At 39.3% G+C, this 71,132-nt stretch overlaps 1 long non-coding RNA gene across 4 annotated transcripts; it reads right to left on the bottom strand.

Annotated features, from left to right (window-relative positions):
• Window positions 1-12,476: 12,476 nt before the first annotated feature.
• Window positions 12,477-70,309, bottom strand: LOC148189155 (uncharacterized). Of its 4 annotated transcripts, none has more exons than XR_015776878.1 (3): window positions 70,097-70,309; window positions 68,285-68,479; window positions 12,477-13,182 (listed from the first exon to the last, which is right to left on the bottom strand). It is a non-coding gene; the product is annotated as an uncharacterized LOC148189155 (long non-coding RNA). The 4 variants fall into 4 exon arrangements; XR_015776881.1 differs by lacking the exon at window positions 12,477-13,182 and adding an exon at window positions 25,905-26,049; XR_015776879.1 differs by lacking the exon at window positions 12,477-13,182 and adding an exon at window positions 30,559-31,414.
• Window positions 70,310-71,132: the final 823 nt, after the last annotated feature.

Below are 71,132 nucleotides of genomic sequence, written 5' to 3'. Positions count from 1 at the left end.
CTTAACTGCAATAATTTGAGACTTCCGCAGTCTGTTTTTTTGTACTTTTACCTGCCTCACCAAAAACCCCCAGACAAGCCAGAGCCAAGTAGCACTTCCTTCGTCCATTTTCAATGATGCTAATACATTTTGATGTCCTCTACATTTTAATCAGCTTGTGAAGATACTGAATTTTTGTGTGATCCCTTTAAGCTTTAGCTTCAGTGTTTGAGGGTTTTTTGTATATCTGTAGCCATAAAATACATATGTTAGATAAATTTGCATGTTTCTTGCTGACTCATTAATATGAGTCAGCAAGAAACATTAAAAACCCAGGTGAAGTTTGAATGTTCAACAAACTCATGGAATTAAATTTATTTTGCTAATAACAGCTACAGCTACAAAAATACAATGTTTCAGTTTCAGCCTGCTTAATTCCCAGTTGTTGACTGTGCCTGCTTATTGTGTCCACAGCTGTCTGAAATCAAGGGCCAATACTTTTTATTAAGTAATACCATGAATTTAAGTGATAAAATCTGCCACCATAAATATTGTTAACTGTACGCATGCAGTGCCAGATTAGTCACCTTGACAAAATTTCTGTCCATGCATTTAAATATTAAGCTATCTGGATAAATTAATATGTCTGTTCAAAGCAATTTCAAAATGTACTATATGCATGTAACAGACATAAATGAGCATATCCTAGCACATACTATACTGAACACCCTGATCAGCTTCCTCTGTTCGCTGCAGGTCAAGTAAAGCAGCTAACCACAACACCTTGATTGTTTTCTGCACCTGTCAAATCTCTATTGTACATTGTAAAGCTCATATCGTTTTCAAAAGACATATTGTAATGCACAGCCTCTGGTTGATATTCTTTCCCTCCTACCTGTCTTCCAAAGATTACTACTCATTTACCATTCTGAGCATTTGTCATCCATCGCCTTTTCCATCCACCTCACTGGACAAGCAAGGCCAAACAGTAGTAACCCAATAGCCAGTGGTGTATGTGTACAATTTCCACCCCTCCCGCACTCTCTGCATCTCCCCCAACCCTTTTGAAATGGTGGCTATGAATCTTCATTGCATCCGGTGGTGTGGAAAGCGGCCCTCTCCTAAATGACTATTGATGATATTGCCACACTGTAAGGAATGTGAACACAGTATGGAAATGGTACGGCAAGCCTAGAGGACCAGAGTGAAGCGGTGCAGGTGGGGTTGGAAGACTGTGAAGTGGTACGCATAGGCTGGGAGAGGATTCAGTCAGTCAAGTCTGAATGTAAATTTTCTCTAAGGGGATATAAAATGTTATAAATGTGAAGGTCCACAACATATGTGTGAACCATAGGCTTAATAAACTTACTAAAAAGACCTGAGAGAGAGAGCTTTAGTGAGGGACAGAGCATTGGTGCCCTTGCCATGTCCAGAAATGAAAGAGAACATAAACTAAACGACATAAACATAAACTAAATGGCAAAAATACTAAAAGGCAAATATGATGCTTAATTTATACAACAGTGTGAAACTACAGGTAAAAATAAAGACAAATATGAATGCGATAATGCACACACACATTTCAGATGCATTTTTATCTTTGGTCTGATATTCATGACTAATTTTGTAAGACATTTATCACAGAACTAAATTTGTAGAGCACAATTTTGTTCTTATACCTCGATTTCTTCTTCTTCGGGCGTTCTGACCTTCCTGTGTGCTTGAAAACTGAGCTGTTGAATGGAGAGAGCTGCATTTATTATCAAAGTCTGAATAAGTGGTATCCACGCTCTTCTGAAGATCATTCCCCAACTTCTGCGGGAAGCGTCTGGGTCTTATGTACCCTGGTGATACACACTTTCCAGCTGAAACTTGTCCTTGGTTCTAAGGGACTATGAAAAGTTACCCAGACAGCACAGTCATTGTGTGTTTAGAAACCTTGAGAAAGACAGGGGATGCAGCCTAACAATGCAGATGTTATCCATATGTTCCAGGAGTTCAGCTCACCATTACGCCAGAAGAGTTTAGATTATTGCTTTTCTTAATTTGAGAACTGTGGCCAAATGTGTGTCTGATGCTTTCGTACAAAACATAAACTCCTTCATGCAATTTCCCAGCCATGAATGGGTATTCAAAAAAGAATGTGTTGTGAGACGGCGCACATTGTAAACACTATTTTCTACATCAAGCAGAGCGTGATTAGTAGGTTAAAAGAGAAAAAAGTGAAAGACTGAATCAAATATTCAACATTATTCAGCATTGTTTACTCAATCTCACTGCGTGTGAATGACTTTTGCTGTCTGCACACCTACTACTTTAAACTATGTCAGTCCGTTGTGTACTGGAATTTATTATTATTATACATGCAGCTTTTGGTGTATGTAATCTTTATTTTATTCATCACTGGGAATTTTTTTACGTTCTGTTTAGCTTAAATCTAAATCATTACTGATTACCTTTCCAAAGTGATGATGATGATTGGGATACAGTTTAACTGCTGCTGATAGTTTGCAGGTGCTAGTGTCATTAATTACAAGGACTAAATGACACGATGAGTGCTATAAATAACCACAACTGTGTGTTATGGCTGTATAAATAAAGATCGCTGCTCTTGTGTGACTGGAGGCCCTCTCAAATGGGATTCAGTGGCATTGTAGTTATTCTTTGCTGTTTAACTCAGGCTTTTCCACATGTACATAATGTTACGATACGTGAGATAAAAAAAAAACAGGAGCATGTATATTATAAATATGTGATCAGCAACAACTGACAAAGCATCCATAGAAGTTGCATTACTTTTTCTCAAAACACACTGGTATCACACAGTGGTGAGATTAGGGAACTTCATACCAACTTTGCATTCATCCAATCCAATCAACAAAAAATGTTGGTCTTGTACAATTCTGCAAATCATAGATTTTAATTTGTGCAATATTATGTCGCAAATACAGTAAGACTTTAGATTTCATTACATTTCAACAATACTGTGGTTAACGTGTAAGCACAAAAGCAACTGGTTATGGTTTGGGAAAGACCATGTTTTTGCTTAAAATACCCAGTTTTGGTGGTACGATTCCCACTGGAAACGCAGCAATGTCTCTGTAAAGAACAACTGCTTTTGTGGGTAAAAAGCTGCTGGAAATATACTGTAGTGATGGCTCACTAAAACACAATGGCCCTCATTCATGAGACATATGACAAAAAAAATAGGCATTTCAATGTGGCTGTGAAATGCCTAGCGGAGGCTTCAATCAAATCTCATGTCAGGTCTCAGCTCGTGTACATGTTTAAGTAAGCGATGCGTAAATGACGAAGACTTTCCGCAGCCGCATTTCTTAACAGCTCATCATTCCTACACTCGGATCAGCAAGATAAGGATGTTCCATGAATCACATGCAAACCCTATCACTGGATGGTTTCTACGCTCTGATCTGCACTGGTTTTCACATTAGCTTTATTAATGAGGTCAGTTGGGTTTTATAGTTTGTTGGCCTTGAACAGAGGTCTGCAGCTCAGCAGGCATCTTGCCCGGATAACACAACATCAACCAAAACAGATACAGATACACAATATATCTCTACTGCACAGGTAGTGTATCTTGTAAACTTGTATTTGTAGTTTTGTGAGAGGTTACTGTGTATAACATGCTCCCAATGCACAGCATCGCCCAAAAACACTGATGTGAAAAGACGTGAAAAGGCAAACGGCCCACAGACTGCTCCCTCTAACTCCTCACTGCTCCCACTGCAAACAAGATGGTCAGTTTCTGTGCAGCCTCCACACCAGTGAGGCCAATCTTTACCTGAGGCATACAGTATTGCAGTTCTCCTTCTAAGGCCACACAGTCACCGACCACAGAACATTACAGACTCTGACAAGGAAAACGAGACCCTAATCAAGACCTTAATACACTTCTAAAGGCACAAATCGTCTCATGCAACATGAAACCCGGCAACAAGCGCCTCTGCTTTATCTTTGTCTCTCTCCTCTGTCTTCCCCTGGACTGTTGATGTGGAATAGCACGAAAAAGGAAGGCAGTTGTGTCACAGAAGATTTTCTGGAGGCCTTGACAGAACGGATGGGTCTCCATTACTGTAATGAGGCTACAGGAATGGCCGCCACGCTTCCCTCATTTACGCCATCTCAGCCCGTGCCTCCTCCAGGGGATACACTCTTCCCCCTATAATAGCCTACTCAGTCTTCTTTTACTCCCTCTCTCTTTTGCTCTTTGCTCTCATTCCCTTTTTACTATCCCAGAAATTTACAAGAGGTGTGTACATTTGTGTGTGTGCTCGAGGGAGAAATGTATCACACCAGAACCTTAAGGTTAATGAGAAGTGCTGGTGTGTGTCCAGCTACTAGACCTTCATAGCATGAACAAAAGGGAGTTCATAAAAATTAAAGTATCACATTTTTGGCAGCTTAAATAGTAAGGTAGGGTATGCAAGCATTTTAGGTCGCATGTGGGGAAATATTTTTACTGTAAATCAGCCACTTTAGTCATGTTCAAAAAAGTAGACGGTACATGGGAAGTTTGTCCATTCAACCTGTATCCATCTGGTGTTTTTCTACGGAAGATTTAAAAGGCCAAATTAGAATAAATCAAATAAAGAAATAATTTAAAACATGATACAAAATATTATGTAATACCTAAATGAAAAAGATTTTGCACTCACGCATTTGCACTCATTTTCAGGGAACAGTGTTTTTTTTAATTTATGTATTTATTTATTTATCTATCATTTTTTAATTGTTTCTATCCCTATTTCTCATTTTAATCTGTCTTTCTTCTAATCTGCTTTTGCTTCAGATCTCTTGTTTAATTCTACCTTCATTTTTGTCTGGCTTTTGTTTGGTATTATTGTTTGGCTTTTGTAATTATATTGCTACTGCAAGAAACTCTTCTTGCTTCTGCTTTGCTTTCTTGGTCAAAGTATAAGCACTTTGTATTCTGTTTTTAAAGGTGCTATATACATTAAATAAATATTATTATAATGGTTTCAAAAACAGGCAAATATTAATATTCACTCTCTGATGGGACTCAAACTACCATCTCCTGCATGAGAGTCAGACTCCCTTGCGCACTCATCTATAACTGCAACTTCTGCACAGTCCTTTCTGCCTCATCACTTCAGCTACAATACTTTCTGCATTGGCTCTGAGCAAAATCAGAGCCATAATGGCCAAAAAGGCCATTATGGATAAACATCAATGAAATATTAAAATATCCCAACAAGAACTGTACTTTTTATGTTTTTACTGAGGACAGAACCTGGGCATTCAAAGTCGGGGTCGAAAATTTGGCGTAAACCTCTATGCTCATGCTTTTTCTGAAAGGTTGTAGTTTGTACCAGATAATTCAGTCCATGTGATAGTTTTCAGATCCGTTTCAGAGGTGCCCTGCCTTGTCAAAAATTGATTTGTCGCAAACCTTTCTCAACAAAGAACTGTTGAAGGCATGCGCACAATGAGCAGGAATCTCAGGCCTTTTGGCAGCCACGCTGGAAATGGCTACAAAACTGTATCTGAAGAAAAGTGTTAGTTAGCAGTCAGGAAGCAGTGGAACAAACAGAGGAAATTCAACAGCATTGCTACTTTCTCTGCAGAGAGCTTCAGAGATCACTGTAGAGGATAACAAAGAATTCAAAAGTAACAGTTGTTTTTGGCAGTCTAATGCAATTGTAAATGTTATTTAAATGTTTTCACTTTGTGAAATGTGGTAATTAACAAAACAAATTCTAAAAACAAACTAATAATATTTCAAAAAGAAAATGATGAACTCAGTTGTGTTATAATAAGTTGTTCAAAGAGTGATGGATAAACCGGATTGTCTGGAGGTCAGCAGCAGGCCTATATGCAAAGATAGAGCACAAGAGCCTCACTGCTGACTAAGAATGAATTCATAAGCTGCAAACAAAGCAATAAATCAGAACTTCTGTGAAAAAACAAAAAAAAAACAAAAACATTGCTGGTTTCAGAGAGTGTTCTCTTCAATTATGGACTGATGAAAATACTTGAGCCAAAGGGTCTGAGCCCTCTGGCACCATCTATCCATCTATGTCTGTTATATAATTGAATAAGCAATTACGAGCAAACGTCCTGGTAAATCAAGCAATTATCCTTATTATAAAGTTTTTGAAAATCAAACTTTGTTGTCAGTTTATTGTCCACAGATTTGCTTTAAGCTTTTTGTCTGCAGGGTGATAATGATTTTACACATCTATGCTTGGCAAAAGATTGGGGATCTATGACCCACAGCAACAGTTACACAGTGTTGTTACAAAATGAAGCAGTATGTTAACTGACTTCCTTTCTTACAGCATTTTTATATGCTCTTACATGAGTTCATATTACTGTCAAATAAAAGGCTTTTGAATTCCCTTTTCATAGCAGTAAGGTGTTGTCATGGTGATTGGTGTTAGGTTATTTTTCTCTGCGTTTTTTGTGATTTTTTTCTTTCATGTTCAAAATGTATTGCAGTTTGTTGTATAAGATGGATGCTGGAGTGTGTGTTGTGATTTTAGATCTTTCAGAAAATACCTATGTGAAAAATACTGGTCGAACACTCTCCATTAATACAGAATTTAATAAAAGAGACTATAGATGCATGACATTTCACTCCGAGAGTCTTCCAATCCCAGCAGTCAGGGTTTAAATGCTATTGATCCAATTTTAGAGCAGGGAGAGGTGGAGAATTGCCTAGCTAGAGTTACTAAAGTCCTACAAAAGCATGCCTCTCAGGTACTTTTTCAATAGCATATGAAATCCTTCCCAGCCTTTCCATTGTTTGCACTCACTATAACAGGTAGATGAATGCAGGCATTACACAAAGCGACAGCAAACACACAGAAGCTTAGGCTCTGCGTTTGCTCATTCCTCCAAAAAAGAAAAAGAGTTGTATATGGATGTTTGAACGTTAGTTTTTGGAAGCGCACCAACTGTATTGTGATTTTATAAAATATGTGTTTAATCTTAATCATAATGTAAATTAATGGCACATGGTAATTTCACCCTGGGGTACAGGGTCTCCTGAGTAAGATCAACTAATTAACTCATTGCCAGAAGAAGTCCTTTTATCAAATTTCTCACTCTAATTGGAGGACAGGATGTTAATTTTCAGTGTCTGCATAACGAGCCCAGCACATACAGTTTCAGTCGTGATTACAATGTGGTGTCGTCGCCAAACAATGGGAAAACAAACTGAGGGATAATTAAGGAAAATCTAAATTCTTAATTTGAAAAAATGTGGTCTCTGTGACAAGTTATAGTCTGCTACAAGTTCTTGTTTTTAAAAAGCACAGCAAATTCATTGTCTACAGTGTAAAGGATCACACATTAATACATAACAAATTATAGGGATTGACTACACCTACAAAGTTGTTTAGAACTGTTAGAATTGGCCACGTTTACATGAAGATGTAATAACGTTAATATGTTATCTTAATCTCAGTATCATTCCTTGTCAAGTTAAATTTTTCTCACTGAAAAAAGCATTAACCGGTCACTCTCATCAATATTGCTCCTCATCATGCTGGTATGTTTTTGATATTAAAGCAGTGTTAATTAGGCTGCAACAATTCATGTCAAGAGAGTGTTGATGCAGTTGCCCCTTTGTATCAACAATGAATTCACCTGTACACACAAGGTACAAAATTTTGCCCCGTTATATACCTGCTTTCAGCACTGCTCTGACCTACTGGACACTATATCGCCCATGTGCTGGAGTTCAAAGCATCCACAATACAGCACCTTGCTGAATCATTTCCATACTCAACATCTGTCGCAACAGTTAGCTAGTGGGCATGAAAGGCCATCTGACCTGAAACAGCCAACTCAGCAGCTCAGACACTGCTTTGTTTTAATGGTCACTGATTACCGGGACAGTTGACCCTTATGACAAGAGTGGTCTGCTCAGCACTTCTGATTAGATGTCACATGTGCACACCAAAGGCTTGAGAAATAAGCTGCTGTATGACTACCCAGTTTTACAAACTCAGAGGAATTACGCACTTTTAAAAGTAAAAAGGTTAACTTGTGTATAACTCCTCTGTGCTGACAGGAGTAAAGAAGGAAGTATAATAAAGACCAAAAGTCCATGTAAGGACATTTGTTAGGGCGGTGGATGGTTAAAACAACACAGGACTTCCCCCCCAGGAGACCAGTGTTTGGGATCTTGTGGAACCAAGTAAATCTTGAGTTATTTTAAGGTAGGAAGTCACTGTTTAATTTTGTAACTCCATCCTATGTAACTTTACTTGCCTTAAACAACCCTTCATAACTTTAAGTTAAGTTAGTAACTTTGTGTTAAGTGTGTAATGCCATTTGTTGGATTTCTTACAAACTGTTGTATGTTCATGTTATTATTTCCCATACTATTGTATAAGGACATGTTGTCCACCTACAAATAGTTTAGAGTATTTGTAACATTTCAAAAGCTCATTAGTTGACATTAAATTACTTAAATGTTTTGCTTTGTCTGTGGATGTTTATAACATAACATACTCCGGTGATTATTTAGTGAAACAGGACCTATTCACCTATGGTGCAAAGCTTGAGTGCATTAAAATATATTATCTAAATAATAAATCAACTAGGAATCGACAGGTATGTTCATGAATTGTTACATATATTTTAATGTGTTAAATATCTACAATATAGAATAAATATATAAATATTCCGTAAACTATATAAAGATGGACTATCCAAATAAAGTGTTCACAAACTAAGAAGTCTCAGTTTGCAGTGTATGATGGAAGTGTTAAGGACCAAGTTTAGCTTAAAAATATATATGTGCGTGTGTGTGTGTGTGTGTGTGTGTGTGTGTGTGTGTGTGTGTGTGTACGTATGTATGTATGCTTTACATCATCTCTGTCTCCTGTAGCATCGTACTGTAAGACAGTGATGTGAGTTGTGTAATAATGGTATTATGGTCAAATTGGCCAATACTGACAAATAAAATTGAATATTACTCTATATGTGAGCATTTTCTAACATATAAACCATCAGTCATGCAGGTTCCATACACAAGAAGCTGTCCAGCAATCAAAAAGACAACTTCTGAAAGAAGCCTTGAAGAGGCAAAAACTGTTTTAAATTCAGGCTTCACTGCATTCATTTATACTACTTTTTAGCCTTACCAGGTTTTGTGCAGTAACGAGAAGTGACTCAGCACTATTGAAAAATGCTGGACTAATTATTTTTTACTTGTTCAGGTTCACAGTAATGGAAATGAGCTTAGGTGTTCTGTTTTCCTACCCAAAGTAAACCTGTCCATTTATGATGGCGCCTGTCTGATTGACTAAGTGGGAGTAAGTAAGTTTTACTGACTTAATTTAAAGTTGTGGCGGCTCAGCTCATCCCTGCATTTCAGTAGTCACTAAGAGAGAGCGAGTGACCTTGAGCCATTGTTAGTGTAATGATGGCCTTGATGATGACTATGATTCAGTTAATTTGACTGAAGACACATTTTATTTCTCAGTGAATTCCCCAGCTTCTCACATTTTCCAGGCTTTCAGGCCGACTTTAACATGAAGCCGTCAGCAACAAAGATGCTTTGGTGTTTGCTGTGATCACATTATTAGTGAACCATGATCCATGGTGTATCTACATGTATCTTTCCACGTTAACAAATGTTAGGTATTAATCCTTGAAAGAGATACAGGCCACAGTTCAAAGAAAGAGCGCATAAGTCAAACTACAGGTTGCCAACGTAGCCTATTTCATCTTGAAACAGCATGCATTTTCACACTGTTTCATCTACCAATCAACTTAACACATGCCTTGAGATGAATGGAATCCATTATCTCTCCTCCACTTTGAAGGTCAGCCAACTAACTTTTAAAGTTATTGTCCAAAAAAGGACACAGCAGTGGTGGGAAAACATTTCCACTTTCAAGAGCTACCTCACTGGATGTCTGAAATTTCTCATTTGGAGTTGACAGGGTGCTGCTGGGAGCAGAGCAGCATCACTCAGGGACAGCTCTCTGGCTGTGGCTCCTATCTCTCATTTTCTCTCTCTTCTCTGCAAATACGCCCCCATACCTACTCATATAACCCAAAGACAGCCAGGCTGCGCAGCAGTGTGGGCTCCCTGCTCACAACAACACAGCATGCTGGCAGGCTCACAACAGAGAGGCACTATAGCTGTGCTTCACAACAGTATCATTGTGCCAGGTGATGTATATTTGCTGCTGTAAGGCTGTGACTGCATAGCCTGATGTCAGTGATTGAAGTATGGCCTTGATTGGTAAAGAACACAGTGTAGCTCTACAGTTTTATCAACACAGTAACCTTCATTACAGTTAATAAAAACACTCTTAATTAGGAAGCGGAGTAAACAAGTTAACAGGATGAGCAGTGCAGTGCAAATAAGCTTGCAGGATGTGGTTTCAGACTTTTGATCTGGTGAGGATTTTAGCACAAGGTTTGGTACATTTTTGCTACAACCTAATGACATTTCCATGAGCCATGGCCCATGACAATGCCCTTTAGTCCTCAGACATTCATGAAGTAATTAATAGTTGACTTAGAGGGATTATACTACATGAACGTGCCTTTGTTTTGGTGACCTTGGAGAGGTTGTCTAATCTCTCTAATTGAGTAGTTGTAAACACTTTTGTTCCCACTCTGTTCCAATGTCAATTTGCTCATGTTTGTTGACAAGTTCTCACACAGCATCTCCAAGTGCTCGCACCACGACTGAAGGTATTATGACAATCTATTTATCTAGAAGCTACTTGGCACTCTGAGACACTGCCTCCAGTGGAATGCGTCAGATCACGGAGCAGCGCTTATAATGAATGTATTCAAACCAAAAGGAGAAAAATAACTTTGATTCGCAAGTCACATGTAATATTAAAGTCATGTTTTCAGTGTTCTCTTGTCTGTAGCACTCTGCACAGCAGCAGGAAAAATGATGCTAAATATTCATACTTACATAATAGTATTTCTGCATTTTACAATGCGATGATGGATTTCGCTGTCTATGCCCTCCTTGAAAACCCAGTTTCATACATATTTAATGAGGTCCTCTAAACAATTTTTACATTTTGTCATCTTCAATGATGCATGCCATCAAACTCGCAGGAAAAAAGTGCTTTATTCTCCCCCTATTGTCTGCACCACCACCACACCCAGTTTGTTAGACTGCCAACTTTCACAGGTTTGTATTTATTATCAAATCTCTTAACCCCGGCTCAAATGGATGGCTGAAGTCCCAAAGCACCTATAATGGAGCATGTTCATATGATGTATTAGTAAACGAAGACATGAATTTGAATGATATGATTGCTCCCTCTCAAAAAGCATGTCTAGAGAGTGTAGATGCGCCTGAGCTAAGTGGGATACATTAATCACAGCATCCCCGAGGCTGTTTCAGTGCATGCTAAAGCAAATGTTCCTGTTCATTGACAGCAGTGGAAAATTAATGTAGATAAGACACACGTGCAGGAAATAAATCAATACACAAATGAACACTGTGCTTGCACAATAACTACCAGCACATTCAGAGATATGCAGGTAAGATACACCGAATAATGTATACTGTAAAATATTCCGTAGACATGAAGAAAATGGGTTTTGTTACCTACTTCTACATGTGGAAATGGGAGGTGAGCATCATGCAGTGCAGTGGTGTAAGATGTCAACGAGGAAAAATATGCAGCCCCCAATTTGTGCATCCTCATGAACATGTGCATCCTTATGTATGATGGCCCGAGACATTGTCCTGGACCCAAATTAACCTGTGTTGTATCACTGAACAGCTTGTGACAGTCAATTTCATCCTGACAGAGACACTAGAACTCTGCTGGAAGGGAACCAGCTGAGAGAAAACATGGAAGTTGACACTTTACAGTGACAGTCAGCATTCACACCATCACCTCTCTCTGTCTTTCTCTCTTTTTCTCTCTCTCTCTCTCTCTCACACACACACACACACACACACGCAGAGTTTTGCATCAAGCACTCAGATGTCCTTCTCCAGAAAACTCACAATTAATTCTTGTAATAGGATTTTTGCTTCCTCTTTTCTCCTAAATTTATCTCGCCACATTGGTCACAGGAAAAGATAACCTTTGATAAATGAACACTTGCAAATCGTGCAAATACGCGATACAGATAATATTAAATAGTCAAGAGTATCATTTGGTCTCTTCTCCCATCTGCAGCCACAGGCTTTCAGAGAATTCATAAAAGCAAAACCTCATTAATTTGGATAAGAGGATGAAGCAACTGTTTAAACATTTTCAGTGGAATTCCTGAATCTTTGGTTTTGTATCCAGTAAACTGATAGAGGAGGAAGACTTATCTGTGTACAGCAACCTGTCTTATTCCACACATAACCCCTAACCATGACATTTGTTTATTTGTTTAACTCCCAGTAGCTTTACAGCTGAGGGATTCTGTGTATTAGAAGCGTTGTGCATCTATTGGATCTTCCTTATCATCTGCAACATTTGACTACCTGTCTTGTTAGTCAATATCTTACTATTTAGTATTGATTACCTTTCACATTCTCAATCGATACACACATGCAAACACATCTAAAATTGATTTGAAAGTTGTTTTTTCATATTGGTATTAAAATCAATTGTGATTTCAGTTCTTTTTTTTATAACATGCATGACGCTATCTTCTTTTGTGAATTTAATTTTGTGATGTTTACCATACGTTTGTTTATGGCTATTTTATGTTTTTTTTCTGTTCAGCCCAAGATAGCCTGAGATGTGAACCTTTATTTTCATTCACATGCTGACATGGATGGTTAGGTTTAGGAGAAGGAGACATGCGATAAGGTGAACAGCACTGATTCTGGACATGCTCTCACCTGGCACTGTCCAGCAGCATACCATGAAGACACAAGAAGTAGCTTTGATCTGTGTGGTATCTGATGACTTGAGAATGGGCTAAAATAACAGCACATAAAGCAAACTTGTGGTGAATACAGAATGCTATAGATATATAAAAACTTAAAATATAAAATGAGATAACAGTAAAGTACAAAATATAATAACTAGCAAACAGTAAGGGGCAAATCATAACAAAAGACCATTGCTGCAGACTCTTCATCTTAATATTTACATTTTTTTTTTACTTCTTACATTTTTTTCGGGTTTAATGGAGGACAACAAACTGCAGAACCGACATTCTTGCCTTGTGTCCCAGAGTTTGGAGTTCTGCCATGGCTCAGCAGGGGAACACTGTCTGCAGAAACACAAAGAGGGAATTTCATACTTAAAAAGACCATAACTGTGGAAGAAAACCCACTCAGTTTGGCTAACTCAGACTGTTCATGCTTAAAATTGCATGACCTAACTTCAGAATGCTATCAAGTTTGTCCCTCATTTCTTACAGTGTAGTCATCTTAGGAGGGGATCACTTCACAGCAAGGATGTAGGAGAAATTATAACAGTGACCAAAAACCTATGAGCACAAACTGTATGCGCTCAATGAAGCAAACCAATGCATTATTTGAAAAGATATACATGGCTGAGATACATCTTGCGTTGATAAGGCTGCTTGGTTGAAACAATAGTGTGAATGACATTAAAGCTTACGCAACTTTAAAACGGCTCAAGTTAAGAGTCTGTCCATCAACACAGTAATTAACTGAGATAACACACTAACTTTTAACCTCACTCTACCTTTTAGCTTCAAAAACAAAAAAAGGTCATTAATTGCTTTTCCTCCCACCCATGTGGCTGATTTAATTTCACATAAGAGCCTCCTCTCTCAGTTGGAATCATTTCAATCAAAAAGCCTCCCTTCCTCTCCCTCAATCCTTTGCTTTTCAACTCACTCATTAAAGTCCACATCAAACTTTCTGACAACCACCAGTAAGGAATTTGACTTTTACACCCCTCAACAGGTGCAGTAAGCTGGTGTGTCTTCTGCAAAACAAATTGACTACAATGCACAATTTAAAGGATTAGCAGCATTACATATGTCAGACATTGATACATGAGCTTATACAGATGGTGTACATTGTGGATAAATACTGTAAATAAACTGGGATTTACAGGACAGGGACTTGACTGCATGCATGTCTGCTATCCTATAATCAAGTTCAAATTCCATTAACAGAGCCCTGTCTTCAGCAAAATTTTTTCCCTCATTAAAAGGTTTAGAGACTGCTCCACTTTCCCGTATCCACTCCCACTCGAAAACATGCTCCTGCCTAATTCATTTACCCATGCTTCCTATACACACCAACGGTATAATTGCAGTGGTAATGAACGTGCAAAAGCAGCAAATTGGGATGGGAATAATATTAGTAACCCGGCAACGCTTGCTGATCCTTCCAGCCTTTAACCACCATCTCTGGGTACATGCATGCACAGACCACTGCAGACAAAGACACACACACACACACACACACACACACACACACACAAAAGCAGAGCCTCCACAAACTGATACAGCTACTCTCTCAGCTCAGTTTCCTGGTAGGCTTGACTCGGGTAGCTCTTTGCCAGTGTGCAGCTGGCACTCTCGAGGCCTAAAGGGGGGTCCACAGGGATCTCTCTGCCCTCTGTAGTCAGCTATGCAAAGCTACAGCTGAAGGTCACACAGCTTAGGTCACGTGGTTTTAAAGAAATAAGCCCATTACATGTTTATCAACAACAGAAAGAAAATAGGGGGAGCTTTCAAAAAGCAATTACCCATGATATTCCGAAGTTGCATAATGGTATTCATTTTTCATGGAGGGGTTAGAGGCTGATATTAGACCCACAAAAAAGGGAGCAGTTTTGATCAGAGGCTGAAATGGATAAATGGGAGTGAGTATGAAGGGATGGATAAACAGTCCAAGCCATGAAGTAAATACGTTTCAAAGAGACGAGTGATTCATACCCCAACATTAGAGTCGGGAAGCGAAGATCAGCACACAGTGTGCTTCAGCTATGAGAGTTTAAAAGGTGCAGTTTCTCATATGTATAGACACTGTTTTGAAAGATTAACACAATATGTATAAAAATGTATCAGGAGATCTCCCAATTCTGAGTCTACAGACACAATGTGATGTATGATACTGTAGAGCAAGGATTATTAGACAACAGTTTATAATAATTATCATTTTCATTATCTTACGTAGCATTTGCTAAACATATACAGCTGCCTCCGATGAGAATGTTATTAGCTTTGCAAATCTTTGGCCAAAACTTCGGACCCGATAATCATGCTCAAGGAAAGTCGGAGGATTACCAAAGATTATCAGATCAAACACGAGAGTGTGCCAAATATCATGGCAATCCATGTAGACATTTGGTTCAAAACTACAAAAATGACCCTCATGGTGGTGCTAACGAGTCATCAAAGTCTTTATGATACACCAGCTGTGAACCGTGAACGACTGTACAAAGGTTTGTGCCTACCCAACATATGGATTTAGAGGTATTTGATTAGATAAGTTAAAAACTCTAACCCTAACTCAGGGAAATCTATTTAAAATTTCAAAGTTTTTTTTGACATTTCACTGAAAAAGAAAAAACAGCAGCCTCTTGGTGGCGCTGGAGGGAAAGTCAGGGATAAACCATGTCACTAGAGTCCTGCATGGGTCAGATTTTCAAGACCTGCTCCCAAACCAGAACCGTGATGTGAAACATCTGCTCTGCTACATGACCAATGAGCAATTAGTTTCCCAACTAGAGGTGGATGATACGCCATCATATCACCATAGTTCAGGGTACTTTTGCAATAATGATATTCCTGATGATATGACAAAATATTTAAAAGAAAAACATGGGGGGAAAAATCTATTATTTCCAGAGCAAGTAATTGCAACAAAGTATGACAGCTTTTACATGTCAGCATGAACTGAACAGTTTGTCTTAAAATATGCAGAAAAAAAAATTATCTCAATTTTTTTTAGATGTGTCATGCCCGATCTTAACCTGATAATACAATTAACACAAAATACCACGCGCAAATCACTTTTTTTGCATGTTACCAGCCAGGTACTCAAACTGCCTCTGCCTCAAGGGGCCGCAAATACCCCAAACAGAAAGTTAAGAAAGAAATTATTTTGCAGAATTACTGCACAAGTAAAACTCTAACCACTGAGCCACACAGACACAATTTAAGACAAATTATTACACAGATTTATAGAGGATAAATAGGTTCAAAGCACAGCTCATGAGCACTCAGAACAAATCTTCAACATCGTTGAAGTTTTTCCACCAGTAATCCCCGTTGCTTTGAATCAAACATGCCCCAAATTTTCTTTGCTTCCAGCTATAGCTCTCTGTTCCTCTAACTCAATTAATGTTCTGCACTTTGCATGTAATGAAGCAACAGCCCCAACTTCCTGTTGGCTAGCATGTGCCTCTTTCTCAGAGGAGGATGCAGTGGCAGGGATTAAATTGCATTAGCCGCATAATTATTTCCCTCACAATTGATCATGACAAAAATCAGCGTCATGGGCTGAATACAATTATGAAGTATTGCAAATATTTCTGTGATCTGCATACTCTTATGTGTTTATTCCTTTTTCTTGTTTTGTTGTTGTTTGTTTCCTTTGATAATGTTTTTTGTCTTTTTATGTCATTCTGTATGCCTGTGTGTCTAAATCTACCATACTCAAAACATGTGTTCACCTTTACACCCTTACACATGCTGTAACATAGGGCCATACTGTGGGAGTAAAAGCTATTTCATGCATGCATGCTCTTGGCAGCCCATTCAGAATAATGCAATGCAGGAAGACACTGTGAACTATGATTAATGGCTATTTGCCTCTTGCATTAGAGATGAATGAGAGGACAGCGCATTTGCTGTAAAAAAAAAAAAAAAAGGAACAGAGACCTCGTCTATCCAAAATGGTTTTGTTTTACTAAGTTTTGGGGATTTGGAACTAAGTGTCTGGCAGCAGCTCTGAATTCTTACTCACCCAACCTTGAAAAAAATAGCACACTGCAGCATGATTACGCCTCTCACATTTTCACAAACTGTCACAAAAACAACAAGCAGAGGACGCACATTGCTTCAGGGAAAAATATGCGTACTAAGATATTGTTTCCTTTGAAAATACATGGGAGACCTTTTGCTTTGGTATCTTGCCTTCTGAGTGTTGTTTTTTGCAATGCTAAGCACAGCAACATGTCGTGGAGTAGGTTAGAGTGACACTGTCTGTACTGATGGAAGAACATTAGTCAGCTATCCCTCACAAGTGACAAAACCAATTAGAATCACCTGGAGAAATTTGGTTTAGGCTTGCAATTACATATGCTTGATAAGCATTATTACCCAGGCAAGGTGTTGTGCGTGTTTGTGTGCGTGTGCAGAATTATCTTTAAGGACTTCCAACATGATTCCCATGGCGAGGCTGAACAGCTGAATATCAATGATCTTGCTGTAATTCGTTTTCAACAAGGCACATAGGTGTATCTAATCATCAAAACACATCTCACAAAAACCTAAATAAAACCCGGTAGTAGTATGTCTTTTATTACAGGAAATGTTTAATATACTGCACAGGCTGCATAGATGTTTGGATAATTATAGTGCAGCTGTAATCAGCTCACAAAGGTTATGACAAGGGTATTGGTTTCATTTCAACATTAGAAGAGATACATATAAAATGGGGGGTTTGGGGGTTCTCCACCAAAAAAAAATTAGCGTTAAAATGAATTTCCTGCATTCTGGTATATTTTTATGCATCAATTTGTTGATTTCTGCATCAATTCATGGTGTAAATGTCAAAACAAAGCAATGCTACATTCATATTTTAATTGGGGGGAACAATCGCACATGATCGAAATATTGTGGGGAACATGTCCCTTGCATTCCCCCAAAAATCTATGCCTATGGGTCATGACAATGCACGCACTGTTGTAAGTTTGATTTCTTTCTTGTCACACACAGTCAACAGACACACACACACATAACCCAGCGTGAGGCAGTCAAGTGAAACTGTAAGCTGTTACTGAAAGATGTGAATTCAATGCAGAATTGTATTTCCTTGGTGGTGCACTTACACTCAGGATGTTAACATTAGTCCTCTCAGTGAAGCTTAAAAAAAGGTAGGGAGCCATACTGAAACCACAGGAATCCATTCCAACTAAGAGGACTATTTAAACTAATTACTTTTCTAAGATGGTTGCAACCATCTGGCAAATGGTGAGTGATTTAAGGTAACCCCACAAACAGATAGTGAGGTTTTTTTTGTTTTTTTTCACCAAGTCCATATCAGTTTTGGAGCAAGGAAAGACCACAGCAGTGTGGCTGCTTGTTGTTCATGCTTAATTAAATTTGTTCATCGACTCCCTCAGTAATTAAACTCCAGCGTATTTTCTTTTAACTGTGGATCATCTCTTGGATCAGACAACCCATTAGGATCAGCAGGATCTCCAAGGGAAGGATGTGCTGCTTGATGCATCTCAAGAAAGGTAACACTGAAGTCAGACTATCGTCTTATTTTTTCTACTTTTCCGTGGTTATATTGCAGATGTTATCCTCCACGTTATTATGGACATACCTGGATGTTGAGAAAGTATGTGGGCATGTAGTGCGTCTGACTAGCAGGAGATCCGAGCCCCCTATCACATGCCAGCAATTAGCATTAATTGATTTACTAACCGTAACCATTATCTTTCCCTAACCTTAAAGCTGCAAATCAATATTCTTAAATCAACAATGGATCAATTGACTACCTGTTCTACCAAACTAATGTTTAAACCAGTAATCAAAATTCAAAAACAAACATAAAGCCAATTATAGTCCATTTTCACATATGCTTTACGAGTAATAAGTAGATGTGACTGTCAACACAATAACAGCTGTAAACCATGTTTAACATATGTTGCACAGAGAAAGCTACCATGTCCCAGTGATTTGCCTATGCCAACATTTTTCTAAGTCTGTGATATGAATCTGACAACCATTCTCCCGTTTTTATGTACTTAGCAAAGCAATATGCAGTAAGGTAAAAATCCTTTTAAACCCAACTGGAGTTCCTTGCTGTAGAGTCTTATTAATATGTACTATTGCTTCATTACTAGGTCTACAGGCAGCTTAGTTTGTTTGCCCAAGATAGGGTGATCATCCATGACAAGCAGGTGTATCTACCAGTCACCAGCTTGCTGCAGTATTAACAAGATCCTCACTTGGGAGCCAAACATTAAACATCAGACACAAAGGGAGCAAGGGCTGCTGATATAAGCCGATACGCATTCGCATAATTCTGGACATGTCATTGCTAAGACGAAAGATGCACAACTTATGTTAATACTTATGTTAAGTGTTCATCTTGCTTCTACAAAGGTCAAACGTTATAAAAAACGGCCAGAAAGGCTTGTCTATGTGTGTTGAAGGCAGTAGACATTTGAAGATGACTCACATTGTCACAGAAACAGGGACTGAAGCAGATGCACACAGAAAAGAAGAAAGAATGGCATTTGTATGGGATTTTTTGACATCCCACCAGTAGCCAGGTGAGAGTCCTTTTTCCTTTTGTTGACATTTGTTCTTTGTGCCTTGCAGTGCACTGCAACCTCAGAGTACCATCCATTCAGCCCCCTCGTAGAACGGATACAAAACTCATCACATGGTGCCACTTTGTCAGCGACCTTTCATGTCTGCTTATGACGTTTTAGGTATCCTTCTGCGTCAGCTGTTTATGCTCCAGGATGCCTTTACCGTGATGTCAACAAATGCACGTCATGGGATGATGCAGCAAGTTACACTGTAAAATCTAACTAGTTGATCTTACTTATAATAATCTTGGAAACTGATTAAGTTGAAAAATTTGGATGCAAATATCAGTCTTCATTTATGTTTACTAAAGTTTACTTAAAATTTAGCTGTATTTACTTAATTTTGTGAAGGTGTTCCAAATTAAAAGTAACAATTGCAGTCACCTTGTTCTTCCTAAGTGTTAGCAACTTCAGTAAACTGAGTTAGTCTGACTTAACTTGATTATCACAAAGAGGATTTTAGGTTTAGGTTAAGGTAAAAGAGGCACGAGGTGCAAACACCAGAGTCCCGTATGAGAGCCAGTTGTTTGTGGGAAGGGACCCATCCACCACCCCTCCCACCTGTCCTGTAAGCGCACTTGCACTCCTTATATTATGTCATCACCGGCAGCATTACAACCTGACGCCTTCCTTTCTGGTATTTAAGTGCTGCCTGTGCACATATCATTAATAACAACTCCATCAGTTCTTTCCGACCGCATTCTCAGCTGACGCCATTCAGCTGAGTTCCAGGTGGACACAGAAGATGGCTTTTGGCGTCACACTTGTACGGCTGAAGCAGACAGAGCGGACATATTTGATGAGTTCGGAATGAGAACGAGCTGGGCATACGCAATGATTTAAACTGCCTACACATGATCTGAACAGTCTGCAGCTTAAAGTATTTCAGTCCTCTTATAGCCCTGTATCAGCACTTGGTATTACCTTCAGTGTGTCTGTGAAAAGCCTTCTTCCTGGCACCATCAAAGGAGGGCTAGGACTTCTGAATCCTGCCTGTCAAAATTCAAATGGACCCTTTGGGAGCAGTGTCATTCATCTCTCCTCAGTCAATAGCTGGCAGCTCTGTCCCTCCATTGATTATCAACTGCGAGGGAGGCGAAGAGGGACGACAGGCGGGCCTTTTGTTCCCTCTCCTGAAGGAGGAGTGCCAGCAAAATAACTCGCCACAATTAAAATCTCAATACATCAGCTGGAGTTTACTTTATGGTGGAACCCAGCTGTTATCTAAAGCACTCAATGAAGAGGAGACAGAAGAGGTCCAAATGCAGAGAGATGCTTATGGTGCCAAATATGGTTACCTGCTTAATTTGTCTTGATTCCTGTCTTGTTTAGTGCTTCATCAGCTTTTGTGTGCAGGAATAGTTTGTCCGTTTTGCTCTTCTCAAACACTAAGCACACTTTTGTTGCATATCCTGTATTGTAATGCTTTATGGCACCAGCTGTATCGATGTCTTTTATAAACTTGCCTGCTGTCGCTGCCTCTTAGGCCTCTGACAGACTGAGATTTTAGCAATCTTCAGTGCAAGCTACACTTTACAACATGGATACATTAACATTGGGTTCGACATCAAGTTTGACATATGCAGAATGAATCGCAGGCTACGTACGTTGTATGTCCATTGACATTGATACCAAAGAACAAAACGTCATCAGCATACATCATCCATCTACAACGCTGTAGTGATAAGAGAAAAATGTAAACAAACCTGAATCAAGCCCTTGCTAAAGTGGCATTTATTTGTGTCAAAAAAGTCATTAAGAAGAGGAGGAGGAGGAGAATGTGGACAGGGCCACATTTAGCAGTGTCACACTGATCAGTGCGTCATTTCATGCTGAATTTTTACAGGCTGGTTATTAAATGTAGGTCGCAACAGCAGTCACACAGTGAGATGGTCATCCCAATTTTCTGACACTATCAGAATTTTATCCCAGGCTGTCCTTTGTTGCAACACTGTGACACAGGCCATCCTTGAACCTCTCTCATTGTGACGCAGGACCACCATTTAAGTGCCACGACAAAACATATCGCCATTTCTTTTACACTGGACATCTTTTGTCCAAGACAGTCCAAAATCACACTGTGTATACCTTTAGCCTTTGTCGTCATTGCATATGAGAAATGCTTCTCAATTGACTTGTCTGGTTAAAAAAAGGTCAAATAAATGAAATTAATGTTATTCATAACAGGAGGACTTCAAAATTAGTATTTGTTTACAAAATAGAAATTACTTTCAAATATAAAAGGTCACATCGTTCCACATCAACAGAGGAATTGCTCATCTGACAAAGTGGCACCATCATACCAGGGTTGAAATCGAGGTTATAGGTTAAAGACAGCACGGTGGCAAAGGACAAGAAAAAGGTCAATGCACTTGTTGCACTTTAACCCCACAGATGATTGCTCATCATGATGAATTAAGTCTCCTTGACAAAGCAGGGAGCCAAGTGGACAAGGGTAGAGCCTGGAGACATGAACTTCAGCTCGCTCTGTCAACTTCCATACCCTCCTGCAGAATGAATAAGTTAACAAGCTGTCACAACATTAGCAAGTGGATATCTGGAGATTTGGATTCCAAATGCATCGCCCCGATTTGCCAGCGCCGTGGTGAATGTGTCCTGACAATGTGATGTGAACACAAATGCAGTCAATGGAAACACACGCAAAAAAATTCCACTGTCCAGTCCGCCGGTCTTTTTGCTGCAAGAACTTTTGCTACTATATGAATATAACATTTCAATCACACAAAAACAACCGGTGAATGCCTCCATAGCAATGAGCCACGGCAAAATGGAACTGGGAATGAGGTCAGATTTCACCCTGCATTCATCCAGTGAGGCACCGTACCTGTGTTTAATGTGAGCAGTATACAGAAAGAGGGACTTTAATGGATAGATGCAGCAAGTAATTCAGGCACTGCATGGAACCTAATGAGGGATAGAATTCAGAGAAACCAATCTTTTTTTTCTTCTCCCCCCACTGGTGGCACCAGGTTCTCTCATAGAGCTACACTGCCCTCTGACAGGTCTGAGAGGTACTGCAGCACATGTTTAAATACACTCATAATGTCCCCTTTTTCTGCATTTTAGATATTAAGAAGCCCCATTGTGTTAGCACCAGTGAGGATTAACTTCCACTGTCTGTACATAGGCATGTTGCGAAATGGTAAACTTGAAGGTTTGCCACACAACACAGCCCTGAAATATGCCCGAGGGGAAGCCAAGGAAAGCACAAATGCGAATTGATCTTTCCAATCAACATGATGAACGAGGAATGCCAGACGTTCTTTCTGCAATGCCAGGTCTTTCTCTGCAGTATTGTTCATTCCATTGTGTTTTGGGAGAAGATAAGGGTTTTTGTGGTCGATATGCCTTTAGACATTAAGTGAGGCTTTGTTGTTATTGCACAGGTCAAGACAGTATTTACACAGAGGTATTTGCAGATGTCTTGCTGCAGTCTCTCATCCGATTTATCTTCCAAAAAACAAAAAACTGAACATAATCAAACTTTCTCATCACTAATACTGCAACTGAATGTTGGTAGTGTGTAATCTTGTATTTTGGTGTTGCTTTTCGGTATCTTATATTAACCATAAACGCAGAAAGAGGAACATACAAATATATGCTTTCTGATTACAGACGCTGAAATTTAAAACATGGGTTGCAATTTATTTGAATGGTTGCAAAATCTTTCCAAAACATTTCAAAATAATACACAATGAGATCTGAAACTTCAAACACACATGAATGCCAGAGCTATTATGTTTTCTTCACCTGTAGATCACATGTACCGAGTCCAGTGCATTACATACATAATTACATAATTGCTTTACATCTGAGTTATTCTTGCCATCTGTTTGGAAAAAAAGTGTTTATATCAAAACAGATCAAACACAGTATGAGGTTTGTCTTCTAGCGACATGTCTAAATTTAATACTTAATGCACTGTATTTCCTCTCCAGCCCTCACACTCTCTAGACAACAGGGTGAAACACAGCAGATGGTAACATCTGTAAACTTTACCTCAGATTGCACACCCTTGGAGGATTTCATTATGTGTGGGCTTCATGCATTGCTTTTAACACTCTACATAAACACAACTCTTTGTCACTGTTACAGCTTCAGCGGGTTGCATGTTGTCGCTCTGCACACAAAGGGAAAATATAACTTTTTTTTTGATTTTGGATGTTTGATCATCATTCTTGTTTTTATGGTAACATTTTCCTCACAATCACCACTGTATAGACTTTGGGCAGCAACAACACAGAGTATGACAAACACAGCCAAACAAATACAATGTCATCTAGAGGTGAATGAAAAGGTGAATATCCCAGAACTGTCCAACACAACCATCTACAGAATTTTACACTCGCACCTTTGATACCCTGCAGTGTGTGTTTACAGTTCAGTTCAGATTGGTCGGCAGATTTCTTGGACAGGTGATGAATTGAGGCGGCATACTCAACAGATGGACAGGTGCAGAACAATCTTGGAACCCATACGCTGCCGGTCTGACGGAAAATAAGCCTCTGGGGGCAACGGGCAATATTTTGGGAGATCCTGTGTGGATATCCAGGTAAAGATTATCTTCTCTGTGCATCAGTCATTTCGGTTAATCTCTATAAACAAATTTTTGCATATGAATGCAGATATATTTTAACAAGGCAAATGTAAAACTAAATTTTTGTCAGACAATAGCTGAATGCATTTTGGCGAATGCATTGCACCTCACCACACCGCTGTTTACCTACTGCTTAAAAATGATTGGTCAATACTACTTGAACTGTAAGCAGTAATCAACGATTTTGATGCCAAAATCTTGGTCTCTTTCCCAACAGATTTTACATAACTATGAAGATTTCTGCAGGATGACAATAAGTTTGCTTGCATAATGCAGACTATGATTGCACAAAATAGAAGCAGAAACATACTCAAATTCTCTGTTTGTACATATATAATAACAAGTGATTGCAGATCTATATGAATATTTTAGGTGCCATTAATTACAAATAGTTTAAAACTATTTTAGTTTATTAATAAACATTCCAAGCCCATACAAAAATAACATTATCTGAATATTAAGATATGAATGTTAACATATAATATAAATATAATGATATATATATATATATATTTATAATATTTCTTACCACCATAATGATTGCCCTAAAGACACAAACATAAAAAATAAGCTGTTTTTATGCATTTATGCCAACAAAAACATATATTACATTAATTACATAGGACCAGTGGTTCCTGGGATCATACGAGAGCAGTGATGTTTGTTGTTTTTTCCTGACTATTATATAATCGCAGCTGATTATATTGTAGACTGCTACTGTCACCTGTGCTGATTCCAAAGAGTTATATCCAGCTTGCAAAAAAACTTGTGCTCTGTAGACAAACATTAACATTTAAACAGTTTTGGAGTCTTGTTAGAATAAAATCTAAATAAAACCACAGGGAGTCAAGTGTTGTGAAATGGCAGTGGTTGATGTGTTTAGTCTGTATACTTTAATAGGAAGGCTGATGTGTATATGAGCAATGCTGCACTATTGATTTTGCGATTCCGACAGAGCAAAAGCAATCGAAGGGTGTCCTTTTACCTTGTCAGATGTCACGTAAACAGAGTACCTTTTTCTCATACAGTTTGTCTTTCCCTCTCAAGAGGTAATGTCACAGGGAATGATTCCTTAACGTTGATCAATTCTGCCACCTGACACCATCATGAGAACAATTAACTCCTGTTCCAGCCTTGGACGGAGACATGAGGGGAAAGCTAGTTCTGTAGACAGATAGGCTTTGTTCTGAGTGCCGGTTTGTGTGCCAAAATATCCAGTCTCAGTCCTATTCTGCAGCCCTGTGTGTAATGTGTCTGGCACTGTTATCAAGTGGGCTCCAGATTTCTATCCACCCCACTAGAGAGGCTTTCAAACTTCTCTGGGAGCCCGTTTTGTTTTGTGACCCACAATAATTTAATGGACTATTGTGCAGACTTATCGAGCAAAATTTATCCCGTTTTCAGGCTACGGCTAACCTGATAGTATTTTATTCAGCTCAACACACATTGCAGAGACCAGAGGGGGCTTTGGCAACATAACATGGCCATAATTTTGATATAAGCTTACACAGAATCATTTCCTGACCCAGTTTAATCTCCCCATGAGTCATCTCTGAGTTTCTAACCAAACGCTCTCTAGCATGTTAATTTTGCATGCAGATTCTGATCGCAGCCAATTGTCTGCGGTACTTTAATTATTATTTCATATTACACACAAGTGATGACACGTGACCGCTACAAAATATTGGCCTGCAGATTGTCCCACAGGGGTGTGTTAATAAGAAAGAAAACAAAGAGAAATGATAGAAACGGACACGGAGACTTTTACTCTCTTTAATTTTATGATGAAGTACCACATCTCTACAAATGTATCCAAGCATTCACACACCATTATTTCCTCATACTCTCTTCTGTGTGAGCTTGGCTGGACACATTTCTCCTCTGCGTGGCATCTTCCCATAATCATCTTATGCTCTTCGACTCTCACTCACACACACGTGGCGATGTGTGTGCAGAGCGGTCCAGAATATAGGAAAACCACGACTGATGGAAAGACAAAATGAGAGAGAGAGGCTGAGCTCACTCATCCAGGCCATCTCTGCCAAGACAAAACAAACCCGGAGAGTGAAAATCATCTTATCAGGGTGATAGCAGACAAATAAAGGGAGTCTGTCAAGAAATTATCGCGTTGGTATTCAAGCCATGACTTGCTGTGTCTTGTCACAATAAAACAGAGGGAATGCAAGCGGAGGCTCAGAGAGAGAGGGAGAGAGAGAAAGCTGTTGATCTGTTTAGCCTGCTTGCTTCATGCCACTGCGGTGCATCTCCTCTGAAATGGCTGTATTTGAAATCAGCTTTATAGAGTAGAAGACACTGTGGAGCTGTGTGCCCAGGCATGCCTGTCAGACCCAGGAAGAGTAGACTTCATGGATGAATTGTGATTGCTTACATACGCAGCTACACACTACACATTAATCACAGACAGCAGTCTCTTTCCAAAAATACTAAAAAGAAAAAAAAAGAGTCCTGTCAGAGACAGGTGCAGAGCTGTATTGAAAGGCAGAGGGCAGGACAGAGGGCTGGGTGACTGAAAGACTGGGTGTGCCCTGGAGAAAATAAGGTGCAGGCTATATGTAGTTTAAAGTATAAGAACACTTTATTTTGCCTTGTAGAGAGAAAGAGTGCAGTAGAGAGATTGTGTGCAGTTTGAAGAGAGTGTTGCTTGCAATTTTAATGCAAAGCACGGCTCTACTGCAACCTGTCTGAGACAGCAGGGACTCTCTCAAGTGGCGCTGACAGGGACCGTCTGTGAACCTGCCTGTGGATCATCGTAAACCCTGCACCTGCTCATGACTGTATCACGGCACCCCACCGCTTTATATGCACATTGCATACGGCTCAACACATGCTGAATATATGCGCAATTATGGACCATAATTTATCATGTGTCCAGGGGTATTGATTATGTGCTCAGCGATAAGGCGGTGGAACATGCTTATTGAATATGGATTAAACATGCATCTGCATTAATTTGTACACACATCTAATTACTGATGAACGCAGCCACAAATAATCACAAAGGAACTAACAGCTTTAATTAAACAAGACTTGTAAAAACTCAGGAGATGAAGGGCAAAGTAAGCAGGCCTGCCAAGCCAGAGACATCTTTGGATGAGAAATGTGCACGCCCTATCACTTTTCTTTGTTTGATACAGACTTTTTCGCTGCTTTTTCGCTCTAATCGACTTTCATGGCAGAAGTGATTTGTAATTAATGGTGGTTTTGTAACTCATCTATATCCCTGAACCCTGACGAGAGCGATCGATAGCTCTGCCTGTGGCCCACTTCGTGTTCTGGCTTTCTCTCTCTCTCACTGCAGCAGAACCTGGAGCTCCATCACAAGTGGCCATGTGTACACACACACACACACACACACACACACACACACAAACAAACACACACACAGACACAGACACAGTCACACAAACAATGACAATTTGACAATGTCAATTTTGTATAGGAACAGAGAAGGCTATTAGAGGGAGGAGCTATTTTTGCTAGCTTTTTTGATTATTTTGGCCACCCAGGGGCAGCAGACTGATTTGTAAATACAATGACACTGACATATCATCACGTTATAAAGGCAAATATGATCACAAACAGTTGCCTATTCAGCAGACACGCATTAACTTAACGCAGTCATGTTCTTGTCCACCCCATTAATGTCAAACACTTAATGACTTCTTATCTTAGGTTTGGTCCCAAACAACAGAGGGAAATTTCTGTTTCTTTATCAGCTCAATAGTCCACTGTGTTAACCAGCAGTTGCTGACTTTTTTTCTTCAAGGGTTAATTCTAGCATAAGGGCGTGGTCACACTTTAAAGAAATTAACACTGGTGAAGATTTGCCTCCTGTTCACTTCTATTTAATGCGAGTGACGAGGCTAGTAAAACATTTTATTCTGGTGGCGCGTGGAGTTTCTGGGGAACTTTGACCAAAGAATATGAAGCCTCAACCTACAGGAAAGAAGAGTATGTTGGAGAGACATTGATTTTTGCTGCGTCAAACCAGACGATATAGCATAACACTGACAATGAAAATACAAAACAGCCCTACGTGGGAGATGCTGCCTTAATCAGGAAACAGGCATGGAATATAAGACAATGAAAAAATGGACCAATAACAGATAGCGATTTGATTTAGTCAAGTTATTATGTTATCTCATTACTGTTTATTAAAGATTGTTTGACTTTATGATCTATGCATGCATTGCTGCTTGTTTTAACTGTATCCTGTAATGTGTCCTTGAGTGCTTTGATAGGTGCCTATAAATAAAATGTATTATTATTAATATTATCACACTATATTTTGATGTATTTATTTAAAAGCTAGATAGCATTAGCTAGCAATCTTGCTTTTCGTGGAGCCTACTGCCCACATTCAGCATGAATATCACCTCGGCACATGATGGTCACTTGCTAGCGTTCACTCATGTGTAATCTCTGACTGAACTGTCAATGACTGAGTTGCATTATGGGTAGGCATCATGTTTTGAAGTAAGGAGAATGCATGAAGCATAAAAGATCTGTTGCGTCGATTTTGACCTTGATTTTGTACATTGTTCATCTGACATAAATTTAGCAGTGCTAAATGGATTATAACAGAAAATTATGAACCATAAAGAAGCTGTTTTGTCAAAACAAGTAAACTGAATTTTGCACCTGACTGCCTTTTTTCTTTTCTGCCACGCAGAGATATTTACTGTTGCATCCTCTTCTTGTTGCAATGCTGTTCTTCAGTTTATAGGTCTCCCAATCTCCCAGCTCACTCCCTGGGCTCGTAGTCAGCCCTTGTCTTTATTTGATTTTATGCCTCTTTCAGACAAGTGTCTTTCAATCATTCCCCTTCGGGTCATACCCCTGAGTTGTTCACATAAACACTGCACCACCACATTTACACTTCGGTGAAAAAAAAAAAATCTAATCCAGGAAAAAATGGGAGAAATAATATGGCAGGATGGGGAAAGGGGGAGACAGAAAGAGCAATGGGGGTTAATGATAGACACTAACCACATTTTTCCTGAAAGGTCACTTCACAGATACATGGCAGCCCTGCGCTGTTCTGCTAATGTCCCCCATCATAAAAGCTCTGGATTTTCATCTTCTATTTCCTTTTTTTTTGGGGCGAGTCACCCATTCGTTTCACATCAGGAAACTTTCCCTTGGCGTTGACACAATATCAATCACACCAGTGTCACAACCAAACAGTACAGGCAGTCCCATTGTTAATAACAACCTTATCAGATAAGACGAAAAACAAACCAGTACCTCTCACACTTCAATCTCCAACACGAAATGACATGAACAGGTTTGTGTGGATGACACAAACAAATTAGAAGAGAAGGGATGTGTGACAGGACGTGCTATCACCTTGTGTTAGGTCCAGGAGGAGTGGATTCAGTTGTGTCAGCATTCCGATAGCTCACAAAAACACACAGAAACACACAGATACACACGCTCTGGATGGCTGCTGAGGAGTCTGAAGAGCGGGATGAGGTTGCTGTAAAAGCAATTTCCTCATGAGAGAAAGGTCTCATAATTCTTGTGAGACAAAGCATCTGGGATGATTGGGGACAGATGGGAAAAACTCTATGAAATTCAGCAATGTCCTCATTCACTGCAATTGTGTTTTTGGTAACCTTTTCTCTTGAATGTTTCTCTGATGTATTTCCCCTGTTTTTGAGGGACTTCACATTAATCATGGCTGACAAGCAGCAAGGCTTTCCTGTTGACGGCACTGTTTCAAATGTGGAAGTGTGCCTACAGGCATAATGTATTGCGCTGGCAGTAATACATGTATCAGTCATCTCGTCCACAGCGCACTTTCTTGATCACTTATCACCAATGTTTCAAATGCACAACATTTCTTGTAGTATTTCTGAGATAGCTATCTAAAAAAAACATTTTGTGCTATATATGTTTTGTAGCTCACACTTCTCACCAGAGCATAGTCTCTAACCCTGAAAAAATTGGTCTTATTCTGCAGCATCAAGGAGAAAATATCCAGCCAAGCGAAAGACATAAACGGGAGCTCCACTCTGCTATTATGTCCAAACATGGAATGGTTGGCCTGGCTGTGGTATGACTCGCTGATTTCAAAAAATGGTTGTAGCAGGTGAAATGCTGGAGTGGAGCCAGGGCCTAGCCTCTGGAGCAGTGATATTTATGCCTACTCTATCCCTCCCTCCCATGCTTTTGCACCCTCTTTTTCTGTTTTGGTTGCAAGACTTGGCACAAACAAAGCTGTGACACTATCACTTCGCTGATTTCCTAGCTGTGCCTTTGGTTGTCATTTCAGTGTCTTGAAATAATGAATCAATACCAGAGACTTTAAAAATCGATGTTTGGAGAGCCATGTGCCTTTTGTTTCTCCTAAGTGAGTCATTTTGCCTTTTTTTCTAAATTGGTAAAAGATGTTTGTATTCTACCAATTAACAGTATTCCATAGAAATGCAAACATATGGCATTGTTTCAGTTTTATTCTGTTCAGTTACATTTTAGCACAGCACTAAGACACAATTAGATACAACCATGTGCAGTGCTGCCATAAAAAGTCTTGGTTTGAAAAGCATTGCAACCTCTTCACCAGAATAAATAATAATAATAATAATAAACAACAGATATGTTACTTATGTACATTATTATGAAGAAGATACATTGAAACTTCATGTGTGCTTAGGTTTATGCACAAAAACGAACTAAGTCAATAAATACAAAAAAATATTTGTGGCATAATCCTGGCTGGAAAAGCAATGATATGGTAAAAAAACAAAAAACTTTTCATGGCACTATATAAAACACAGTGATGAGTTCCTAAAAAAACAACCATGTTAGGAGGCTGAATGGCTGCTGGAAGACAAAGTGATGATTTGCTAAGAAAACAGTCTGCAGTGGTCAGGCTTGGCCAGTGTCTCACTAGGTGCCACACCAATGAAACCCCTCCACCCCCTGACGATCAAGTCATCTACCTTGTCTCTTCAGAAACACTGATTTGGTATGCATGAAATGATATGCATGGTGTGGAGAACATTTTCCTCTGCCGACTGGGCTGAGTAAATCAACAATGATAAGATGTACACATTTTAATTTTTGAATAAAAGACAATCTTTGGATTATCAGAGCAAGTGTCACCAAGTCAAACAGTGTGTTCAATATTAGCAAAGAATTCACTAACAGACTGGCGTAATGGAGAAACAGCAGCACTAGAAAGAGGGCCACACGCAGGGAGCAAAAGTTCAAACTCATCTGAGAGGAAGAAGTTTTTGATCACCAACCATCAGCTTATCCACAACCTCCCGCTTGCCTCCACTCCTCTTCATTCTCGTGTTACTCTGTTCTTCAACAACCCCTGTGTTATGTGAAGCAACAGAACAACCATTATCAGGAATGCAAGAGTCTTTGCCAAGGGTTAGGATTTAGGATTCTGTCAACTGCTGTGCAGTTTGCACAGTACAATGTTGGATTTTATTTTGGAATAAATACATATTGAATTAATCCGAAGCTGCTGGAGCATTTTATGGTATAGCAGTACTTTTCATTGAATTATCGTCAGTATTTTTGCTTTGAGCAGCAATAACTGATTTTTAGATTTTCTATTTTTTTGCTGACATTTTATCACTTAAGAAGTTGTTATGGCAAAGGCTGTTTACACATCCAGAGACATATGAGCAACTTAAGCATGAATTTGAGTTCTGTTTCAAGCCATCAGAGGAATGTAAATCAAATATTTACTTTATTTTTAGCTCTAGTTTGTTCTCCTCCAGCTCTGGAGAAAATCTGTCAAGTATCTGTCTCTTAAAGCAGCTAAAAGTTCTAACTTTGTCTGCCATGGGGTAGGCAGCATCGAGCAGATAGAGCTTTAGAGCTTTTTCATTGAAATCTACTAAAACAATGAGCTGAAAGAAGCTGATATGCTCCGTAGAGCATATCAGTAGGGTGTGGTCATCTGCATGATAATGCTTTGTGGAGTAAGTGGCCCCTGTGGCATAAAGTCATTTTATCCATTGCTAGTCTATAAAAATATTGATTAGTGCATCTTTAAAAATTCAATCATGCCTCATTAAAAAAAACGCAATTACATAAAGCGGGACGCAGTATTGTGCACACGCCTGCAAAATCTGAGTTTTGTCGTGTCCTAAAAAAGAGGAGTGCTTTTTTTTTTTTTTAAGTGGTGATGAATTATTTAAAGGTTTGGGCTTACAATATTTCAAAGGTCTAGTAGAAATAGACGAAAAATGCAAAACAAAAGGAGTAATGAACTCTTGAACATTTGAGGGTGCACGGGGAGGGGGAGGGGAGGCGCGAGCAGGGAGGAAGCTGCTGAGTGGGACAGGCCGATTGGTGTCTCTGCTCTTCTGCACTGTCAGATGAAAACGCCTCTCTGGGCATCAAAGACACCTGCAGCAGCAGTGTCTCCAGTGATAAAGATGCCACTCTCCTTGCTTTCCCCCTCCGATTTTAATTACAAATATTTATAAGCAGCTTAACTGCATGGACAGGGGTTTTTCTTTACCAGGCGAGGGTGTGGGGGTGTCTGGGTATCAACGCAGCTGTTGGAAACGATAAGATTATTTACCTTTTTTTTTTGTTATTTTATTTGTTTATTTCCTGTTAATTATTCATACCCCCACACGATCATCGACTCCACTTTCCCCTCCTCAATACGTTAAATGGGGGATAACATAAAATAAATAAAAATCATAATAAATAAATAAATTATGCTTGGGATAAACATTCTCAGTGAAAAGCTAGAGGGTAAATTTGTCTCCCTGGAAATTTGACTTGTCTTTTGCGTCTGCAACTGAGAGAGGGTTTCGCATGTCAATTCCTTCGGGATCTTAAACTCCTTACTTAACAACTTTCATATCTTTAAATTTTTCATCTCCCTTTGCACACACTGCATTAAGCATAATGCTGCGTGGCTAAAAAAGTGCTTGCTTGACAACAGGTTTACTTTAGGACACCTAATTTCACCAAAGGTTCAGATCCTATAAGAGAGAAAAAGTGAGAGTCATACAGGGAGAAAAAAGTAGAGCACTCGTCTTACACCTCGCTACTTTAACCTCCATGGCACTTTATAATCCCGGAGAAGTGTGGAAGTCACCTTGGATGAGGAGAATTGTAAAGGGGAGGGAGTGTGAGAGACAACACAGGTGTTTTTCTGTTTTCAATACACTTTAGAAACTTCCAAAAGCAAAATACATTTTTTTCCGGTGAAACAGGCTGACGGGGTTTGGGGGGCATTTATCTTATTGGGTTCAGATCTGTTCTGAGAGTGGAAAGTTTCGATGGGATACTGTTAGAATGTCAATAACTCAACACCTCCTGTAAAAAAATTTTAATCACTTCACGGATGTCAGGAAGAGTATGGCGGCCGAGCCATCAGCTAATAGGAATCATAATGAAGAGCCTGAACAGTGATGTAAATAGTGACAGGAAAGCCCATTGTAGCGCTGAGTGGTGACGCGAAGGAGGTTTATTCTCGTCCCAGTGCTCGCAGTCCCAAATGAGAGTGCAGGAGGGTTTATTTTGTTTTCAAATCGGAGGTGGACAGTAATTACATTTAGTCTCATTAGTCGTTCCCCCCTGACTCTGCATGGTCATCAAGGTAATGTATGTGGCCCTTCCTGTTTGGGCGAAAATGGATTTGTGCTGCATTAGCTGATGAGGCAGGTAAATTACATTATGTCCCCCAATGTGATCTTAATGTCAGTGATTCTGGGATGGATTAGCCTCGTGGACAGTCTCAGACTTGTTAGCGTTTCACCACACTGTCTCTCTTCCTGCAATAACACGGAGCAAAGAGATAGGCTGCCTATCCTTCAGATACTCATTTCAAAGAACCTTAAAGAGTCACACAGTGATTCTTTTTTCAATTCTGGCTTCACTTTGTACCAAACAAGACTATTGATGAGGTATTACAGAGGTAAAGAAATGGCGGTCACTGAATTACTCAGGTAAGCTCAGGGTTTGAATGAGTGGCACAAAAGGGGGAGAAAAGTCTCTTAGGAATAGAATGAAAAATATGAAATCACAAGCAGTTTCATCAATCTGCGGGCTGTTGAAATCTTACTGTGTCCTCTATCAGAGAAAATAAATTGAGGTTTGCTCCCCTACAGGTGTACCTCTCATATCTAACTATTATTATTTTGTCTAGTTTTGTGTGGCATGTGTCTAATAGAGGTCTCCCAACAGCAAAGTCACTCCAAAAAAAAAAAGTCACACAGCCATATTCTGTGATCTTGAAATCCTCTTAGGGAACTAATTTCAACTAATTTTCAGTAAGACTTACAGCAGCACCCAATGGTCTTTATTATTTGGCCTGACATTTATCAAGACACTGATCGCTGCCACATCTGTCAGAGCTGGGTGTTTGGGGTAATTCGGGGTTGCAGACAGATTTTGTTCATGAGTGCGTGAGGCAGTGTGAGTGTGCTCATTCATCTCCACACTCTGTTGTGTGATTAGTGTGTGTGTCCTACCAAAAGTTGCACAATTGTTAATGCCTGTGTTTGCCAATAGAAGCTGGTGCCATGTCACGTTACAATAATCCATCATAGCACACAGTACACATGCTCTATGTTTTCAGTGTATATAGAGTGATATGTACTCAGGAGGCATGGCTAACATTATAAAACATACTTCAACATGCAATTAACCCAGACATGACTCTATTTTGATGGAGAGTGTTTGAGCATTAACCCATAGTGATAACTTGTGCTTCTACAGAACTGGTCAATGAAAATGAAGGTCTGTTCTATGAGTGAAATATGAAATAGCCCAGAATAACTGAGGACATTGTATAAGTGCTAGACATAAGGCTAGGGTCGTATCTTTTTTTTTAAATTTTTTTTTTTTAATGCCTTCCTGGACTCAGGAGTTTGCTATGTTCTGCAAGCTGTCTTGTCTTGTCATTTTCAGTCTGCCCAATACACAATACACTCAGAAGATGTCAACAAAAAGTAATATTCTCACACCTATTTTCCTATTTAAACTCAGAAACACAGCCCTACACCTTCTGAATTAATGTTTCTCACTTTTACCAAAACTGAGACTGAACCTGTTGTTTTTTTATTCCAGCACCTAAGTTACCCGGAGAGAGCAGCCACACTGATGGTGTGAGCAATGCTGCTAAAAAATAGACAGTGAGAGTAGTCTTTTGATTATTATATTGACTCTATACCACCTTTTACTTTAGGTTCAGTGTCTTCATCTGTCACAGACTTTAGGAAATACAAATGTATCTGCTTCACTCCACCTTTCCTGTTTTTGTTTCACAATAAAAGCCCGCTGACAACGTTTCTCTTGAAAGAATTCCTTTGGCTGTTGACCCTAGGCATTTTACTGTGAAAAGTTTACAGGACCGTGTTGTTGAAAATGGAGTAGCTTGCGCGGCTTCATTAATAAGTGAGGTATGTGCTTTTGTGGAAATACAGTAGTTATAACAGTAAGCCACGACACTGCAGCCACAACAACAAATACTCATGCATGCGGTGTGGCTCATGCAAAACCTCCAGGGCACATGATGCGCACTGCATGCAAAACATCTGAAATACAGCCTCTCTACTATGAACTTAAAGATACACCAGGCTAAATACCCTGGTGTAACATAATACTGTGATACTGACCATCCCTTCTAGACGTGATAGAAGATAAATACTGAGAGGTAACTGAAGTCCTGAGGTAGCAGGCAGAGTGTAAATTGAAAAATAAATGTAAAACAATGTGTCTCTGTTTCCAAATTCTGGTCATATTTTGGGAACAGACATGAGCATGAATCACATACCCATTTTCAGGTTGACTACACCCATGGAGAGCAGAGCAACTAATACAGTATGATAAATATAAATAAAAAAAACCTTTCGGTCACACTTAATGTTATTTTCCACAGACTGAACAAGAGCATAAAAATGAAACAGGGACCAGGCTAATGGAAACCAAAAAAAAAGGCTAATGGAAACCAAAACTAGTCAGTGAGTGGTAGCAAAAACAGGAAATGAAAACTCTGTCACAACTGTCACGACAGAGCATACAGCCTCGGCAAAATGTTTTAAAAAAGCGACCATTACAACATGTCGTTTTGGGGCCTGTCATATAAACTGTTGTGGAAGTCAGTGGAAATCGACCCATTGTGATGTTTAAGTATGAGAAGCCGTTGTTTGACAAACAGGAATACAGAATGAGAACCCAAATGCAGAACAGCAGGCAGTTGGTGAACAAAAAGCGAGTTTTAATGCTGGTAAAAATCTCAAAAAGAACAGGCAGGTGTGCAGGGAAGACTCTGAGATGAGGGAAGGACAAACAAGACTGTATAACACAGGTGTGACAGAAAACAGGGGCATGTTCAATCTCAAAACAGTTGTATGCACCGTTTTGTTTTGGTTTCCAGATTGAACATGTTTCTTCCAAACATTGTGAAACTGTGTGCAAGGGGCACACAGTTTCACAATGTTTGGTGGGACTGTCAGAGGTGTCCCCCAGTCGGCAGCTATATTAATATAAACCAAATTACTTTGCTTTGGAAATGTAGATATAACTTTTCCCATACCAATAAAACCCCTTATAATTAAATTCAACAAGCCCTGCAGTATTAAAAGCCAGTGTGCCTGCGTAACACAACAGGGTGTTCAACACACCCAGGTGTCTGTTTAAATAAATGTTCTGTTGGGACTAAACATGACCGAGATGGAAAACAGGGAAAGGCAGGAAATGACACAAGACATAACACGTGGAGATGACCTACAAAATAAAACAAAAACAACAAAAACACTACAAAACCAGGGATCGTGACAAATATAAAAAGTAGTGACTCATTAGGCAGATCATATGTTTTTATCATGTGTTTTAATTTATTAGCATTACTGTATATCAAAAGTATTTTACCTGTACCGAAAGCTACCCCCCAGAATATATTTGCATATATCCTAATACGCAGATATATTCCGTGGGGTAGTTTTATTTACTGTATAGAAATGCATGCTATATTCAGTTGCGTTTAGTCCAGCACTTACTTTCCACCACAAACATTCAGTAATTATAGCTAAAAGACTGCTCCCATCTGACCTTCTGCTAATGCAAATCTGCCCAGAATGCAATAATGTTACTGTCTGATTCTCACAAAAATCAAACAGCGATACCTGAAAGTTTTGTGTCCTCCCTGGGGAACTATAATGGGTTTGGCATCCTCTACTGTTTTGCTTGATTTACATTCTGCTACCTTCAAGGGAAAAGATACGGGGATGAGCAGGAAAAACTAGGCCACCAGAAAAAAATGAACTCATCACTTAGTGGAGACCAAAGATTGTAATATATGAGACGAGACCAGAGTTAATGTTTTGTTTAAGACCCAAGGTCCTCATGAGAAGCATGAGAAACATAAAAGCCAGAGCGAAGAGTCTGAGCAAGCCTTAAACCTTGCCCATCTGCCAGTGTGGGGAATGATTTCTTTCTACTGAACAAGTTTTAAAAAACCCATTTACCCTTAAAAACAAGTCAAATATTGTAGAACTATGTGAAACTATTCGCCATAAGAGTTTTACTGAGACCCTCAAGGGATTGTGATTGGTCCCAAACCTTTCAGCCACAGGTTTACAGAGCAAAGATGTATCAACTGGGGACCATACCTATGAAAACAGCTGTTTGGAGAAAAAAGGTAATTCCAAGAGAAAATGGGACACGTAGCCTTGGGTCCTTCCACTATTCTTGAACACTGGATGAGAAGCGAAAAAAAACGTAATTCACTAGGAGGGCCGGCTGTAGTAAACAACTCTGTGAAGTAAATACACACCAGGAATAGGATCAGAAGTCAAGATGTGCTCAATGAAACACTGTCAATAACAGCTCCAGAGCACAAGCGAGCATGAGACTAACATGTACCGACACAACATCAATACTGATGTAACCTTTGGGTTATGGTTACACAGAATGATGGTAAAATACACTCACGGTGAAAAAGATATATAATATAGCTGTGAATGTGCATTATATACCTACACTGTGGAGTCACTTTACACTCTGCATCTTGCTTTGTGCAATTTAAGGGCTGATCAGCGCTAAACGGCAAGAGAAGCTTATAATTTTTTAAATCCGTCAGTATCCACTGTAAGAAAATCGACTTCTGATGTTTTGTTTATTGTTAGCCATCACTCTGAATATATGCCAGCTATCATTAAGAACCTAATGACATTTTGATTAAATGCAGAATACATTAATTCAAAGTGATCTTTGAAATATGTGAAATGACCATGGCCTCTCAATGCCACATTATGTGTTGGTGGCACATAATGTGTTGAATTTCGTGATTGCGGCACCGTTGGGTTCAGGGACTTAAACTACTTGGTTAGGTTTAGAAAAAAGATCATGATTTTAATTAATGTAACTATGCTTTCTAACTATGAAATGCAAGTACATCATGAAAGACTGATGCATGTAAGTCAATGCTGACTGTTTTTCACACCGAACAAAAACAGCAGTCTCCTGGGAAAAAAAGTCCTGTGTTATTTTGACCCATTCACCACCCCAACTTTCAAACCGATGTGAATTTTCTTGCTCTTTAAACTAGGTTTGAAGACACAACATTATCCACAATCTATTGCATGAGGTCGCTGAAACAGGGAATTTGTGTACCCAACAACAGAAAGTATCCTTATTGACTTTTGATCATTAGCCACGCTGCATAATGCCATGCTAAAAGTTCATGACCATTTCACGAATGAGATCAGGTTGTATTACATTTTCACCAGCGTGCAGCGGCAAGACCAAATACAATTTTCAGGTGGACCACACCTGTAAAGCGATGCTGCTAGCAGAAAGTTTTGCATTTTGCCATAATGTAGTCCAGACTATGAGCAGGTCCTGATTGAAACTATTATGCAAAAACAATAAAGGAAACCATCAAAGGAAAGCTGTGATACAGAATATGTTTTTTTTTTTTTGTAGAAGAGGAAATCGACATGATAGCAATGTACTGACCAAAGCAATTGCTGAGATCTTGGAGCATGGAAATGTGGTGAAAATTAGGTTGTGTGTTTATCTAAATGTTCCTATCCTACCCAAATCATTTAATGTGGGCACGATATAAGAAAATAACTATCATATGTGTCTGCATGATTCACATCAGGATTGGGAGCAGAGAGAATCAGCACATGGCAGATGATTTGATTATGCAACATGACATTTTTCTGCAAATATAACCGTCAAAGTGTGCCTGAATAGTACATACCATCAATTAATTTGTGTCTTCTATAGAACGTCAAGGAGTGGCGTAACGCTGAAACTGTTTGTGCCTCCCATGAATGTTCAACAATAAGTTAATTATACAGATGTCACTGCTTACCCACTCACATGCTATGTTGTGAGTGTTTGCTGTCATCACATATAACATAATTGCTCACAATAAGTTCAGAAAATTAAGGACCAAAATTGACAGTGAGTCATGATGATAAGAAGACTGGGACACATTTGCAACAGAACAAGGAGGTCGGACCAGAGCATGCTGAGTGTTATGAACAACAAATCAATCTATGAGCAGCTTTATCACACACAGCCTTTTCAGATACTCACATTGTATGTATGTGTATGCGTGAAAGGAGGAGATTTAATTGGCGGAGCACATTATTGCCCTCAAGACTGACACATATTTGCAACTTCTGATTTGACGCCCCCAGAGTAAAGATGACAACATTTGTTTGTGGCTTACAAAACTGTTACAGAAAAAGATGTTGATTTACTGATCTTACATCACTATGGTTAAATTGTTTGTTATATTAAGGCTCAAAAACGATTTGGTTAGAGTTAGTGAAAGATTCTGGTTTGGGTTTTACTACTTTAAGGTTAGGAAACCGACAGCAAGTGTCTGTTTTTTTGTTTGTTTGTTTGTTTTTTTATGCTTGTGCATCCCTTTGTTTTATTCTGTCTCCACTCTCTATTCTGAGGTTTTTTTTTTTTATCCATGAATACAGTAATGGTGAAGTTCATTTATCCTCAGCAGCAGTTTGTGACTCCCAGCATGGGTAATTGATCACAGCTGATCAGAACAGACTGATAGGTGAAAGGAGCAGCTGCTGTGATTGAAGGCATACGTTTAGACCCAGCAGAATTAACATTTAAGTTTCACTTTTAACCTTATATGTCTCTGGCCCGAGTGCACTCTGATGGCATTTTTGTGGCAGCAGGTGTTTTAATCATGCTAGGCTGCCACAAATGACTGAATGTTTTGGAAACTCTGCTAATAAAGAGATCTGTCACAAACTAAAGTCATCTTGTAGATGGCAGCCTCTAGTGGCCATAGCCATTATGATGGAGGCAAAGGAGGAAGTCAGGGGACATATGGTTAAGCTTAAAAAGCAGGAAAGTCTGCAAACAGAGGGGGATCATGGATAGATCAAACAAAAAATGGACTTTTACTCAAGGAAACCCAAGGAGACTGGGGTACTTATTTTAACCAAAGCCATGATCTTTTTTTCCAAATCTAGCTACATTATTTTGGTGCCTAAACCAAGCTAATTTGAAAATGAAACGTAAAAAATTGCTCTTGATGAAAATTGATAACAGCAATTCAATAAGCTTGATGAGGCAGGCCCCTTCTAACCTATATCTGTGGAGGTGATAACCACTAATGAAGCCCCTTCACACAAGTGCTAAAATTCGAAATGGGTGGATTAATCTGGTTTTGACCTTCTTAAGGTGCAGGAAAGATTTACATTGAGGCCCACATTAATTGAATTATGAGCCTAAAAAAACAAATTCATTGTAAAACTACATTATTCATTTGGAGAAAGAACAAAAAATGATCATTGTTTAAATAAGACAAATAGGATAAGGCAAACATACAGGATCTAAAATTCTACATTTGTCAAGCACTGCTGGATTTGGCCACACTGATGATACCTTAAACTCAATAGGCTTTACCACTGCTCCACACCGTACTACATGTGGGTGTCTTGCAGAAAATGGACAGCAAAAAGCAGAAAAGTCCATTTTTCTTTCAAGTATTTTGTTCTGCTCTCTCCTCCTTGTCGAGCTCTGGCCAGAGGAGGAAACCAGCTATTGCGCACAGGAGGGCTGTAATGTGGTTTCAGTGTCTGGGCCCCTGTGGTATAGTACCCTCAGGTGGAAAACCTCTCAGACTGTGTTGGCACATCACTACTCCAATTATCAACAGCAGGAGAGCCCTTTCATTTCTATTACATCTTTCTTCCTTTCTTCTTACTGCTCCCTTCTTCTGCTTTGCCCATGCTCTCATCTCAGCCCCTGGCTCCTTCACCCTCAACACTTTTCCTCTAATCTTCTGTCTCAACAATCATACCTTTTCTATCTGTGTTATACTGCCCTGAATGACTGCCACTCTCAACAAGGAAGTACTTACTTTACTTGGCCAGGATTTGGCCAGGAAATGTCACTCTGAATGGAAGCATATTGGACTCTGAAGATGATCAGACAGGAGAGGATCCTATGATTCAACTCATCTGTCGTAGACAATCACTAAAACACTACAATCCACAAGGGAACTATACTATCACATTCAAGTTGGGAGTCTAATCAGAAGACCAGTCGTATTGATTTCCTTCTCCCTACTTGCACATCACAAGTCCCTTCCTCTTTTCTTCCCCTGCTTTTTTCATTGATTATTCTTTTTTTCCTTCTTCTTTCATTCCACTTACTTTTTATCTGATCCGACAAGCATCCTCAAGTTTTTCCCATTTCTCGTGGCTCTTCATTCCTATCTGTAAATTTCTGTCTTATATTTATGTAATCTAACATTTCAACATGAGCTGTTTGTGAATTAATTAATGGAACATGGTATTGATTCAGAATCATATTTTTTTTTAGATAATTAGCAAATTCAAAGATAGACGTACTTATACAGCTAAAGATAAATCATTGCATTAACCTTATATTAAAGAGTCGATAGTATGAAGTGTGGAATTTCAGGACACTTTCGTTGAAGATTGCATGTACTAGCAAGTAAGATTTTGCATTGATATAGTGAGTGTGACATTTTTTCCTCATAGCAGATGGATAGCAAGGTAATGCACTGTTTGGCAGCTTACAAATCAGGCATCTTGTTCACATTTTCTGCTCCACCACATCAGATAGAACGATCACCAATCATATTTGTTGGAAATATCTGCAGATTCTAGTAATTGATTTATTGAAGCATCCCTATGTGTGACGAGAGCCACCGTCCCCAGAATTACCTATAGATGTCTGTGACATCTGCTGCTACAACCATGATTTTGATTATGAAAACAGAGCCAAGCTTGGGTGGACTGTGAGGTTCCTCTAGGATAAACTTTGCACTTCATGTTTTTGATAAAGTCATCAAGATTGAGTGGTGCTCTAAGTATTAAAAAGCTCATATCACAAACATGAATATATTAAGAGATTAACTAAACATTTTTCTTATCTGTTTTTTGCCCAGAGTTAGATGAGAAGATGAATATAACTCTCATGTCTGTATGGGCAGATCTAGATCCAGGAGGCAGATAGCTTAGCTTAGCATAAAGACTGGAAGCAAGGGGAAACCGCTAGCCTGGCTCTGGATGTTCAAACATCTGCTAAAGCTCAGTAATTATTAACGTTGGTTAAACCTGTGAACAGACAGGAATATAAAGATCTTCTGAATTAGATTTTAACTTAGCCTACACTCTGCAATTTTCCCCAGTGACCAAGTGGGGTATTGCAGCAAAAAATCCCCCAAAAAGCATTTTCCCCATACTCCACCATCATGAAAGAGATGTCTGTAAAACAGGACAGACAGGACAACTTGAACTGAAAACAAGGTCAATGATAAATCTTTCTGTTATTAGTTTTTCATCTATGGAGGTTTTATATTTGTAAAGTTTCCCTGGAGTTGACAAAAGTGATCTGAATATTTGTGACACCACCACAATGTCAAGTAAATATGTTGAGTGGGAACTCGCCTCGGGGCCAGCGACAGAGACATTACTGCACATATTCAGTGGGCCACAATTCCACAGAGGTGAACCCGAAATATTAAACTATCGTACCAGGAGCTCAAAATTATTGTATTTTGAGAAAAATTATCGTACATTATGGCAGTTTTGGAATCATTGTTTGTAAAAAGTATCATACAAATACTATAATTATCGTACATCTGGCAACACTGACCCAGAGGCTTAAACCTTTCTGGTATATACGCCAGGCAAGCAGCTCTACTGGAATGAGCAGACACCGTCTTGGCATCCAGTATTTAGGTTTATTCCGAATACCTTTTTCAGAAAATGTAAATGGGTGTTTTATGAATAAATTAACCACCATAAAGTTGTCATGAATGTTGAAATTAGTTATAGAGACTACAGCTGTTTTTTATAATAGGCTGTATACATGTTTAGTTCTGCTGTTAAGTTAGGCATTTTAACATTGGGGTCCATGAGGATTTACTCAACTGGTCATTTGATGAAATGCATTTTTTGGCACTTCCTCATTGGCTTCATTTCCCCATTGGCTTGATATTATTATCAATCCAGAGCCAAATTCATGCGATGTAAACTAGCAATAATTTGATTATTTGAAATCCTCCAATTGGGGTTACATTCCTTGGAAAAAAAAAAAGACGTCTTTCTCTTTTCCTTCATGACCCTTTCAACACTGAAAATGCAAGCATGTTTTCTAGATGACAAAATACTGCTTATTCAGTGTATAGGTCTCAAAACAAGTCAGCAATTCTCATTTACTGTCTCGAGTGTGATTCAATGTGTGTTTGCAATACAAATATGTCCATGTGTGTCTGCTCCAGTGCTCCACAAGGTCCACTGTCATCATCCAACAAAACACACTTTGTCCTCTGCCCTAAAGAAAACAATAGCAACCGCTCGACTTGGTATTGTTAAACAAACACAATTCATCATTTTAGTACCAAATGACTGCATGCTGGGAGCAGTGAGTGATAAAATAATAAACTCCTTATAGCTGCGGAACTAAAAGACATGATTCATCATTTTGGTGATCCTCCTATATTTCTCTTTACTTGCCCGCTGGGGAGACTTTGTCTTCCCATTATAATTAGCATCAAGGCTCCTTCTGTCTAGAAGCCAGCCAGCAAGGGCACTCAGGGATGGTTGAGTCAATATGTCTTCTCTGCACTTTTTAATACAGAAGTGCAGACTGACTGACAAGTCATTTCAACAGGGCTTGGTTCCCAGATTCCCATCCCTTCTCACAGTGCAGTCTCTTATGGAGGTAACTGACACAAAGCAGCTGTTTCAACTTACCTTCAACACATTTTCAAGGACTGAGAGGAACTTACAAAACTGAAGGGGAAAAAACATGCGCCCTTTTCAGTCAGCGTAGCATGCATTAATAATATTACACTCTATTTTACAGTACTTTCAGACAGCTAAAATGGTTTAAAATAGCTGTAAATGGATGTGGAATATTATGGATGGCAATTTTGCACAAATTACTCTATCAGTAAAATAAAATATATTAGTGGCACTCTGAAAGGTGGAAAATTACAGTCCTACCATTAAATCAAGCAATTGTAAAACAGTATAAAAATGTGCATTAGAAAATAAAAGAAACTTGATAACTGAATAAAAACAAAACTTCCTACAAGAAACCTCTACTGCCAAAAGGAGAAAAAAGTATTATGCCTTATTCTGTACTGCAATTAATAGATTAGTGCACACTAACACAAAACTCTTCACCTTAAAGCTCAAATATAAAATTGCCTGTGACACTTTATTGAAAGTCAAAGGCCTGTGAATTGCAGGAGTAAAACATTATCAACTACAACTACTTTACATAACCTAAATTTGCTTTGCCAGATACCTTTGGAGGCACTAGAATCATAATTTCAGCTTGGATTATGTTCAGTGGCAATATTTTTTCCGGGGAGGGACACATGGTGAATAGGATGAATGTTGGGACAGGATTAAACAGTTTGGTCAGATCATGGATCATGGGTTTGGTGAAATACAAAGGTCAATGCAATTAAACAGTAAAATAGGCTTTTTCTTTATTTTTTACAAAGCAGGGTCTGTGACACCAGACACTGACCTTTCCTCATGTCCTAATTAGGACAGGTTAGCATGCTAGTACACCAAACAAAGACGACAGTAAACACGCTGAGCCTGCCAAACATCAGCATCTTAGCATTGACATACATCAGGCTGATAATACGTCATTCAGAGTAGGCTCACATCGCCACACCCCCTTTAGGGGCGGGGGGTCAGTAATACGTGACGACTCTCATCATTATTACATATTGCTGCTGTGCAGTGGACTTCTGCGTCTACAAATTATGCTCTAGGTAACCTGCAGCATCTGATATGTACGTTCCAAAATGCAACATTAATTTATTAAGCTATTGTCAACGCTCACATTCAGTTACGTGGCAAAACAATTATAAGACATGTCTGTGAGACAAACATTTGTTTAACAAGAAATACAATCTTATAGACATGTCAAAATTATATTCCAAAAAATTGTTAAATTGCAGCGGCATCAATAGGATCTTCACCTTTCAATCCCCCAAAAGAGGTCCCGGCCATGACATTGTGCAAAGAGCCTGTATGTGTAGATCTGTTGTAGACTATTGTATGCATGTTAGCATGCAGATGTAGCTCAAAGCACCACTGTGCCTGCTTAAACACTGCCTCACTGAGCCGCTAGCATTTCTTCCTAAAAATAGAAACATCTTCATATCTGGTTCATCAACAGTGAGAAAATCTTGTACATGTGCTCTTTTTTATATCACTAAGGTAACTGTTATCGAATGCAAATAAGATACAAAAATAAAATACATATGAAAAATGAAAAAACATTTCTCTCATAACACCTGAAGCAGCATGAACTCTTTATGATCAACAAACAGAACTTGCACCATTTTAAAAAGTGTGTGTCTACTATGATGTTATTAAAAGGCAAATATGGCTCAGTCTAAGTGATATGAAATTCTGAAACAGTGCCCAAGCCCTGTTTCGCCACCACCTTTAAAAGATGGTGGTTTTCGGATAATCACTCAAAAAGTTAGAGGTGGAATGTTAGAAGTGATTGAAACTGAACACTTTGCCCTTTCAGAGACGAATGAGCCAAAATTGTACGAGAAAAAGCAGCGTATACTTTTTTCAATGTCACCATTAGTGACAGAATTATTTTGTACATGTGCTGCCATTAATGTGGCCACGCCTTGCGTATTTCAGCTATCCTGCATGAACTCCATGCCCTCTTGGTTGCTGTGCTGGGACTCCACGTGCAGCTGCAGTGGTGGCCTATTCCCTTTTTTTTCCCCCACCCTGTTTTTGTCCATCCTGCCACTGTAATGTATCTGAGAGAATAATGAAAACAAATAACACAAACCAGCTTCTTCACTGGAGTTGAGTAATGAGAAAGTGTGGGTATAAAGGGTGGACTGGTGTAGTTGTTTAAAGGTAACACAAGTGGAGCAGCTCTTTCTTCCCCTCTGAAGGTTACAGAACAACAAGATTAAAGGAGCGTCAGTCTGCAGCCTCAAATGTTTGGCAAGGAATGCATCTCTGCGAAGAAACTGAGGGTGAAAATGGGAGGGTGTGCGAGGGATAGTTGAAGAGGAGGAACAATGGAGTGAAAAGTGAGAGAGATATTGGGGGAGTTTGGTGAGACATTTAGGAGGAGACGACAGTGTGATGATGGGTGAAGAGGCAAGTGATGGATGAGACAGGGAGAGAGAGAGGGAGACAGAAAGAGAGAGGGAGGACGGGGGAGAGCAATTGTGCTGTTCTTGACACCTCCACAGAAAACACCTTGGCAAGCTGTCAATCAGACAGGCTCGCTTGATTGATTTTCTCCTCTTTTCAATCAGCATTTCACTTTGCGTCCCTCTCTTCCTGCAGAATGTGCCCTGATGCCAACGTTCTGCTTTTTTTTTCTTCACGTCCTTTATGCTGCACACCAGGGCCAAGTGGTGACTGTCACACTGTGAAGTCGTGACATAAATTAGGTTAGAAATGAAAAAAATATGCTCTTGTTAATATCATCTCTGCACAAGTAATCAGGGCAAATTTGAACTATTTTTACATAGGATATGTGCACCTGGGAAATACTGTAATGGAAGATTTGAATGCCCCTGCAGCAGCAGGAAGGTATTCAGAGCATATGATGATAACTATATTCAGAGATAAGTAAATTGAGAGTGGTTTAGGTAGTTTAAAAGGGACAGTTCATGCCAGGATCGAAAATGCATAATTTTCTTCTTACCTGCAGTGCCATTTATCAATCTAGATTGTTTCAGTCTGAGTTGATTGGTGTTGTTCAGCAGAATTAAAATAGTTCCTACGTGACACTGCTCACAACGACGTCTGTGGATTATCTTGAAAAACTAGGTTATGACTTCTGAAAAGAAACATTGCTGTTGAGTTTTTTAGGGGCCATACACAAGCTGCATCTTTTGCACCCTCCATTTTGTTGTTTTCAATGGCCAATTCGATTGGCCACCCCAGATGCCACTCCATTATGATTGGCTATCAGCCCCGTCAGTTTGAACAGTCTGACAGGTAAACCGAATTTTCATTTATAGGTGCATTATAGCCTTAAAACTGAGAGTCAGTGATCGGCCATTGTAGTGTCTAGGCTGACTTGGCAATTGCTATTGTACTATTTACTTTTGGAGGAATAATTTCTTGATAATAAAGTATGCATGCTTTATTTTATATTTGTGTGGTGTCACTCTGTTGTGTTGTAATTGGTATTTATATTTTAAACTAATCTATAAACAGTAATGTAAGACAATGCAATGTAGGTAAGAGTAGTGGAGAAAAAAAATGGTAAATCAAGGCAGTGACGACACATGTGCCCGCAGCAGCACCCTTGCATCAGTCAGTGCCCCCCCCCCATGCCCCTTGTGAACTTCACTTTAAAAAAATGGTACACTACATTTTATCTAGGACAAATGAGAAAATGGATAATTCATGCATCACTAATATGTAGTAGCTAAACGTAAAAGCTTGAGTTTGGCATCATCGCCTCAAAGGAGAATCTATATGTTACGCAATGTTTTCCGAGACGAGATAACAGTCAACTCCTTTTGATTTGATTATGGCACAAGCAGATTGCATGTACAGTAAGTGCACCTGCCTCGCCTCTGCAAATAAACATACAGGAGAGTAAACTCATAAATCAGAGGGGACGCAAACAATGAGCAGAGTAACCTTTTCATTGCCTTCCGAAAGGTTAACAAGCAGCCAATAAAGCCCAGGGCAAAGCCACAAGTCTCATTTGGAAAAGAACAAAAACATGCGGTGTGTTGTAGCTCCACACCTGCTATACTGTAAACCTATATAAGCTCTGTAAAATTTCCCAGCTGCCAGTCTATCTTTTACTTCCTCCTCTTCACACATAGATTATTCCCTTCTTGTCTCACAGCAGTATTTCTGAGACTGGGGATTTTCTAAGGATTATTACTCTTTTAATGTGTTGTCATACCATTTGAATTTATGCAGATGACAGTGTTTATTGCAGCAGTGGGACTCAACGCCCCTGGCTGTGTCCACTTTACACTTGTGCAGCTGACTCAGACGGAGGGCAAAATTCCTGTGGTAAAAATATGTGAGCGAGGATGGCGGAGGTGTGTCTGAGAGACAGAGCCTATTGATTTCCATGCGGATGGATGAATAGATCAAATGCTTTTGCTTTTTCTCCTCAATTCCCCCAGCATCCGTGAAGGCCAAGGCCAATCAAATAGCCACCAATTGTTTTGGTTTTTTCGTGAAATAGTGGGGCAAGTGGGACCAGGTTTTATATTAATCAGAGAGACAAATGGGAGAGGGCATGTGGGAGGCGTCTTGGGAGAGAAATTCTGCAGTTATAAAGAGCAAGTGGAAGTAAAAGCTGCAAAAAATAAGGAACAAAGATGAGGAGTAAATATCAAATAACTGCAAAGCACATGACAAGCGCAGGTTTTAATGTAAAGGACACCCCACACACTCACACACCAAAGAGTGATGGATAGAAAAAACGGAGAAAATGCATGCATGCATCGATTGAAAAAAAAGGATACAGAAAACAGTAAGTGCAAGCAGAGAAAGCGGGAAATTACAAGAGAGAGATGTGCAATTTGCCCCTCCACCGGCCGCAACAACATAATAAGGTGATAAAATCAGACAGCTTTGCTTGTTATTTTAGCGATGACATCTATCCATCATTCAGCAGCCATCTTCACAGCTTACCAACATGTCAATCACTCCATCCTTCTCACATCCCACCAGTTCCAACACTGGCCAGGAAGTGAAATCAATTATCTTAGCAGCCCTTTTCTTTCCCCCGAGCTCTTGACCCTGTTGCTTTTTAGCATTTACCATGAATATGAAATTCATGATGTAGATTACTTTCCTGATTACAGAACTGCCGTCTTCCTTTTGCAATGTGAATAGCAGGTAGATGTAATCGGGGCCCGGTGGCAAAGGGGTCCTTATTTAGTTTGTGAGTGAAGATAGCAACAGGGAAATGAAAAACCCTGTCTCATTTCCTGTCTGCTACAGCCGCTATGAGGTTTCAAAGCACAAAATGTTCCTCTGGTGATTCATATCGCTCAGCCCTTAGACTCCAACCGTAAACTAAACACAAAATTGCTTTTTTCACTTTCTCTGTAGGCCACTGTGAAGGCCTGTGTTGAAGAGGGCTTGTGTGGGGGCCCATTATGCAAGGAACCATGCATTTCACAATTTCCTTTTGTCCTTAGCACACTGGCAAGGCCTCAAAGTCTCATTCAGCTGGGTCACACTGATAGCCATGACTCCAGGCCTAATTAGTCAGGAGGAAATATAGTTGCATTTATTGCATTTTATATCCTGTCTGCAACAGATAGAGGCTTCATAAATATTGTAAGTTCGAGATACCCAGACGCCAGACGGTTATTAAAAATGAAAGCAATGGTTGACCTCTAAATACACCATACATTTCCTCCTGTTGTACCCTGCACTGCACCTGCATGGGGCCTCCCAGGGAAGAGAGGGATGAGTGAACCTCGAGGTGCCTCAGCATCATGTCAGAGATCCCTCGCTCCCCGTTTTGCCCCGACAGAAACAAGTGTTGATTGTCCCGAGCCTGCAGAGAGCCACCGGGGAGAAAGGCCAGAGATTAAGGCAGACAAGTGAGCCCTCACTTGTGAGAGAAAACACGTTACAAACATACAAAAGTGTCACATTAGAGCAACTCCCTGGTGGGGAAGGAGATGATGCTGAATTGCTGAATTTCAAGGCAGCTATGTTTTTTAGTACAGCAGCAGTAAACTGAGTGTCTTGTGTTTTGGGTCAGGAATGTGTCACACTTGCAATCAGTCATTTAATTTCCCCTGAATGACAGCACAGATGACTGAGAGTCAAAGAAGAAGAGAGAAATGAGAGATATTTAAGGGTGTTTTCATATCAGGCACAGTTGTTTCATACAATTTCTCCCCCCTTCCCTCTCCCCAGCTCTCACATTAGTAACGTTGTTCCGTGCTGGAGTACACTTTCGTATGTAGACACTCGTATACAATAGGTTGCAGTATATACAAGTTTGCAATCTACCAATACACGTTTATTAGAGTCAACCACTCGCGTCATACATTTGGCACTTTAGTTTTTGTTCCATGCGGGAAATGGGCCCGTTGCTGCATGGATATGAAGGTCGGGGGAGACAGGAGGCGTTGAGGAATACCTTTACAACTTTACTGACTGCAATTTGCAGTCGTCCGTAAGGTGAGAAACAGACCAGTCGTTAACTAGAAAATTATCTTTAGGTTTCCACAGTGCATTTAAAAAGGTGTGGACAAGTTACCTAACCAGTGACAGTAGTTATGTTATTGTAATGGCAGTAAACGGGCATGGTTGCTTTCATACCTCCTGGGATCATGCCCAAGCACACATGAATCATGCCTGACACCACCTTTTCAAATGGAGTATGCCAGAGTCTAGTACACGTATGTTCACTCTTATCAAATGAACTGGACTTTAGGGTCTAGCGTACTCATATCCAGCACATAAGTGTTTCTGTACTTGGTATTATATGTGGCCACGGTTCTGTCTCCATTTTAAAGTAAGTGTGAGGGAGGCAGTTACAGCAAGCCAGAACTTGCACTATGAGCCTAATTGAATGCTGTGATGGGAGCTGTCTATTTTATTACCTCAGTATATTACCTGCTCTCACCCTTTTCCTCTAACATTCAATCTGGCTTTCTATGTAGGTGTTATCTCACAGTGGCACAATAGCAACAGGGATAGTTGCTGAATGCTGTGGGGAATGTAACAGTATGAACAGATTATGTACTCCCAACAGATGCAATGGGAATCCAAATGAACTATATAAGAATATTTGTTGTTTGATTAACTTTGTGGACCTGTCACATTTTATTTATTTTTTTTAGTTATATGCAGGCAGGAAACCGGAGACTTAAGTTACGACGCAGCTTTTTCTGTCGCATAACCTCTCAACATTGGCTCTATTACTTTAAAAATGATTAGGTTGTGTGTGTTTGTGTATTAGAGCCTTTTGTCTGATTACAAGAGAACACACACAAACAAGCAGTTGCACACACCTTCAGTGTCACTGTCTTTCCTTAGGTCACTAAGCTCTCCAGAATGGAAACAGTTTAGCAAATCAGTGTCAAGTTAAAAAAAAAAGACATTGGCTGATCAACATCGTTGATTACTGTAATTCAACAACATATCATAATATGTGTTGCATACAGTATATTGTTCGTAAAAGATGTGTTTAAAAGTCAAGGTTTATCTTCTTTGAATTCTTCTCTGCAGTGCTGCTTGAATGAGTCATCAGTTGTATTTATATTCCATTCACTGACTTTTTAATCCAAAGGTGAACTAGTTTCTTGAAAATCTAAAAAAGATCACTCACTGTGTTGTGTGCAATGCTGGTGTCAGTTGATCAATCACTTAAAGCCAAGGCTGCAGAAGAAGTAAGTTTCTGCAAACTGCATATATTATTATTTATATTTGTATTTTTCATACATATTATATCACAGTTCTTATGTCACGTAGTCTGATTTCATGTAAATGAGCTGGCTTTATCATCAGGAGGTGGAGGATGGTGGATGTAAAGAGACAAAGACGAGACAGCAGCGTCCATCGTTCCAGACCAACAAACATCAACACTGGTTCTTTCTAAGCGAGACATTGCTCTGTTTATAGTGGTGATTGTAACCCCAAAACCGGATGTTTAAAGCCAAAACAAACATCTTTTCCTAACCATAACCAAGTGGTTTTGTGCTTAAAGCAAACCACATGTTTACGCATTGCTGAAATGTAAAGAAATGTGAAGTTTCGACAATTTTGCTACACAATTCGGTACAAATGTGACATATCCATGGCTTGCAGAAACAAACAGACACCATTTACTCTGGCGATTTGGTTGCCACTTTTGTCCAGACAGATAGGCTCCATCTAAACAACAAATGGATGTACTGATGGACATTTTTAAAATGAAATATTCGCACATCCACGATCTCAGATCAGGGTGCATTAGAAGGAATCATTTGAGTCTTAAGAATAGAAAATCTCACACACTGCGCTTGATCAGCATCACAGTTTATTGTTTATATTAATGCTTTGGTCCCTCTGGACGTTTTTCAAGAGTCGTTTATACAATTTAACCCTAACCCCTAACACAAACGGTAGTCCTTCTCCTAACCCTAAAATATGTGAAATACTCTTGACAAAGGTCCAGAGGGACTGAAATATTAGTATAGCCAATAAACTGTGATGCTGAGCAAAGTGGGGCGGGATCGTCTGTTATCCAGACTCACGGATTGTAATCACCTGAATTTTTCCTCTAGCGCCACCGTTTGTCCAGTACTTTGGTTAATAATAAAAAAACAGGCAAAACAACTGCCATTTTGATCAGCCTCAGCTGTCCTTTGCATTTAGGGCTAATTAGTAAATGCTATCATGCTAAACTAAGATAGTCAACATGGTGGACATTATCCATGGTAAACTTGAGCATGTTAGCTTTGTCGCTGTATGCATGTTAGCATGCTGATATGAGCATTGAGGTCTACCCGTGTCCTCTAGTCTTGCTTTCATTACATTTCAGTTGAGAATCCATTGGTTACTTGTGAGAGGAAAAAAGAGAAAAGATAGATAAAGATAGTGATTAGCCTATAGCTTTGCCTCACACCCCTGATATCAAGTGTACTGATTATAGTCATGCACGGCTGCACAAGGCCAAGAAAGGTTGTATCGTATGTCATTGCAACGATTGCCATCTAATCTTTTCTGATCCACGTTAATGACCAAACCTTACGCTTTGTTTGCAAAGGTCAAGTTCATTAGACATACTACAGGCTGCGATGAAAAAAATCAAAAAGTTCATATCTCGTTAAAATCTTGCCATATAAATCATCTGGCGAGAGCAAGAAACAGTTATTTTTTACCACCTTGAAATTGCTAAATAAAATCACTACAGACTTGAACTTGAAATACCCTGCTTCTGTTGCTTTTCTGCCATCTCCCTACCGTTCCTGTCCTCGTCAGGATTCAAGCAGGTAAAGTAGAGATGAGGAGCAGTACAACCAAATTGAGTTTTCTGCAGCATACATGGAAGTATACAGCGGCAGTCTGTTTGTCCCTGTAAATCCCACTGATCCGCCACAAAATCCAGCCTCAACCACAGAGGGCTCTGTCTGGGGCCCAAGGCAAGCCCTGACAGGTGGTGCTGTCCTGAGTATTGGCAAGGTGACTGTCTGCTGCAAAAGGACAGTGGGGATAACGCCTAAAAATTTTGCTGTATAGAGATCCACACAATTCTCTTTCTCTCTCTGTGTTTTCATACAATGAAATATTGCCTTATTATCATACATTTTTATAACCGCATCATTAAGCTCCAAGAGAAATCAGAGCCGCCTGCTCCAAAAGATGTAAATGTGTTCTTAGGGAGAGCTAGTGGAGAGGAAATCAAATTCCACAAACATACTATGTTCACATACATATCAACAAGAACGAAAGGACGTATCCATGAATCGCAGCCGAAGTGCATTTATCTAAAGCTTTGAGAAACATGACAGGCCAGAAAGGTCCATTATGACAATAATGCAAAGCTCACTTACACCAGCAGGGCTTCTCCTCTATCTTCAAAGCTATGAAATGTACTTACTATTGCAGCTATTTTAGACCAATTGCTTGGTTGTCTTCCTCTGTTTGTCTAAGAAGTGAAAGCAAAGCCGAAGTTCCGCCTTAACAGACTCTCATACATTGAGTGTAGAGCTCCCTGCTCCCTGCCTCAGTCCTTACTGCTGGGAGTGTGTCGGTGTTCACACATGTATAGCGGGGTGTGTATGTGTGTCCCGACCATGTGTCTGAATGTGTGCGTGTGTTCAGCGTTGCAGAAATTTGGTGGTCTGTGTGCAGCCGCCACCATAACTCATTAGTGCAGTGGGACCATTGGATGAGGCTCAGTGCCTCAGATGTGGTAACAGTGACACCCACAGGAGAAGAAATATACCTTCCTGCCAGAGGGAAACAAATCCCCACCACCTCCACTGATTATACCCTGGGTGCAAGCAGTTCATGGAGACATATTGGCCAAGGGTAAAATAATGAAATATTAATGGCAACAATTTTTTATCCCTATCTTAAATAGGCCAGGAGAAAACTTTCTCAGCAAGAGTATTACAAATGACATGCTTTGACTGTGTGCTCCACAGTACTGTTTGTACCTTACAGTAGTCTGTCTCTCTCTGCACAAAGCAAATCTGTTCTTTCGTTTGGCATCAGGGTGTCTCTTGAAGAGACAGTTCCCACAGGAGGATTCTTGTGATCTCTGTCATTGCTTTACATCTGACACATTATCTTGGGAACTATTAAAATGATCATCAGCTATAAGATATTTTTGGCTTACGGGGGACAAGCGGGACTGCAATATATTGGAAGTGTGTTTACTAATGTAAGCTGAAGCTCAAGGCTGTAAAGATGGTAAGCCAGACTCACAGGAGGCTCTGTGATAAGTCCAAAGAAGAAAAAAACTTCTTCTGAAAAGATATGGTTTCCATGTGCTCTCCACTCAGTGGATATTAGCCTTTTAATCATTTTAGTGTACACATCAGACCCGATTAGCTGAGACATAAACCTTCTTTATTCAGATGATACAGTATATTCATGATGGGACTTCTTTCCAACTAATGCAAGTTTACTCTATAGAGTCAGAAATGTAAACTTTGAATTAGTAACAGTAACAGTACATACAGTCGGGCTGTGCAATATGATTAAATATATATCGTCTGACGACAAAAAAAACATCTATCGTTTCATATTATGCTATATTGTTTACTTCGTTTACATCATCTGATAATGCTTTGCGTCTATTCGGATGGCCGAGAGGGCGTCTGAACAATGCACAGCGCCAAAACAAACAAAGATGGAGGAGCTGAAATGTTACTGAATGTGGAGATTCAGCACAAGAGACCAACCAGCCTACTCAAAACAAGGAGGAACTGGTACCCAAAAGAGGGGCTAATTCTGTCATTTGGACGTGGTTTGTGTCTGAAGAGTCAGACGCAGAACTAGGAGTGGGTAAATACACAAATATACTTGATGCATTGCAGCTTGTTCCACGTGCAGTCTGTAAAATCACTTTATCGCAAACATTGACTATAAATTGTCTTGTTTTTTTTTTTAGCCCCTGGCACGAGACTCACTTTGGCGTTTCGTTTTTCCCTCCATCTCCTACAGCTCTCTGCCTCTTACAGACACACACACACACACACACACACACACACACACACACTAAAAGCAGGGTTTTTTTTGCAGAGCTCCAGACTGTGACTCTTTAGTCACATTTTACGACCACCAGACACCAGCGCGACTTGGAAATCTTTGCATTATGTGAACTGGAGAGCTGTTAGTCTGTTTTCAGCTCACAGTAGATGAATCCTCATTACCGTTTAACTTTCTACTAACGCTAACATCCAACTGTTGACCGGAAGCTTCAGGTCAACAACAAAAACATCAACGCTTCCAGCCTGAGATGAGCCGGGTATAACTTTTAGACTTTACTTTATTTAATATTATAACTGCATTTTATTTAAGTTGATCAAAACATTTTTAACTTTATACTATGGCATTTTTAACTGTAGTTCTTTAATAATTTTGTACTGTAGTTTACTGAAGTTTAGAGGAGGTTTCAAAATATCGATATATATATCACCCCGCCCTAACATACATTCATTCATTCATTCATTCATTGTCCGTAACCGCTTGTCCTCACAAGGGTCGCGGGGGGGGCTGGAGCCAATCCCAGCTGTCATCAGGCGGAAGGTGGGGTTCACCCTGGACAGGTCGCCAGACTATCGCAGGGCCGACACATATAGACAGACAACCTTTCACGCTCACAGTCAAACCTAAAGGCACTTTAGAGTCACCAATCAACCTGAGCTGCATGTCTTTGGACTGAGGGAGGAAGCCGGGGACCCCTAACATACAGTACACTCATATACTGTTCTCAAAGCTGGGCATACACTGTACAGTTTAAGCCCTTTTTAGAAATGCATCCGTAAATCATCTGCGACATAAAGCCAGAGCTTACCATTTATGTGCTCATATTGTGTGATCTGAATTTCAAGCCAAGACATGAGTGCTCACAAGGTATGTGTGAAACGTAAAATAAAATGGACCACTGGCCTCTGCCTCAACAAAGATGTGAACGTCCAACAGGTTGATCGGCCATCATTGATCCTCACTCTCCACCCTGCACAACAAATGACACCCGACAAAGCTGTATTTTTTGTCAGACACTTAAAATGAATTGTGGGGCTCAAAAAACAGGTCAGAAACAGGCTCATATCGAGCATGCCCAGCTTTAGATGCAATTCTGAAGCAGCTGCACTTCACAAGTTTTTCTCTTTTATGCTACTTTATACTTTACTACATTTCAGTGGGAAATAATTTACGTTTTACTGCATCATACCAAGATTTCGAAAAACTACAATAGCCATATAAAATGTGATCAATGGCTTAATCTAGAAAACTAGTGTATTAAAAATGAGCTCCTACTCAAATAGCTAGTGTTAAAATGCTTATTGCCACATTACATCAGTATAATAATGTAACACTAAGTCTGCAGTCTACTGACTAATGAGTGTTTTTGTTATTTAAAGTACATTTAACCGACAAAACGTGTGTGCGAGTGCAAGACTTGTACCCGTTATGGACAATTTGTCATAGTGAAATTGCTATTTTTGCCTAAGTAAATGAGCTGAATACTCTGTCGTCATCAGGAGAGCACCATGGCACTGTACAGTATTTGTACTAGTTTGTTTGTGTTATTATAGACATCAACAAAGGATCTGGGATTGGATTAGGCACATAACAGCAAAGAGAAGATGAAGTAAAGTGAATCATCTGTCACTCTGGTTTCCATCTGCCCATGAAATGGACAAATTACTCTGTGCTGCGTCCAAGCCTGAAATAACACGAGTCAGGTAACTTACGGACAACTCTTCTGTCCTCAGTGTACATATTTAGGTTCTGTATGTCATCAAAAACATCACTCTCTTACCTATTTCCATGCTGCTCATCAATTACCCATCTGGCTAAGCTAAAAGATATTTTGTTGTCCGTGTCCTGTGAATGCCAAATGTTGCCTGTACAATTTCGGCTGCGTACTCTCCAGCTGCTGTCTGCTTGGCCGTGTTACTTTTTGGATCAGGATGGTAAATATAGTGTTGCGACAAGCCAAGGCCCAGTGTTTCTCAGTGGTAGGAAATTTAGCTGCTGTGTTTTTAGAAAAACACTCAGTTTCAGCTTATCATGCAAATGGTGCTTATTATTACCTACCTGCTATATTGTAAGAAAATGAACAAGAATTTTGATATTTCTTTAATATGTGTAGGAAATCTGTTTTGTTATTGCCAGTTGTGCTTTTCTACTCCAACTTTATCATTCAGGATTTTAATTTTATAAAGTTGGATGCATTTTAATAGTTTGAAATGTTAATATTTGTGTAAGCACAGGTCAGTCTTGCTGACAGTGATCCAGTAGGACAGAAACACACATCATCAAACTATTGAGTGAACAGTAAAGGAACAAAGAGTACTAAACTACGAACAGCTGTGCCAGATGGAGGCCCTATGTCTCTCTTCTGTTTGATTTGCTCCCTTTCAGCCTTATCACCTGGGTGTTACTGTTGGTGCCCCACTAACAGAGCACCTGCAAACAGCAGTGGTGGCAGACGGGGGTTGGGGGTACCCTTTTATCTCATTCCTCATCTCTCCTGTTGGGGTAGCACCAACTGAAAGGCTGTGGTCATGGCCCTTACCTCTCTGCCACCACAGGCAGCGGCACCACCTGGGGGGAGAATAAGCTTGTGCTTTAGTGCCACAGGACCCCTGCAGCACTGAAGACTATTTATCCGTGTAGAGTCAATTTCTTACCTGTACAAAAAAACAACTGGAGCACGCTAATGTACACCAGTGCAACACTGGGCTTGTAAATTAAATTAAAAAATCTAAGACATCTTTCTCAATAAAGTGTACTCCTTTCAGTCAAATCAAAGACAGAGTTCACTGGGAGCATGAATTCCTGTCAGATATGTAGATGATCTTCAGCAAGTGTCTCTCCAATTCAGATGTGAGGCATGCATGGGTATTATACTCAATCATATTAGAAAATGTTGCTGAAGAAATGTGTGTCAATGCAGTGAGATGCTCCGCTGCTCTGAAGGTATAACATAACCTTGAAAAGGTCTTGTCCCTTTGGTCTTGCTCCGCGGTGCCATCCACCAATTAAATGCGAGGTGACCGGAGCAGGCGTTATTTATGCATCGCCTCAGACTGAGTGCGCAGATGTGATCACATTCTACTTCATGTTCTGAAGTAAAGTAAACCAACATGCTTGCTGGAAGTTGTGCTCCCATTTTCTGCACTATGAACTCTTGCCAACAGGCATGCTTACTTTCTCTTTTTCTTTTCTTTTTACAGCAAAAACATTCTATTTATATTCTTTTTCTCTGCACTCACCAACACAAATAGCCAACATACTGTACAGGCAAACACACTTCCAGGTACATAAGAGGACAGCATGAGAGAGTGACACATAAAACTGATGGCGCACAACAGAGGGCCTTTGCTGCTATAGCGAGCTAAGGGAACAAAACTAAATTACAGTGTTTAAAAAGTCACTGCAAAGTTGTATCATTAAGAAAGCGCCTAGACGCAAATCTAATCGACACTGAATCACCTAACATGTACAGGCTGACATTACCTCCCAGGTTTACAGCCTTTTCAAGCCATGTGTTCCTACAGAAAAGCACGGAGACACAGTGTGTAGCGACATGAAATTGATTATAGTGCTGCATTTTCACCCAGTGGGCTACAAACACTGGAAAACTGACAATGGTACACACACGCTCTTTAAGAAAAACATATAAAAGCATCAAGAATTCTTATATGTCGTTTTCGTAACCTTTCATAACCTTATCATCGTATAGATGTTTATGTATGTTTATATACTTGCACATATGCTTATATTGTGGACATAGATGTTTAAAGTTCACCAAAGTTTAACTCAAAAAAAAAACAATGCAGATTTACTTTACCTCTATACAAACACATCCAATAATAGCAGCTCTTGAATTGTAATTCATTTACTTTAGTAGAAAATTCCACGGTTATATATACTGATGTGACAGGCTGGAGAGGAATACTTTCTCCTCAGTATGAACACTTGTTTACTAGTTAGTCATGCTCTGTAACCTTGAATTTGTGAGGAGAACTTTATATTCCTCCCTGGAAAATGGCAAATGTATAGATTTACTGGGGATCCATTTAACAAAAGCAAAACAATATCCAAACATCTGCTTACAAACTCTCGCACAACTTGTACTGTATTATCCAAATCTAATTTATCTAGTTGGATATGCTCAGTTCCCAAACACATGCATTTTAGCTTAAAAAAAAAAACAAAAAAAAAAACAAACTGTAGTCTGGCTTTGAAAAGAGCATGGATAAGTTTCACTTTCATTTGACTTTTAAATACCAAAGTTCTTTAAGTGAAAAGCCACAAATTCAAGGTAACAGTATGACTAACTGATATACTAACAGTCACTTTGTGGGTGAAGTATTGCTTTAAATCTTGTTTTGCAATTTTGGCTTGACTGCATTTATATGGACAGATGCGATGCATGCACGTAAAAGTCAGCTTTACCATTTTGTCAGATTTTAGCCAGGACTCCTCTTCAACAACATCAAAATTAGCTGAAGCAGTAACAATAAAAAAATGTATTTTTATGGCTCCTTTATCATCATTATCGTCATAATCTCATCTTTCACCATGAGCTTTTGTTGCTGCTAGGTTTCATTATTGCTATCAGTTGTGCTGTGACATTTTGTCTCTATCCGCGCGCTTCAGGCAGCGAGGGTCACTTACAGCTGCGTCAGGTGGCAGGAGCAGGTCAGCTTGTGCATCATCATCCTCACCTTCCTGGTAGGACACCAGCAACACAACAGAATGACAAAGGACAAGTCATCCTCTTTTCCTCTTCTCTTACTTTTACAGCACACATGAAAGCATTATGGGTGGATAATAAGTGCACAGAAATATAAATGCTTTCACCTCAAATCACTGCGGTCACATCGACAAAGCAATGAGAGCTGCCACCAGAGGACACTTAATTGTGTTCAGACAGGCACATGCTGAGATGTGGAAAGACAAAACCATTAAATCCTTTTCCAGCTTTTCCCATTCTCATGTGGGATGCTTCATTGGCTCTGGCCTGATTTGGAATGACAGCCTCTCTTACCTGCATGGCAAATCTGTTGCATTCCTTAAGATTAAAATAAGTTCAGCATTACACAGCAAATGATTATCTCATTGGCTTTGTTTTGTGAGATCATCAAACGCAATATAGGAGTGTGACAATCAAATTAGCAGAAATGAGAGCTGACTCGCTGTTCAATTTAAATCAGGCTCCAGTTACTTCTGAGAGGGTTGCTTGTCAGTGTAATTGAATTGTATCACCAGGAAATCATGCATGGAAATGCTAATTTTGCAAAGTAATTATTTTACCTTCTCAAATTCTCAACCAGTGGACATTGCAAGCAGTGCATTTTATAACCTTTAGGAGTGGAAAGTGGCAGCGAGTGCGAGCGGAGCCTGCCAAAAACAACACTTCTGTTTGACGCAATCTGTCTCTCAGCTCCACCCACAGCCCAAGCAAACAGCTCTGTCTCACTAAGAGAAAACACAGGCTTCAGCCAGTGCGGCTGCTCTCAGGGAGAATTCCATCAAAATGAAAGGCCTTATTAGTTGTGTCAAATACTGATATTCGCCATGGCAAAGTGCACAGAATACAGATAGCATTACAGGAGCATACAGCAGGCCATGTCAACTGCTCAAGGAAAAGGGCCCCAGACAATAACTTGAGGGATGGTGTGATGGCAGGCATATGAAAGGCATCACAGATGACGTCTAATCTGTATTAAAAGACCTGGGCTGGCTGTAATCACCTCTCTGTCACTGTGCTAATGGAATCCAAAGCCAGATAACAGACACAAGAGAGCAAGGAGGGTCAGAAACAGCGCAATACACAGAAAAAGACAAATGCACAAATACACACACACAAAAAAAAAAACCTGATAATAGCAGGCAGACAAAAACATCACAGCAATTGTAAAGGCCAAGACAGAGAAGGCTGAAAGGACAGCAGAAGGCAACTGTCAAAGACAGGCTATGGTATATGATTATGCACTCCCCTGTGTTCATAATAGGGAATTTCAATCAATTTGAAGGCGCCAACACTATTAAATATTGACACTCTCCGCCTCCTGCTTGCCTGCTAACCCTTCCTTCTCCTTGGTTTGGCAGTCACAGACATGATGATCATAATTAAACAGCCAGCCCCTTTTTTCTTTCTTTTTTTTGACTAGTTTGTCCCATTAATTAGGTTGCTAAAATTGTTCTACCCACAAGCTAAACGCTGTTTGCTGAAAGACATCACTAGTAGCTCACAGGCTAACACTACAACATTACACGACTTGTTCATTCAAAAGCTTAATTAAAACCCTGTTAGTGATGCCTTGTTTAACAACTCTTGTTGTTTTAATCTAAAAAAAAATAATGGCACATACAGGACAAAAATGGCCCTTTCTTGTCTCTTTGAGTGAGAACATTTCTTTTTTAAGGGCAGTGTTGGGTGGTGGTCCAACATTTTAAGAGGCACTTGAGCTGCATGATATCTTAACATCATCAGTGCAACATATTAAACATAGCCACTTCAACTAATGAAGTCATTAAATGAGCTAATTAGTGCACCGTACAAAACACAGCATAGTATAGACTGCAGACATCATATACATTTGACAGAAGGCGTTAAGCATGACCTGTGAGACTAACTGTAATCGAAAACTGACACGTGGGCATGACTGCAACATTTATAAATTCCGTCATTTTAAAGGAGCAGTGTGTAAGATTAAGCGGGATTTAGTGGCATCTGGTGGTAAGGACTGAAGACTGCACCCAGCTGAAACTTATCGCTGTTCAAATTTCTTCAGTGTAAATTGTTCAGGAGGTTTTTGCTGGGATCTGCAGAAATTTCCTCCTCTCCAAAACAAACTGACCTGGTGTTTAAAACTAGAAAAGAAAACTGAAAAAAGCAGTCCAAATTAAAAAATAAGTGTTTCTTCAACACTGTCCAGCTTGTCGCATATGCTGCTAGCCTAGCATCTGCTGTTGTGAACTTGTGAGCCCTTGTAAATTAGCGGCTTAAAAAGAAATGACCCAAAAATTATCAAGGAATTAGTAAAAACTACAAAAAGTCAAAAAAAATGTTTCAAAATTATATTACTTCTTTGAAATAATTTTAAATATATAATAATTACTATTATAAATATAAAGTTTGTGTGTGGGCAACACAAAAAATGCAAATGGCCAAATCTAGAGCCAATGTTTGATTTGTGAGCTCTGGGCTACTGTAGAAACATGGCAGCACAAATGACAGACTCTGTGAAAAAGGGCCCAGTCCCTATGTATATATGAACAGCTCATTCTAAGGTAACACAATACAAACAAACACAATAATCATTATTTTCAGGTGATTATGCACTAAAGAAAACATACGTAATATATTATATTCAATTTCTGCCAATTTATCACCCTAAATCCTACACACTGGACCTTTGAGTATGCTCTTATGTGTAGAGCTCTTTCTAAAACACGTGTTGGTAGAGAAGAGGATCAATAGACTGACTGCCAGTTAGGTTTTAGCAGCTCCAGTAAAAGGTTTGGAAAGTGAGCTGAACCACAAAGCACGAGTCTCTCATCAGCACTGCTCACCTGTGAATGAGATACAAGCTGCTAAAATACAGTTTTTTTGAAAGGTGGCCTGCCTTCGTGTTTTGTGACAGACTGAGGAGCTCAGTGAGGGGGTGGACCAGGAACTGCTTACTGCAGGGGGGAGACCCGGGAAAACACAGCAGTACATCTCCCTGCTAGAACACCTGGAGATCCCCAGAAAGCACTGGAGGACACTAGCAGCGGAAAAGGACATTTGGACTGCTGTGCTTGGATTGATGGATGGGTAGATGCATGGGTGGATTGTGCCATGATAAGCTCAGAGTATATATGCGCCTTTTCACCTTGAAGTATGAAGTGTATTGTTAGTCTCCCTTGTCACTCCTCTTGATGAGCTGTCTACTTTAAAAATGGCTTCCGTGCTGCCGCATCACGCCACCACTGACTCGAGCAGAGATGAGAACAGACACAGGCAATACAATAACTAATGCTGATGATAAATTTAGTTTTGCTGTTTTTAAAAGCTTTCTATCATTTTTATGAATCATCTTCATTTGATAACTACAATAGGGGTCGACCGATATTGGGTTTTCAGGGACGATACTGATTATTAGTAGACTGATAACAGATATTTTTGAACCGACATGCATTTACAATAAAATATTTCTGTCAATAGTTAGAATTTGGAATATAACAAACACTGACAAAAAAACATTGTTTTAATGCCTTCAGTAAATTAAAAGTCAAGTAAAGTCAAGTGAAAATTTAAATAAAAAATGAATATATAAAAATAGCTCCCTGAGGTTTTCCAAAGTAAAAGTTCCTCCCATGTTGACAATTTCTTTGCACACTCTAAATAATTCAATGTTGATACAGCTAATCTGCAAAATGCCAAATATTGGCCTCAATAATCAGCCAGGCCGATAATCTCTCAACCCCTAAACTACAACCAAGCTCATCACACACAGCAAACAGCCCCCAAAATTATCATGAACATCACAGACCAGACAATTTCTGGCATTGATGCTATTTCAGCCCCCTGTAGACTGCACTGTAACTTTAACCATTTAATATTTTCACGAGACAGACAAGACAATCAGCTCTTGACATGTTCTAGTCTACAGCTAGCTGCTCTAAATGTCTGACACCCACAACCACGGATGGGAAGGAGGAGGGAAGCATGTCTAACTCTGACATGCAAGTCTGTGTGTCTGAGTATCATGGGGCGTCCCTCACTCAGTGCTGGTTGCCATCCACGGAGTTACACTAAATGGAATATCATTGTCCTGGAAGCTCATTTTTATTCTCTTCACATCATCCATGTATCAACACGTCCATGCCTGTCAGCAGGAGCCAGGATGGTGCTGATATAACCTCAAGAGATCTTTAGACATCTAGACACAGAATTATAATTTAATGGTCCAGTGTGTAGGATTTAGAAGACATTCTGACAGAAACTGAATATAATACAGTAAGTAGGCTATGATATATGTCTTTTTGTTTCCTTAAAATGAGCTGTTTATGTCTACATCGCGAATGGGTCTTTGTCCACAGAGTTCGCCATGGTGCAACACGTTTCTACGGATAAAAAAAAAAGTAACTTAATTTGGCCATTTTCATTTTCACCATAGCTGTTGTAGTTTTGAACCCCCCCCCTCCTCAAAAAGCCAAACAGCGATGGACAAATACAGATTTTTAATCTGAAACTGCTGTGTTTAGTTTTTTTGTTTGTTTGTTTGTTTTACCAGTTTAGATGATTACACATTTGGTTTAGAGAATAAGAGACCTCCGCTGATAATTTGCTTCCTGCTGAAAACCTCCTGAACGTCTGGATCTTAAATTATCAGATAAAAAGGTGAGCACACAAGAGCAACGGAGCCAAACAACATCTGAGATACTCTGATTTGTGTGTTTTTTTGGTTTTAATCCCCTGATCCATTTGATTTTAAGAGGAGGAGACCTCTATGGATAATTAAGCTCCCACTGAAACCCTCTGAACAATGATCACTGAAGGAATAATAAACGAGAAAAAAAAGCCTGTTTTGATGCACACCAGAAATATACTGCATTCTGCAATCCTAACTGTTAGGCGCTACTAAATTCTACATATTGTTCTTTAACCGTATATTAATTTTGTCCATTTATTTGTTGTTGTTTTAATGTCAAAATGTTGCTGAAGTTTTGTCCTTAAAATGTCTGTCGTGATAAATTGTCAGTTATAAGTACTTGTTTTGAGTTATTGAAATAAAACATTACTCTTAAAACTTGGTCTAAATCTCCCTGAATAATCCCGACAGGCTGATTCATCCAGATGCCAAATGCTGAGCAGTCATTGATCGTGCGGTAGAGGCAATTACAGGCCGCTCAGTGTCAAAGAGACACAGCCACTTTCCAGAACGCCTCCTTTCACTCTGATTTTACGCTTACAGCAGCATATTTATAATTACACATGCTAATCAAGGTGGGAGTTCACAGTAAGCCCTTCCTTCATGTCAGCATCTCTGAGTGGCAACACAGAGTCAACAGCCAAATCACTTCTGTACCATTTGGCAGATATTTCAGAGACCACCCCCACCACTCCACATCTTCACCTGCCACTACACGGTGTCAAATCGTCAGCATCAAATCAAACACATGCTGATGATTGAGCGGCTCCACATTACGCAGAACATGTATGAGCTAAACACGCTCACAGTGAATGAATAATGGCTGGCTTTTAAGTCGTTTATCATGGTAAGAGCTTTGTTATGGAAGGTGTGCTGAATATAAAAAACAGGTAGAGCTGCACCTTCAACACTAACAGCAGGAGAGCTACGCAATCTGCATGTTGATTATGCATAGAAATGGTAATAAAGACTATTTAAAAGGAAATGACTTCCTTAATCACATACATAATATGCATTTAATATTATCTATATCCTATTAAATTAAAAGTTGACACATAAATGGCTTTCAAAGGCACACTGAGGAACTGTTGCGTAGACTTCCATGGATTAAGAAGTATTTGACTTTTATTGAGTTTTCCATTCTTTTATTGTACAAACTGTTAAAACTCAGTGAATGTAATTTACTGTCAGAGCCTCGATTAAAAGAACCATTCTCCGTGAAATGGCATTGTGGCCGTCTCAGAGCCTCATATCAATACCGCATGGCAAAATTCTACCTCTCTAATTCCAGAGTAATCAGGAAAAAAATGAGGATAAATTGATATTAATGAAGATCCATACGCACAATTAAACAACCTTATTTTCAGATAACAAGAATGTCATTACTACGCACTTCTCAAACAACACCTGAATTCTGACAAGTTTGACTCAAAATTTCTGAGTGGAAACAGCAAATCCATCAAAGATGAGCTGTTATACAGGTAGCTGTTGTAGTAACTGTTGGTGCCTGAAGTCAAACTTATTCATTGACAAAACTATACCAACACTTAGTCAGCTCTGTGAGGCTGACATAACTGTGAATCAGAAATATTAAGGCTTTATTTATTCATATAGCAGAGCGAGCAAATTCATGAGGGGGGAAAAGGTGACGAGGATGCTGTGTTGGGGGTACTGCGCATGGAGAAATGAGTGGGTTCTGTTTGCAGTGGTAGAATGTAACTAGGTAAATATGTTCAAGTACCATAAGTTCGAGGTATTTTACTTTTTTGTTTTGCTCCTTTCTACTCCCCCATCTCAGAGGTAAATATTGTGTTTTTTTACAGCACCGCGTTTGTCTGGTAGTTTTAGTTACGAGTTACTTTCTGTCCAGATAAAACCCCGTATCTCTAGATGTTTGTGATAAAGTGAAGGATGAAGTGTTTTTTTTTTTATTTGTTGAGAAAATTCTCCTAATTCTTAAGCTAAATAAACTCCTTCTCTTGGGTGAGCTGGAAAATGCATTGTCACAAAGCTGAAGACGGGGCTGTTTTTCCTGGCTTTTTAGAGATATGTGCTTCTCATAGGACAGCCATCCTACTAAAATATTTTGATCTTGTAAACCATGATTTATTACTGTAGATTTAACTACCCATCAGGATATAAAGGAGTTAAATGAGCACAACCTTAAACACCTACAGCAGGAAAATGCAACACACACATTAATGAAGCAGAAATATTCATCCAAAAACATAAGAAATAACAGGGAAAGCACTGCCAGGGACCATTTTGCTGCACAACGACTACATTTATATCAAGAACTTCAAGTACATTTTGCTAATAACATTTACATTGTTACTTTCACATACGTACATCTTTGAATGCAGGAATTCTACCTGTCCCAGAGTATTTTCAGTGTGGTATTATTATCACTTTCACTGCACTAGGATCTACACACTAGGATCTGAATACTTCCTCCATCTTTGCCACGTACATGCAGCAAACGCTGCAACTCATTGTACTGCCGCTGCTGTCAATCTCCCCTCTCCCACTTATCTAAGAAGCACCATTCCTCTGTAAATGTATTTTTAACTAAACTTCAATCACGCTGAACTGCTCCAGCAATGTGCAGCCACATACTCGCAGACTGTCTTTGCAGCAAAATTCTCCTCTGTGGCACCTGAGCAGTGCCACTGATAATCAAGCCGAGCTGCAGGCTGAAGAGCAAGTGTAACCTTAGCGCTGCTGGACAATGAGGGTCAATCAAAGGACAGCGAATGTCATAGGTTGCATTCCCTCATTCAGGTGGTCGATGCAAAACCAAACTTGTGCAATTAATTTAACTACTGATGAGAGTTTGTAGTGAAGTCAAAAACCCATTAGACACATTGTGGTTTCAAAACAGAGATTTTTGCCGAAAGGTGACAAGTTTTCACCTATGTTAGCATTCTAACATTAACACAACGAAGTACAGCAGAGCTTAAAAAAGCTTTAAAAATTAATTAATTAATTAAGCCCCCAATATATGGTTCTGCCTCTTTAAAAATTACAATTCTTCATCTAACTCCAGTGTGGGACTGGTATGAAGGAAGTTATGTATGTTCTCTTTTCTCAGACCTGTATGTGTGTACGGTTCTATCCTACCGTGCTTGATGTAGGTGTTCACAGCCTCCTCACTTCAGTTGCGGGCTCGGGCTCTCGTGGGCTGGGCTCGCCGTCCAGTGCTGGAAAATGATTATCTCTAAAATCCTCTCCAAATCTCTGGAATCTCCTCCAATGGCTCTGCGATTTCCTCCAAAGTCTTGGCTCGTCTTAGATGGACTCAAGAGAAAACCTGACCTATAAATGAGGTCAGATTGTCATCTTTATAATAATGCTATGAGCTAGAGAATTCAGCTAATGGAATTAACTCAATGCTCCAATTCAAAACTCCTGTTGTACAACATTTGTAGATTAACTCAGTTTCAAAGATCCAAATTTCACTCATATCAAAAAAAAAACAACAAGTTTATAGACTTCAATTTGTACTAAATTTACTCAATTGCAAATAAAGGGCATAATTTAAAACACCAGCATACATTTTGTTAATTCAACACATCTTTAAAATATTCATAAATTTCCTATAGGCAGTAAACAAAAATATCCATGCTAATTGTAAATCACATCTTTACCAGCAGCTGGGCTGCAGCAACTAACTCAGAATGCATGAAAAATATGGATGAAAGCAAAATAAATGACAGTCTTCTTACTATACCAACATAACAGGTCATAATGACGCTGAAGTTTGTTTCCAATTGTCAGCTTCCAACTCAGCTTTCAGAGTAAAAGTACCTTACATTGCTTAGTGACCATTTCTCAGCTTTTTGCACATGTTCTGTTGTGAAAGCATGTAAGACATTTAAGGTGAAACCCAGACGCTGTCTGAAACCCACTTTTACGTTTGGAAAACCTTTATTGTATTTGTGAAAATGCTAAATATGAAGACTTCACTGCTATTTTTTTAACATGTAGACCACATTAAACCAGGTCTCTTTCAAAAACTACTGGACAGTTTAGGATTTGTGAAACCAATAGAAAGATCTGGTCCAATGCGGTGTAGCTGAGCAAAAAAAAAAAGCAGAGAAATCTACCATTTTCTCATTTTACCATATAGAAGAAATCTTTTAAAAAAATCTTAAATTGTGTTTTAAATGATATTTAGCCTCTGGGGGGAAATCTTGTCCAGATGTGATCCATTTAAGTATTGAGGTTTACAAAAGAGACCTGGTCAAATGAAGTTTAGATGTGCAAAAAGCAGTAAAATCTCCCCATGTACGCCTATTGCATTTTCACAAATAGAACATATAAAGGTTTCACAAATCTGAAATTGTGTTTTAAATAACCCTGGCCTCTCTGGAATAATCTAATCCACGTTTGACCTTTATAGTGTTTATGTAAGTATAGTGGTTTTTGACAGAGAACTGGTGCAATGTGTTCTAGATGTAAAAAAAAAAAAAACAAACAACAAAAAAACAAAAGCATTGAAATCTTCCTTTGTTTTCATTTTAACAACTAGAATAAAGGTTTTAGAAATGTGACAATGGTTTTCAGACAGTGTCTGGGCTTTAGCTTAAATATTCAACGTGCTTTCATTACAGTGACAGGTGCAAAAAGTCGAGGATCGGTTGCTAAGCAATGCAAGTTACTTTTCTCCTAAATCTCCCCTTGACTGCTGAGCAACGAATCTGAAACTAACTTCACCGTCGTCAGACCATAGGCTACTGCTTATTAATAGTACTTTTTAAACCTATCAAATGTCACTCTTTCCAGTCGCCAACAGCTCTAGCATAATTTATTGGGATTTTATATTGACCTAATTTAGCATTGCAAATAGCGGAAAGAAGACGCTAGTGTTTTTAGCATATGTAAATGGAGTTTAACATAGCGAAAACTAGCATCAGGTCTGATTTAACTTACCTGTGGGTTAATGCGCGCTGGAAAGGCGTCAGGCTGCAACAGGCGACGTATTCTTTCTTTATCCACACTGTGGTTTATATTGTAATAATAAAACATTAATTAAAACGCGAAGACACAATTAACTTTAACGAAGTTTTCTGTTGTTTTTAGTTGCGTCTCATGACACTTTTCTTTGAGATTCAACCAAGTGTGATTTCCTGCCCTTTCACCTGAGCAATGTAACCTAACCTGATACGTGGCAGGCGGGATAAACAATCTCATTGGACAAGGAGAGCTATACCAGATAATAATTGGTTGTTCATCAAAATAAACTGCACAATAATTTTATTATATATAATAATATTTAAATATGTTGTTTATTTAATCATAGTATTATTTAATTACTATGGTTTTACTATGGTTAAATCATTATGGCTTTATTAATTACATGTATATAATATTATATTTTATATTTTATATACAGTCTGCAAGCCCCCCCCCAAAAAAATTTTTTGCATGTAAACATTGTCATTGAGCTGAATATGCTTACCTGTTGATTTCCACAGTTTAAAAAAAACACACTTTTGCTACAGAATGAGCCAGTTTTCACACAGGAGTAGTTAAAGAAATCCTGAAATAAAAACTGTGTGATATCCTGCAAATGCAACTACTGAATTAATGATGAAATTATTTACTACATATATAGCATCTGTATTAAACCCTGTAAATTATATCTGGTGCAGAATCAGGACCTCCAGCCTCACCTCCAGCACTGTAGTATTCACTCCCACAGCTGCTACCTGTCAAACCGCCAGCACCATCATTCATTACAATAAGATAATCAGACACTCAGTGAAAGAGAGCTGTATGAGAGATCTTTCATCATGCTCTTATCCTACAGTGTACAGTGTCTAGCAGCCCATAAAATTTAATCATGATGATCAAGTGGTGTTATTGACTGTAGCTGTAATATGCAGTGTCCAATGTGTTTGGACAGTCAAGAGGCTCTCATGCTGAACAGTTTTTTTATGCTAAGGGATCTTTTGCTCACTCAACT

Source organism: Plectropomus leopardus, chromosome 7 (genome assembly GCF_026936395.1).
Source record: "Plectropomus leopardus strain MGB_pleo_1.0 chromosome 7, ASM2693639v1, whole genome shotgun sequence".
Classification (NCBI taxonomy): domain Eukaryota; kingdom Metazoa; phylum Chordata; class Actinopteri; order Perciformes; family Serranidae; genus Plectropomus; species Plectropomus leopardus.
This window is presented reverse-complemented; position numbering and strand designations above follow the sequence as displayed.